The sequence below is a fragment of the Oncorhynchus nerka genome, linkage group LG2 (assembly GCF_034236695.1).
Source record: "Oncorhynchus nerka isolate Pitt River linkage group LG2, Oner_Uvic_2.0, whole genome shotgun sequence".
Lineage (NCBI taxonomy): Eukaryota > Metazoa > Chordata > Actinopteri > Salmoniformes > Salmonidae > Oncorhynchus > Oncorhynchus nerka.
Window position 1 is genome coordinate 70,516,826 of NC_088397.1, and position 56,006 is coordinate 70,572,831.

A 56,006-nucleotide genomic window follows, 5' to 3' on the forward strand; every position below is an offset into this window, starting at 1 on the left:
GGGGAGTAATAAATAACCCTCCCTTTGCCAGGAAATGCATCTGGCTGTATGAGGAAGGAAGCCACAGAGCTATAGATGTTTTGATAAATGATGCACTGTACAATGGACTATTGATGCTGTAATGCAGCTGCTGCCTATAATGACTAGGCATTAGAAGGTCCTTCCCAGTAGAAGGTATACTGTAGGAGAGGTCCTAAGAGTCATATCTAGTAGAGGCCTATACTGTAGGAGAGGTCCTAAGAGTCATACCTAGTAGAGGCCTATACTGTAGGAGAGGTCCTAAGAGTCATACCTAGTAGAGGCCTATACTGTAGGAGAGGTCCTAAGAGTCATACCTAGTAGAGGCCTATACTGTAGGAGAGGTTCTAAGAGCCATCCCCAGTACTGGCCTATACTGTAGGAGAGGTCCTGAGAGCCATCTCCTGTAGAGGCCTATACTGTAGGAGAGGTCCTAAGAGCCATCTCCTGTAGAGGCCTATACTGTAGGAGAGGTCCTAAGAACCATCTCCTGTAGAGAACTATACTGCAGGAGAGGTCCTAAGAGCCATCCCCAGTAGAGGCCTATACTGTAGGAGAGGTCCTAAGAGCCATCTCCTGTAGAGGCCTATAATGTAGGAGAGGTCCTAAGAGCCACCTCCTGTAGAGGCCTATACTGTAGGAGAGACCTAAGAGCCATCTCCAGTAGAGGCCTCTCTGTGGAGAGGTCCTGCGAGCCATCTCCAGTAGAGACCTATACTGTAGGAGAGGTCCTAAGAGTCATCTCCAGTAGAGGCCTATACTGCAGGAGAGGTCCTAAGAGCCATCTCCAGTAGAGGCCAATACTGTGGAGAGGTCCTGCGAGCCATCTCCAGTAGAGACCTATACTGTAGGAGAGGTCCTAAGAGCCATCTCCAGTAGAGGCCAATACTGTGGAGAGGTCCTGCGAGCCATCTCCAGTAGAGAACTATACTGTAGGAGAGGTCCTAAGAGCCATCTCCAGTAGAGGCCTATACAGTAGGAGAGGTCCTAAGAGCCATCTCCAGTAGAGGCCTATACTGTAGGAGAGGTCCTAAGAGCCATCTCCAGTAGAGGCCAATACTGTAGGAGAGGTCCTAAGAGCCATCCCCAGTAGAGGCCTATACTGTAGGAGAGGTCCTAAGAGCCATCTCCTGTAGAGGCCTATAATGTAGGAGAGGTCCTAAGAGCCACCTCCTGTAGAGCCCTATACTGTAGGAGAGGTCCTAAGAGCCATCTCCAGTAGAGGCCTCTCTGTAGGAGAGGTCCTGAGAGCCATCCCCAGTACTGGCCTATACTGTAGGAGAGATCCTGAGAGCCATCTCCAGTAGAGACCTATACTGTAGGAGAGGTCCTAAGAGTCATCTCCAGTAGAGGCCTATACTGTAGGAGAGGTCCTAAGAGCCATCTCCAGTAGAGGACAATACTGTGGAGAGGTCCTGCGAGCCATCTCCAGTAGAGAACTATACTGTAGGAGAGGTCCTAAGAGCCATCTCCAGTAGAGGCCTATACAGTAGGAGAGGTCCTAAGAGCCATCTCCAGTAGAGGCCTATACTGTAGGAGAGGTCCTAAGAGCCATCTCCAGTAGAGGCCAATACTGTAGGAGAGGTCCTAAGACCCATCTCCAGTAGAGGCCAATACTGTGGAGAGGTCCTTAGAGCCATCTCCAGTAGAGGCCAATACTGTGGAGAGGTCCTTAGAGCCATCTACAGTAGAGACCTATACTGTAGGAGAGGTCCTAAGAGCCCTCTCCAGTAGAGGCCTATACTGTAGGAGAGGTCCTAAGAGCCATCTCCAATAGAGGCCTATACTGTAGGAGAGGTCCTGCGAGCCATCTCCAGTAGAGACCTATACTGTAGGAGAGGTCCTGCGAGCCATCTCCAGTAGAGGCCTATACTGTAGGAGAGGTCCTAAGAGCCATCTCCAGTAGAGACCTATACTGTAGGAGAGGTCCTAAGAGCCATCTCCAGTAGAGGCCTATACTGTAGGAGAGATCCTGCGAGCCATCTCCAGTAGAGGCCAATACTGTGGAGAGGTCCTTAGAGCCATCTCCAGTAGAGGCCTATACTGTGGAGAGGTCCTGAGAGCCATCTCCAGTAGAGGCCAATACTGTGGAGAGATCCTGAGAGCCATCTCCAGTACTGGCCTATACTGTAGGAGAGATCCTGAGAGCCATCTCCAGTACTGGCCTATACTGTAGGAGAAGTCCTGAGAGCCATCTCCAGTAGAGGCCAATACTGTGGAGAGGTCCTTAGAGCCATCTCCAGTAGAGACCTATACTGTAGGAGAGGTCCTAAGAGCCCTCTCCAGTAGAGGCCTATACTGTAGGAGAGGTCCTAAGAGCCATCTCCAGTAGAGGCCTATACTGTAGGAGAGGTCCTGCGAGCCATCTCCAGTAGAGACCTATACTGTAGGAGAGGTCCTGCGAGCCATCTCCAGTAGAGGCCTATACTGTAGGAGTGACCGCTCATGCCCTGTAGTTGGGGCCTCTTGATTGTCATCCTATGGGGGCATAGCCATGGTAGCCAACATAGTGGCCTGTATAGCATTTTTAACCATGACCCTAAGCATGATGGGATGTTAATTGCCTAATTAACTCAGGAACCACACCTGTGTGGAATTCCCTACTTTCAATATACTTTGTATCACTCATTTACTCAAGTGTTTCCATTATTTTGGTAGTTAACTGTAGCTTTCCATGAAATCTGATGGTTCATGCCAGACATACATACCTACTGGGCAAAAACTGGTTGAATAAACGTTGTTTCCACAACATTTCAACAACAACAAAATATATTTTGATGACATTGAATAAATGTGGAAAACTGATTGGATTTGAAAAAAGTAGAAGGTAATTGAATCTTATTTTATTCACCCAACTTTTAACCTAAATCCAATGACATGGTGAATTTTTTTGTTGATTTCACGTTAGTTGACAACTCAACCAAATGTAAATCAAAACTAGACGTTTAACTAACGTCTGTGCCCAGTGGGGAGGCAGTCTGGAAGGTTTGTTCAAGAACTCAAAAGTGTATTTCTCGACCTAGTTGGAAACATAATGCAAATGCCAGAGAGCCCTTAACAGCCTGAGAAGTTTGACAGGCAAATTACTTGTGTTGAAGTGTTGTGTTTGTGTTTGTGTTAAGGCCATCACAAACATGTAAACTCAGCAAAAAAAGAAACGTCCTCTCACTGTCAACTGGGTTTATTTTCAGCAAACCTAACATGTGTAAATATTTGTATTAACATTCAACAACTGAGACATAAACTGAACAAGTTCCACAGACATGTGACTAACATAAATGGAATAATGTGTCCCTGAACAAAGGGGGGGGTAAAATCAAAGTAACAGTCAGTATCTGGTGTGGCCACCAGCTGCATTAAGTACTGCAGTGCATCTCCTCCTCATGGACTGCACCAGATTTGCCAGTTCTTGCTGTGAGATGTTACCCCACTCTTCCACCAAGGCACCTGCAAGTTCATGGACATTTCTGGGGGGGAATGGCCCTAGCCCTCACCCTCCGATCCAACAGGTCCCAGACGTGCTCAATGGGATTGAGATCCGGGCTCTTCGCTGGTCATGGCAGAACACTGATAATCCTGTCTTGCAGGAAATCACGCACAGAACGAGCAGTATGGCTGGTGGCATTGTCATGCTGGAAGGTCATGTCAGGATGAGCCTGCAGGAAGGGCACCACATGAGGGAGGATGATGTCTTCCCTGTAACACACAGCGTTGAGATTGCCTGCAATGACAACAAGCTCAGTCTGATGATGCTGTGACACACCGCCCCAGACCATGACGGACCCTCCACCCCCAAATCGATCCTGCTCCAGAGTACAGGCCTCGGTCTAACGCTCATTCCTTCGACAATAAACGCAAATCCAACCATCACCCCTGGTGAGACAAAATCACGACTTGTCAGTGAAGAGCACTTTTTGCCAGTCTTGTCTGGTCCAGCGACGGTGGGTTTGTGACCATAGGCGACATTGTTGCCGGTGATGTCTGGTGAGGACCTGCATTTACAACAGGCCTACAAGCCCTCAGTCCAGCCTCTCTCAGTCTATTGCAGACAGTCTGAGCACTGATGGAGGGATTGTGCATTCCTGGTGTAACTCAGGCAGTTGTTGTTGCAATTCTGTACCTGTCCCGCAGGTGTGCCTACCGTCTGTAAACTGTTAGTGTTTTAACGACCGTTCCACAGGTGCAGGTTCATTGAACAAGCATGAGAAAGTGTTTAAACCCTTTACAATGAAGATCTGTGAAGTTATTTGGATTTTTAACTAATTATCTTTGAAAGACAGGGTCGTGTAAAAGGAACGTTTCTGTTTTTGCTGAGTTTATTTTGTACAGAGCTTCATAATGTTGAATCTGGTCACAGTTGTGACTATTATACTACCTCACCCTTGATGAAAACAAATTCAGAGGAACATGGAACAACTACAAGCGATCTGTTCTCAGGGAAACCCCTGCAGAATGGAAATAATGCAAGATTAGTGAAACATAAAAGGATTAGTTAACAACCCAGAGAAGGAGCTACATTTCCTCATGCTGACCTCTGTGATTGGACAATCCTATGTGATCAGAATGACCCACTTTCATTATATAAGCCCCACATCTGCCCTAGCTATTGCCAAAGATTGTTATATTGACAAGATAGTCAAGTGACTGCTCTCTAACAATGGAAATACGTAAATCGCATTGACTTATAAAGCCCTTTATACATCAGCAGTTGTTGCAAATTGCTTAAACAGAAACCGAGCCTAAAACCCCAGAGAGCAAGCAATACATGTCCTCAAAGATGAAGGTAGGCGAGATCAGGTCTGACCATTCTAGCCAATGAGAGGACATATACGTGCTTCAACAACAGGGCATAGAGTTAGATAAGAGGACTCATCTTTGTATCTGTGCCATTATAGCGTCTGTGACAGCCTCAATGGCGCTGCCCGTGCTATCTTTTTCATTGGCTGATTGACTTCGAAATCTTTGGAATCCCCACCCAGTTGACTACTTTAAAATGGAAAAGTCCATGCTAAATGGGTTATATCATGAGTCCTCTAACTTCATGATAAAGGGCACAACTGCAGAAATGCCACGTACGTCCACTTATATCATTGCATTTGTAACAACCTAACCATTCATTACGAAACTTATATTAAATCAAATAAGCCTCATGTAACAAATTAGCAATTATATTTTTTGTTTACCAAATTTGACATTCATTGCCCTCCATACAAAAATTCCTCACTTCGTAGGCTTATTTAAGTGGACAGAGTTTGGGAGGACTAAAACCTCTCGCATCACCACTCCCTCTCTGCTATTGCCCAAAATGTGACATGGCCACTGATTCTTAATTAACACAAGTTCATCACATATTATGTCATAATGTAATGAATGTCCCTACATGCCTTGGTTGCGTCCCAAATGAAACCCTATTCACTACATAGTGCACTACTTCTGACCACTGCCACTACGGGTCATAGTGCACTATATAGGGAAAACAGTGCTATTTGGGATGCCCCCTCTGAATTTGACTTTGATTCAACTATATTGTTTGTGGAATGCAAAAATCTGTGTGATTAGGAATAATTCCTAATTATGATTAGGAAATCTGTGTGATTAGGAATTTGCTGCTCTCTGGAGATGCGGACACAAATGCACTACAGTGGACACACATGCACTAATCAATGTTTTTATTCCATCTTTGAAAAACAACTTTCAGAATTGCTAGTTTAACAAAAAAGCCCAAATATAATGCAGGAGTCTTACGTTTGTTGGATAAAATAGCTGTAAAAACAGTATTTTGAACTCCAGACGTGCACGAGAGTAATGTTTTATACTTTTTTGCATTATACTGTATGTATTACTGCATAGTTTCTATGCAAAATTTGAAGTTTGTTCATTGTACACAACCTGACCCAACCCCACAATCAAGTCCAGTTAACAAAAAACTAAAATGGAGAAATGATTTTATCCAAACAGAAATCTCATCCATTAGAAGAATAATAGACTGGTCACCATCACAATCTATCCAATAGATTGATCAATATATACATAAAAACAACGCTGCATCAATCGATTGTACCCTCGGACTCATGTCTCATTTTGTTCCGATTGTTTGGCATCTAAGAATCCATACAGAAAGTAAGCTAACTGAACACTGAAAATAGATCTCCATATTTTGTAATGGCCAAAATATTTTAAATTGGAATAATTCATTTCCAAAACAAAAGAACAGCGAAAGCTTTTTAGAGCTACATTTCTATTCATTCTTTGCTTTTAATATTTCAAAAATAGTGTGACTTTTTATACATATGGCTTTCATATAAAAAAATAATAATTACAAAGAATTCTCTTGATAAGTCACCAAAAACTTTTTTTATTTTTACAGATGGACTGTTTAGGACAATCTATTTCAAATACATTTCTCTCCAATTCTTTACATTCTTTCTTTCCAGGACTTTGAGAAAATAAAAACTGTTGTATGAGTAAGATAAAATAATAGTATGATAATTATCCTAGCATCATTCAGATGCTTAGCGATCATGAAATGATCATGAAATCTTGTATTTCTCACAAACAGTAAACTATATTTGAATCAAACACAGGACATGTCTGTCGCTTTGGTTGAGGGCCATAAGCATGCCCTTCATGGGCGTTACATATTAACCCGCAATCAGGGATGAGCGTTTACTCCTTCCGAAACAGTGATCCAAAACATTACTAATTAGGGTTCGACACGTCACCTCTGATGTGAATGTCAATATATTTCATTACATGTAGTCATTTCATGTCAGCAGACATTATGACTGAATATACCAGGTATCATGTGTGGGCCTCTAACCTAATTACAATTACTGACAATTAAGTGATGCATGTTTAAAGCAACAAGACTGGTTCTTTCGACTAGAAGAAAGGAAAGTGAAGCAGAAAACGCTTTAATTGAAATTTGTGAATATTTGGTTCCCCTCCCCTCCAACCCACCCACCCACCTCCACAAAATAAAAGTGTTGAGCTTTCGTAAAAATGAATGTCTAACCCCACTTTACCTTTAGTGTTTCAGACATAAAAAGAAGACAGTCAGGTCATGCTCTGTGCACCCTCTACCACATCCCACCACCAGAAGAGACAACTTAACATCCCATACAGAACTACTATATAGGGAATAGAGTGCCATTTGGGACACAACCAGAGATTAAAATGCTTACAAATATCTAAAGAACAGAAACTATAGATTGGGAGACATGGAGTAGGACTAAACGGACATATTCCTCTGACAGTATGGGTGTGGGGTCCACAACATCATAACACACGGCCCCTTCTTTCAATCCAAATGAAACAGCGGAGTAGGATTACTTGGTAAAGAGTTTTATGGATACTCAATTTCAGCCAAATACGAGAGACAGGGTAACAGTTATAAAAATGTAAAATAAAAAATGGGGATGAAGACCCTTCGTGCTTTATTCCAAAGCTTCTATTGCAGAAAGAAACCTTAGGCACTTCATAGTATAATAGTATGAGAAGGCGCTTTATCTTGTGAATAAAACCACAAAACAAATCTCTTTGGGATGCAGTGACTAGTCTGGCTTGGGCATGTCTATGTGTGCTAAATTACAACTTGAGCAGTAGAACATTTCTTGCTAAATCCATCCAGTTTATGGCACCACAAAACCGCTGCCACCCCACATTGTGTACAACACCTGAGATATGGCAGTGAGTACCGTAGACCTTCTAGAACAGGCCATAACGCAAAGATCATTTATCAGACATACTTTTAAGTCTCAGTAATGTAGAAACATCTCACCAAAAATATAATACATTTTTAAATAATGACTTGGCAAAGTATGGAGAAAGGGCTAAAGGTGGGGGCTAAACTAGTGTGCATTGTGTTCACTCTTAGCAGCTTATACAAGTCCCCCAAGCTAACCAAATAATATGGCACCCAGAAGGCTTGACACAAAATGTGAATCATTTTAAAACAAGGCCTTGGTTTATCCACTATGGCATCCTTTGAAGACTAAATACCAGCATAGAATCACTCCAAATTTGCAACACAAAGTCTCAATCAGTCTGTTCATTTAAATGGTTTTTTTTTGTGTGCTAAAAGTTGAGGTGAATCAGCTCAAGTATCCTGTACCTGATGCAGCTCAGGGTGAATCAGCATAGAGGCAGGGTTTGTTACACCACTGCATTTACACGATGGGTGTGACCCCTTGGATTGTAATGATCCCTATTGGCTGAGGATATCTTCAGCAAATGAGAATGGAGAATTTCATGTAACTACAACATACAGAGGCTGTTAATGTATGGCTGTTCTTCCTCAACATCCCAGACATTACAAAATTCATCATCTGTACTTCTAACCAACATATCCAACATTTAAAAGACATCTTAAAAATGTATAGAAAAGCGTAAAGATTGAAAAAGAACAACCATTTTCTACAAGGAACAAAGCTTTTTTTCCTTCTTTAAAAACAACAAAAAAGATGTAATTATTTTGTTCTTATACAGAAGGCACAAAGATGGAGATCCCTTGCTCCCCATGTAAGGTCTGGTCAAATGAGGTCATATCATCTTATGTACTGTAATGTCTAGTTATGTCATGACGGCCTTGGATCAGAAAGACCACCTGTTCAACTTTCAAAATGAATTTCCTGAAGTAATCAATCCATCCAGGAGAGAAAAGTCCTTAAAAACAGCCTTTATAGAGGCAGCTGTACTAATAAATTGAAATTAAATCACTATGTGGATTTAGCAGTTTCCTTGCAATGCTTTTAGAGTCCTTCGTCAACGTGTTTCTACTGAGATTATTGTCGAAGCAGAGAGGTGATGTGCAGAGTCCATTGTTTTGTGTCACAATTAGTGCTATAAAATCAAAGTCTTGTTTTGGAGAAACAAAGACCTGGCCAGTCAGTGTGAATGATTGGATTAATAGTATGTGTTGGAGTTCCGATTTTAAAATGAGAAAAGAGTGAGCCACTTCGCATTGTGTTTGTTGGATTGTTTCCAGAACAGTTTTGCAGCACCAGCTAACATACTGAGGAGGAAGAGGACAGTAGGAGCGGTGGACAGCCGTCCAAACACACAGTTCAGGGGCCAAACAAACACACCGCCGAGTGTGTCTAGGATACTAACACAGCACACAGAGTGCGTGTATGTAAGTAAGGTTTTGTTTTTTTCTGTCGGTTGATGGGTGTGGTCTGGCTGAGAGGGGGAGGCTCTGGCTTGTCAGAGGGGGCGTGTTGTGTCAGGGGGCTCGTAGCTGCTGCAGCTTGGCATAGACGTCGTCCGCCTCACTCAGCTCCTCAAAGACGGGTAGAGGCTCAGCAGCTCAGTGTCCTCCAGGTCGTCAAACCAGGACACCACAGGCACCTGAGGACACACAATCAGAATAAAACATTTACATTTTAGAGGCTATTAATGAATGAAAGACCCTTTCCTGCCACTCTGCAGTTGGGAAACATTGATTTCCACAGTTTAGACAAAACACACATTCAGAAAATAAAATTGGCATCATCAAATAGCTTAAAACAGGGAGATCACCTCAGTGATTCAACATTGGGACAGGCCAGTAAGTCCTTTGGAGTAAAGCTCAGTGAAAGATTGGGCTAGGCAGCAACACTCACAGCATTCTCAGGATGGAAGATGTAGGAGGCGGGGGAGTTGTCAAGGATAAGGGTCTTGTTGAGCTGGCGGCCCAGGCGGCTCAGGTCCTTGACGTAGCAGCCCTGGTGGAACACACAGGACTCCCGAAAGAGACGCGTCCCGAACACACCACACTGATCCAGCAGGTCTGTCACTGGGTCTGCATACTGCAGGGTAGACAGAGGAAGGAGAGAGAAGAGAAAGAGGACAGGACATAAAGATAGAAACATAAAGGTAGAGAGGGCCAGGTACGGATGTAAGACAGAGAGTAGTGTGTAAGGGGAGAGTGGTATGTTGGGTGGTAGACGACTGAACATAGAAAAAGTAGCAATTCCAGCTAACAGGCATATATCACCACCACCAGGGGGAGCAAATTGAATAAATACCAGTTAATTCTCTAAATCAACAGTAAAAGCAATGTTACCTTCGCAAGACTTGCAGTGAAGAGAACACACTCAAACAGCTCTCCCATCCTCTGGAGGAACTGGTCTACATGTGGCCTCTTCAGGACGTACACCTGGGACACATCACAGCACGGCTATAAGCATCTGGCTAGGAGAATCAAGTACAGCTATCTAACAGCAACCATCTATGAACACTAGTCTATGTACTAACTGACTGAAGCAACTACACACACACACACACAACTCCAGTCCCTAAGGACCACAGTATCTATTGATCTTCAAATCTGATCAACCTTATTTACTGGCTAGTGATAAGTCTACTCACCTGGCTTAACAAGGTTAATGTTTTGGATAATTGAAAAGGCAACAGTGGGGGGGGACAGAGGCTGGTGAGCACAAGTGAATCCATCTTTCATCCACTCAACAACTTGGTTCAACATTTCAGAAAATAATAGAATGTGAATATAAAAAACATAACTGAACATGAATGTTAAAATAAGGGTCAGAAATGAGGCCTGCCTCCCGGTTTGGTCTGCCTGTTCTTTCCTTCTCATTCAGTCTGTGGGTTAGGGAAAGCGCTCCAGTATGTGTGGTTGTCCCAGAGGGCCATGTTGGAAGAGGTCAGCCACCTCCTGAAACAAGTAATCGAGAATAGGCCGTGCTGGTGAGAACCAGCCTATCCTGGATTACTTGAACCAGGCAGAGACCAGGGAGCTGTGGCCAGTGTCCCAGGATGAGGAGGCCGGAGTGGGGAGAGGGAGGCCTCGCTGACCCTTGGCTTAACTGTACTATACAGCTTCAAAATCTACTATATTCATCTTGACCATGGAAGAGAACACATTTATACAACAAATGTTCCATTTACACATGACTTTTGAATTCATGCATTTTTTTTTTTTAAGTGCTACATTTAAGAAGCGGTAGCGCTACTCCAATGGGCTGCAAAGTATGAAAATAACAACAGTGAGTCCCTTAGCAATGTCCTTGTTTTTGAAAGAAAAGCAATTTTTTTGTCCATTAAAATAACATTAAATTGATTGGAAATACTGTGTAGACATTGTTAATGTTGTAAATGACTATTTTTAAACGGGATTTTTAAAAATGTAACATCTACATAAGCGTACAGAGGCCAATTATCAGCAACAATCACTCCTGTGTTCCAATGGCATGTTGTGTTCGCTAATCCAAGTTTATCATTTTAAAAGGCTAATTGATCATTAGAAAACCCTTTTGAAATTATGAAAACTGTTGTGCTGATTAAAGAAAAAATAAAACTGGCCTTCTTTAGACTAGTTGAGAATCTGGAGCATCAGCATTTGTTGGTTCGACTACAGGGTCAAAATTCTCTTCTGAAAATCGTCAGTCTATTCTTGTTCTGAGAAATGAAGGCAATTCCATGCGAGAAACTGCCAAGAAACTGAAGATCCCGTACAACGCTGGGTACTACTCCCTTCACAGAACAGCGCAAACTGGATCTAACCAGAATAGAAAGAGGAGTGGGAGGCCCCGGTGCACAACAGAGCAAGCGGACAAGTACATTAGAGTGTCTAGTTTGAGAAACAGACACCTCACAAGCCCTCAACTGGCAGCTTCATTAAATAGTAACACCAGTCTCAACGTAAACAGTGAAGAGATGACTCCGGGATGCTGGCCTTCTAGGCAGAGTTCCTCAGTCCAGTGTCTGTGTTATTTTGCCCATCTTAATCTTTTCTTTTTATTGGCCAGTCTGAGATATGGCTTTTTCTTTGCAACTCTGCCTAGAAGGCCAGCATCCCGGAGTCGACTCTTCATTGTCCTCCATTGGAACACAGGAGTGATGGTTGCTGATAATGGGCCTCTGTACGACTATGCAGATATTCCATAAAAATAAAAAAAAATCTGCCGTTTCCTGCTACAATAGTCATTTACAACATTAACAATGTCTACACTGTATTTCTGATCAATTTGAAGTTATTTTAATGGACAAATGTGCTTTTCTTTCAAAAACAAGGACATTTCTACGTGACCCCAAAGTTTTGAACAGTAGTGTGTACACACACACACAATGTTTGGACACCTAATCATTTAAGGGTTTTTCTTTATTTTCACTATTTTTACTTTGTAGAATAATAGTGAAGACATCAAAACTATAAAATAACATGTAATCATGTAGTAAGCAAAAAAGTGTTAAACAAATTCTTCAAAGTAGCCACCGTTTGCCTTGATGACAGCTTTGCACTCTCTTGGCATTCTCTGAACCAGCTTCACGAGGTAGTCACCTGGAATGCATTTCAATTAACAGGAGTGCCTTATTAATTTGTGGAATTTCTATCCTTCTTAATGCGTTTGAGCCAGTTGTGTTGTTACAAGGTAGGGGTGGTATACAGAAGATAAGGCTATTTGGTAAAAGACCAAAGGTCAGTCAACACGGAAAATTTCAAGAACTTTGAAAATGCAGTCGCAAAAACCATCAAGCGCTATGATGAAACTGGCTCTCATAAGGACCGTCACACGAAAGGAAGACCCAGAGTTACCTCCGCTGCAGAGGATAAGTTCATGAGAGTTACAGTGGGGCAAAAAAGTATTTAGTCAGCCACCAATTGTGCAAGTTCTCCCACTTAAAAAGATGAGGCCTGTAATTTTCATCATAGGTACACTTCAAATTTGACAGACAAAATTAGATTTTTTTTCTCTCCAGAAAATCACAATGTAGGATTTTTAATGAATTTATTTGCAAATTATGGTGGAAAATAAGTATTTGGTCACCTACAAACAAGCAAGATTTCTGGCTCTCACAGACCTGTAACAACTTCTTTAAGAGGCTCCTCTGTCCTCCACTCATTGCCTGTATTAATGGCACCTGTTTGAACTTGTTATCAGTATAAAAGACACCTGTCCACAACCTCAAACAGTCACACTCCACTATGGCCAAGACCAAAGAGCTGTCAAAGGACACCAGAAACAAAATTGTAGACCTGCACCAGGCTGGGAAAACTGAATCTGCAATAGGTAAGCAGCTTGGTTTGAAGAAATCAACTGTGGGAGCAAATATTAGGAAATGGAAGACACAAGACCACTGATAATCTCCCTCGATCTGGGGCTCCACGCAAGATCTCACCCCATCAGTAACACACTACACTGCCAGGGACTCCTGCAGTACCAGACGTGTCCCCCTGCTTAAGCCAGTACATGTCCAGGCCCGTCTGAAGTTTGCTAGAGAGCATTTGGATGATCCAGAAGAAGATTGGGAGAATGTCATATGGTCAGAAGAAACTAAAATATAACTTCTTGGTAAAAACACAACTCGTCGTGTTTGGAGGACAAAGAATGCTGAGTTGCATCCAAAGAACACCATACCTACTGTGAAGCATGGGGGTGGAAACATCATGCTTTGTGGCTGTTTTTCTGCAAAGGGACCAGGACGACTGATCTGTGTAAAGGAAATGAATGAATGGGGCCATGTATCGTGAGATTTTGAGTGAAAACCTCCTTCCATCAGCAAGGGAAGTGGATGGCTGCAAACTTTCTACTATTAAACTCGGACAAAACAGAGATGCTTGTTCTAGGTCCCAAGAAACAAAGAGATCTTCTGTTGAATCTGACAATTAATCTTAATGGTTGTACAGTCGTCTCAAATAAAACTGTGAAGGACCTCGGCGTTACTCTGGACCCTGATCTCTCTTTTGAAGAACATATCAAGACCATTTCGAGGACAGCTTTTTTCCATCTACGTAACATTGCAAAAATCAGAAACTTTCTGTCCAAAAATGATGCAGAAAAATTAATCCATGCTTTTGTCACTTCTAGGTTAGACTACTGCAATGCTCTATTTTCCGGCTACCCGGATAAAGCACTAAATAACCTTCAGTTAGTGCTAAATACGGCTGCTAGAATCCTGACTAGAACCAAAAAATTGGATCATATTACTCCAGTGCTAGCCTCTCTACACTGGCTTCCTGTCAAAGCAAGGGCTGATTTCAAGGTTTTACTGCTAACCTACAAAGCATTACATGGGCTTGCTCCTACCTATCTCTCTGATTTGGTCCTGCCGTACATACCTACACGTACGCTACGGTCACAAGACGCAGGCCTCCTAATTGTCCCTAGAATTTCTAAGCAAACAGCTGGAGGCAGGGCTTTCTCCTATAGAGCTCCATTTTTATGGAACGGTCTGCCTACCCATGTCAGAGACGCAAACTCGGTCTCAACCTTTAAGTCTTTACTGAAGACTCATCTCTTCAGTGGGTCATATGATTGAGTGTAGTCTGGCCCAGGAGTGGGAAGGTGAACGGAAAGGCTCTGGAGCAACGAACCGCCCTTGCTGTCTCTGCCTGGCCGGTTCCCCTCTTTCCACTGGGATTCTCTGCCTCTACCCTGTTACGGGGGCTGAGTCACTGGCTTACTGGGGCTCCCTCATGCCGTCCCTGGGGGGGTGCGTCACCTGGGTGGGTTGATTCACTGTTGTGGTCAGCCTGTCTGGGTTGGCGCCCCCCCCTTGGGTTGTGCCGTGGCGGAGATCTTTGTGGGCTATACTCGGCCTTGTCTCAGGATGGTAAGTTGGTGGTTGAAGATATCCCTCTAGTGGTGTGGGGGCTGTGCTTTGGCAAAATGGGTGGGGTTATATCCTTCCTGTTTGGCCCTGTCCGGGGGTGTCCTCAGATGGGGCCACAGTGTCTCCTGACCCCTCCTGTCTCAGCCTCCAGTATTTATGCTGCAGTAGTTTATGTGTCGGGGGGCTAGGGTCAGTTTGTTATATCTGGAGTACTTCTCCTGTCCTATTCGGTGTCCTGTGTGAATCTAAGTGTGCGTTCTCTAATTCTCTCCTTCTCTCTTTCTTTCTCTCTCTCGGAGGACCTGAGCCCTAGGACCATGCCCCAGGACTACCTAACATGATGACTCCTTGCTGTCCCCAGTCCACCTGGCCATGCTGCTGCTCCAGTTTCAACTGTTCTGCCTTACTATTATTCAACCATGCTGGTCATTTATGAACATTTGAACATCTTGGCCACGTTCTGTTATAATCTCCACCCGGCACAGCCAGAAGAGGACTGGCCACCCCACATATGCTCTCTCTAATTCTCTCTTTCTTTCTCTCTCTCGGAGGACCTGAGCCCTAGGACCATGCCCCAGGACTACCTGACATGATGACTCCTTGCTGTCCCCAGTCCACCTGACTGTGCTGCTGCTCCAGTTTCAACTGTTCTGCCTTATTATTATTCGACCATGCTGGTCATTTATGAACATTTGAACATCTTGGTCATGTTCTGTTATAATCTCTACCCGGCACAGCCAGAAGAGGACTGGCCACCCCACATAGCCTGGTTCCTCTCTAGGTTTCTTCCTAGGTTTTGGCCTTTCTAGGGAGTTTTTCCTAGCCACCGTGCTTTTACACCTGCATTGTTTGCTGTTTGGGGTTTTAGGCTGGGTTTCTGTACAGCACTTTGAGATATCAGATGATGTACGAAGGGCTATATAAATAAATTTGATTTGATTTGATGGGCTTTGAAGATGAAACGTGGCTGGGTCTTTCAGCATGACAATGAACCCAAACACACCGCCCGGGCAAGGAGTGGCGAAGGAGTGGCTTCGTAAGAAGCATTTCAAGGTCCTGGAGTGGCCTAGCCAGTCTCCAGATCTCAACCCCATAGAAAATCTTTGGAGGGAGTTGAAAGTCCGTGTTGCCCAGCAACAGCCCCAAAACATCACTGCTCTAGAGGAGATCTACATGGAGGAATGGGCCAAAATACCAGCAACAGTGTGTGAAAACCTTGTGAAGACTTACAGAAAACATTTCACATCTGTCATTGCCAACAAAGGGTATATAACAAAGTAGTGAGATAAACTTTTGTTATTGACCAAATACTTATTTTCCACCATAATTTGCAAATTCATAAAAAATCCTACAATGTGATTTTCTGGATTTTTCCCCTCATTTTGTCTGTCATTGTTGAAGTGCACCTATGATGAAAATGACAGGCCTCTCTCATCTTTTTAAGTGGGAGAACTTGCACAATTGGTGGCTGACTAAATACTTTTTTGCCCCACTGTACATACATACATACAATCATATATACATCTATACACATGTGTGTTGATCTAAATGCCATTGTCAGTTACCTGGTGTGTTGTTCCTTCAATCTCCACAGGTACAATGAAGTCAGCATTACTGATGGGCTACAGCATTAGAGAAGACAACCGTTTATCATCAGTTTTCAGATAAAATATAATCAGTTGCAGTGACACACGCAAAAGACAAATGTATAGATTAACAAAAAAAGTTAGATATTCTGATTAAGAGATGCATCTAAAAGCATAGCAAAGTTTTAAATTAGGAAAAAACTAACCCTCCCACCCTCTCAACTAACCCTCCCACCCTCTCAACTAACCCTCCCACAATCCAAATCATGCCTTGTTATGAGAAACATGGACAGCACTGATTTGTCTGCCAGTGACCATTGATTTGTTGATTGAATGTGTTAACAGCATCAGCAGCTCCCATTTCACAGCCAGTGTAAAGAGCTACCTGATCCAGCTAACAGCTGTCCATTAACACTTACAGTCTAATAGTGGGATATAGAAGTCAGACGAGACACAAACAAAGAGGACTAGCCGATCAAACGATTACAGCTTGCTGTTGCAAATGAGTAAAGTAAGAGCTATGGATCATGCTATTATATATAATCAACTGCCCTGGCCTGCATAGGATCAAAACAAGATGTCTTCGAATTCCTGATATGTGGTGAGATAATAGGTCAAACTATGTTTTCCAATAGCCCTGTTTCTTATTAACAGTGTATATATATTACCTTGAAGGAGCTGTGCACCAATGTCTCATCCAGGTCAATGACCACACAAATCTTGCCCTCATCCTGAGGGGTTACCTCGGGCAGTAGACTTGTCCCTGGAACCTGAGAGGAGCGGAACAGGGGAAGGGTAGGAAGAGAGTAGAGGATAAAGGAGTAGTAAGAGGGGGGGGAGTAGAGTAGTAGAGGAGGACAGTTAGAAGAGGAGATGAGGGTAGAAGAATAGAAGAGGTGTAGAGGATGAGTAGAGGAGGATAGAAGATTAGGGGAGTAGACGAGGGTAGAAGATTAGAGGGTAGAAGAGTATAGGAGGAGTAGAGGATGAGTAGAGGAGGATATAAGAATAGGAGTAGACGAGGGTAGAAGATTAGAGGGTAGAAGAGTATAGGAGGAGTAGAGGATGAGTAGAGGAGGATAGAAGAGTATAGGAGTAGAGGGTAGAAGAGTAGAGGAGTAGAGGGTAGAAGAGTAGAGGAGGAGTAGAGGAAGGTAGAAGAGTAGAGGAGTAAAGGAGTGAGGATGATTAGGTAGAGGTAGGATAGAGGTGGGTAGAGGTAGGATAGGGGTGGGTAGAGGCAGGATAGGGGTGGGTAGAGGCAGGATAGAGGCGGATAGAGGTAGGATATAGGTGGTAGAGGCAGGATATAGGGTAGAGGCAGGATAGAGGTGGTAGAGGTTGTAGAGGCAAGATAAAGGTGGGTAGAGGCAGGATAGAGGTGGGTAGAGTGACTTTTCCCCTACAATTTAAATGAAAGCTGACACACCCCACACTTAAATCTGCAATACAGAACTTTTTGGGAGACCTGACCAAATTCACATAGAAAGGTCTGTCATTCTCATTGAAAGCATGTCTAAGAAGTGGTAGATCTGTAGTATGTGCGCTATTTCTATGCTTCCCTTAAGTTTTGTTTTTGCATAATTTACTTTCGGTTTTGTACACCAGCTTCAAACAGCTGAAAATACAATATTATTGGTTATGGAAAATATACTTCACAGCAGTTTATATGATACAATGATTCTCTACACAATGACTGCTTGTTTTGTCACAAACTGAAATTAAGCAAACTATTCTAATTTTATCAACCAGGAAATGGCAGCGTGATTTCTGCATATTGCATCTTCAATGAAATATTCCAGAGGGAATCGATCATCTATTGACCTAGAACCTCTGGTGCGATTCTATACAGGAATCACATTTTTCCAGTTAGGAAAACCTTTTAGTTTGAGAATGACGGGTTCAATGTGAGTTCCAGAATAATAACCAATGACCTATCTACAGTAACAAATGGGTCATCTAAATATGTTTGTGTATTTGGTCCTAGTGTATATAATTAGCCCATACACATTACAATTTCAGACACGTATCCTATTGCACAATGCACACTGTCCTGTAAAAGTGAATTAACTTCCTTTCCCACCCCAAATAAAATAGCTTAACTGTAACATGTCTGAAGAAAATTGATCAAAACACAGAAATATCAGTTACAATACATTGCATCATACAAAATGTGACAGTTTAATCTAAGCCCATTGTCTCTACTCCCACAAAAAAAACAGTGATATTGTCCTTTACGTACTTGATGAAACTGGTAGCGAAGGTTTTGAAGTAGATCAAGCTAAACAGAGAGATGAAAAAGACAGTTAAAGGGAAATTTCACAATTTCTCTACTTCATATTCATCATCTCCAGTACCACCCCAACATGTGAAAATGGCATGTTTCTATATTTTGTAGTAAGAAAGTGCGGAAGATAAGTGTTTCCAATGACAACAACCAATTAGTAAGCAATGCCTACTCGTAATTGGTTAAAATCACAGATGATGTCATTGAAACAATTATCTTCCTCTCTTTCTTACTACAAAACAAAGAAACACACAGTTGTCATATGATGATGGGGTGGTGCTGGAGATGAATATGCATGAACTATACTGAACAAAAATATTAAAATGCAACATGCAACAATTAAAAATAGTTTACTGAGTTACAGTTCATAAGGAATTCAGTCAATGGAAATAAATTAATAAGGCCCTAATCTATGGATTTCACATGACTGGGAATACAGATATGCATCTGTTGGTCACAGATACCTTAAAAAAAAGTAAGGGTGTGAATCAGAAAACCAGTCAGTATCTTGTGACCACCATTTGCCTCATGCAGCGAGACCCATCTCCTTCGCATAGAATTGATCAGGCTGTTGATTGTGGCCTGTGGAATGTTTTCCCACTCCTCCTTAATGGCTGTGCGAAGTTACTGGATATTGGTAGGGAACTGGAACACACGTTGTGCACGTTGATTCTGAGCATCCCAAACATGCTCAATGGGTGACATTTCTGGTGAGTATGCAGGCCACGGAAGAACTGGGACATTTTCAGCTTCCAGGAATTGTGTACAGCATGATCATGCTGAAACATGAGGTGATGGTGGCGGATGAATGGCACAACAATGGGCCTCAGGATCTCGTCATGGTGCATTCAAATTGCCATTGAATAAATGCAATTGTGTTCATTGTCCGTAGCTTTTGCCTGCTCATACCATAACGCTACCATGGGGCACTGTGTTCACAACGTTGACATCAACAAACCATTCGCCAACACGACGCCATACACTTGGTCTGCGGTTGTGAGATCGGTTGGAAGTACTGCCAAATTCTCTAAAATGACGCTGGAGGCAGCTTATGGTAGAGAAATGAACATTCAATTCTCTGGCAACAGCGTATGTATGTGTATATATTTTTTTCATTCTCCAGCGCTGGTCCAATAAAGTTGTTTATTTTCGAACACTTTTGCATGGAATTATTACTTTCTCTTAACCTTTTTATCTTCAACCTAGACAGCTGCTAACACTGGACAGACTTCCTAAAAGTAAGTTAGGCTGGCTGAGTACACTGAGTAATTTATATAAAGACCTAGCATTAGTGTAGTAGACCAACTTCTGTCCAAGAGGTTGTGGATAGTAATGTCATTTTATATCAGAATTGGTCTTAAGTGGCATGTCCCATTAAAAGTTTTGATTTGAGGTAAGTAATTTGAGATCAATCGGAGTAAATAGAGAATAAAGGCTGGATGGAGATTTATATAACTTCTCCCTGACTGATAAATTTGACTTTATCTTTTACATTCTTGTCGCCTCAGATTGTATGCTGCTGTCTTCTTAAATCTGCACTCACGTTGTTCAGTAGTCTAGACGTACCATGTAATTACAAGACAGATGGCTAATGGGGCCTAATATGACTCTGATTCATGATGGATCTATTAATGTAATTAACCGGCTAGAGTAGAGCTGACCTGATTTATACGGTACAACACTAGTATTTGGTTAAGCATGGCTGTGTCCCCAATTGCACCATATTCTTGATATAGTACACTAGTTTAGACCAGGGCCCATATGGCTCTAGTCAAAAGTAGTGCACTATATTGGGAATAGGATGCCTTTTGGGACATGTCCCATGTCGTCATTACCCTGCAGATTAATATCTGTGATTCTCTGAATTACAGTTCCACTTGGCTTAATTACTCATGTCCCCACACCATGTTAAGATGTCTGACTGCTCATGAACATCACAATAATTTACTCAATCCCCAGTTCAAAGTATTATGGATTTAATTGGGCCAAGATAGACGTTGGCGATAAAGACAATTTAATTATTCAAATGCAAGCGTTTTCTCGTAGTTGAAAGGCAGGTTTACCACCACACTTCACAGATCCACAGTATATTGACACTGTTTTAGTTAGCATGTTGGTGAATGGGCACTTAAATGTGAGCAATTTAGACTTAGGCTAACAGATGAAACTCTGCCATGTGTTAAGGGATCGGACCCCTTTTTTCCATTTTTGCTTAAAATGACATACCCAAATGTAACTGCCTGTAGCTCAGGATCTGACGCATGGATATGCATATGCTTGATACCATTTGAAAGTTAACACTTCGAAGTTTGTGGAAATGTGCAATTAGTGTAGGAGAATATAACACATTAGATCTGGTAAAAGATAATACAAACAAAAAAACATGCAGTTTGGGGTCACTCTTTTCAATGGGTTTTCAGTTCCTATCGCTTCCACTAGATGTCAACAGTCTTTAGAAATTGGTTGATGTTTTTCCTTTGTGTAATGAAGAAGTAGGGCAGTTCAGAACGAGGGTCGAGTGGAGTGTACTGTTTTTGTTAGAGGCGTGTGACCTGAAAGCTCGCTCCACTTTGTTTTTATCTGCTGTTGAACGCAGTTTATCCCTTCTTAAATTTGATTGATTATTTACGTTAAAAAAATACCTAAAGTTGTATTAGGAAAGTTGTTTTAAATGTTTGGACAAAGATTACAGGTAACTTATTAGATATTTTGTAGTCATGTTGTGCGAGGTGGAACCAGTGTTTTTCTGGATCAAACGCGCCAAATAAATGGACATTTTGGATATATAACGACGGAATTAATCGAACAAAAGGACCATTTGTGATGTTTATGGGACATATTGGAGTGCCAACAGAAGAAGCTCGTCAAAGGTAAAGCATGAATTATATTGTTATTTCTGAGTTTCGTGTCGCGCCTGGCAGGTTGAATTATGATTGTCTGTGTTTGGTTGATGGGGTGCTGTCCTCAGATAATAGCATGGTTTGCTTTCACCGTAAAGCCTTTTTGAAATCTGACATGTTGGCTGGATTAACAACAGGTGTAGCTTTAATTTGATGTATTGCATGTGTGATTTCATGAAAGTTAAATATTTATAGTAATTTAATTAGAATTTTACGCTCATGTCACCAGATGTTGTCAAACCGATCCCGTTAATGGGATTATATCCATAAGAATTAAGATCTTAATGAAAAATGTCCGGTCCATGTATGTATGCATAGTATCAGCGAGGAAGAGGCAAAACGAGATATTTCACTTTTGCCAAAATCTGTCCTAAATAAGCCTAATACGTTTCTATGGGCTTATTTTGTGCCTAAACTTGTCGCCTGCCTTCCCACCTTGGGCCGACTCCCGTTGTTAGGGTGGAAACATAAGCATCTTGTCATTATATACAGATCTCTAATAGTGTTTTCTGTCGGTCGGGTCATTTAACTGTTTTATTAAATGTAACTGTTTGTTCAATTTGTAAGTCGCTCTGGATAAGAGCGTCTGCTAAATGACTTAAATGTAAATGTAAATGTTGACCGCTTAATGAGGGTCTGTTAGTCATTTGCATCCCTAATTTATATTTTTGTTCAGTGAATATTACTATATAAAAATATTATTTTCCACTTTGATGGAGAACTAACACAATCATAGTGAATTTCAGCTAACTACTCAGCAAACACATTGCGTAACTGTTTTACTGTCATTCTATTCATAATTTTAAAGGAATAATCTACAGCCACTTTGCTACTTGATTTCCCCATTGCAGGTCACGGTTTCAATGCTAATGTAGAATCAGCAAAAGTGCTGGTCTAACCCTGCCACATGGAATTATTACGTTGTCTTAACCTGCATTCTTTCAACCTATGCAGCTCTGAACCACTGGAGTGGTTGGCTGACTGGCGGTTGTGTTACCTTGTCGATCGTCCCATTGTCCTCAGGAGGGAGTAGAGTATCCTGGGCAGGGGGTGGAGGCTGAGGGGCATCCTGTGCTCGGAGGCAACAGAAAAGCGCTTTGAAGATATTCCGGCTCCGAGGCTTCTTTGGGGAAGATTGGTTCACCTGGCCTAGGGAGAGAATGAACAAATTAATATTAACACTTGGAGAAATGTGTAAATAAACTCATGGAAGGAGAAACCCCATATGGGCCATCCCAAACCTAGACTAATAAGAGATAGTGTTGTTATATGGGATTAAAGGACAAATATGTAATCCCCTACAACCTCCCCCTTGCCCCTAAACAGACATCTCTAGGACTACATTAATTTGCACTCGTGAGTCTTCCAGTCAATCTCAAATCAGTAACAAACACCCACCCACAACATGTAGGCCTACAATAACTGACACCTCTAATTGGTACCAACCCTTTTGTCACCCTTTCTAATAACCAGTATAACCTTAGGGCTGGTTTCCCAGACACAGATTGAGCCTAGTCCTGGACTAAAATCTTATTTCAATTAAGATTCTCCAATTAGCATGTTTTTTAAGTCCAGGAATACGACAAATCTGTGTCCAGGAAACCACCCTGGCCATAATGTGCCTTCCGTATCCCTCTCTAGAGGAGAATCCTGTTTCCACTAGAATAGATCCATCAGGCCTGGCCTTTACCAGGGCTAATAGATCAGAGCAGAAAGGAAACTGATCCTGCTCTCTGTATGGGTCTATTTCGGCATAGCCACAGTTCACCGGGCCTGATAGAAGAGGAGGGAGTCGGCTCCATTTACACACTCAGGCATCGGAGGCATGAGAAGATATAAAAAGCCACAGACTGACTCCCAAAAAGCATCCTATAGCCTATGTAGTGCACTATGGGCCCTGGTCAACGGTAGAGCACTAAATAGGGAATAGGGGCCATTTGGGACACAAACAGACTCAAGAGGAGGCTAGTCAACAAGCGCTGATAAACATATAAAAGGTGTAATATGTAGAAATCGCTCTGCCATTTCCTGGTTTCTAAAACTCTAAGTTCGCCTTATTTCAGTTGGTGACAAAAAAAGCAATGCATAGTGAAGAGGATAATTGTACCATCTAAACCGCTGTGAAATGTATTGTCAATAAATACAAATATTGTATTTTCAGCTGTTTGAAGTTTGTGTACAAAACTAAAAGTGGCAAAACTAAACCGGAAGCATAGAAATAGTGCACATAGAACAGATCTACTGCTTCTGAGGCTTGCTTTCAATGAGAATGACATCTATAACTCACATTTCTATGTGAATTTGGTCAGGTCACCCAAAAAGTTATATATTGCAGCTTTAATGACAGTTAATGTATTTTATTAGACAAATGCCAACATTGCTATTAATAGTAACTACCAGGCTCCAGATTTTTATATCGTCATACCATCCTTCTCTCATGTCGGGATTTACGGTATTAATGGCTTAGTACACAAGGGTTACCAAAAAAAAGACCATTGGGCATCTTTTACCAGAATGCTAACAAAATTAGCACAAATAATATCAAATTTCTATGTAGGCTGCTAGCTAAATAAGCTAACAGGTGCAAACTAAAATAAACAAATTTCAAAGACAGGCAATCCAGCTAACAAAGGAATACATGTATAGGTAGGAGCTACAGAATGTCATTTTAGTTGAGTTTGGACATTTACAAGCAAATGTGAACGAGAGATTGTGGAAATTTTCAAAGTTTTAAAGCATGCTTTTCTGAAGGAAGAACAGTAGTGTGTACACACTGTGTGGAGTCTGGGAGTTCTTAGGGCAAAGGCCCTGCCAGCTCAGCTCCCAGCTCCGAGAAGATGGGGGAGGAGCAGAGCAGAGAAAAATCCCAAGGAAATCAAGCTGCAGTGGCAGCTGTACAGATCAAAGCCCTTTGGATGCGTTAAGTCTCAAACACGGCAGAAAGCTAACAATATGATGCCCTTACTAATTCAGCCATTTAATTAAATAACTAGCAAGTTAAACTTAGGGGTCACAAATGCAGAATTCTTTGTTTTTTTACACAGGAAATAAAATATTAAAACGCTACAGAAATATCTTGATGCATTTTGTAAACGCAGATCTAAAATGCTTCTTATTGTAATTTCTGGTTGGCATCAAACTCATTTTGTGCTTCAGTTGCATTTCCCCACTCACATGAGAATTCACAAACAAGCATTCCATCAGCAGACAGCACCCTACAAAAAAACACTTAATATACACTGCTCAAAAAAATAAAGGGAACACTTAAATAACACAATGTAACTCAAAGTCAATCACACTTCTGTGAAATCAAACTGTCCACTTAGGAAGCAACACTGATTGACAATAAATGTCACATGCTGTTGTGCAAATGGAATAGACAACAGGTGGAAATTATAAGCAATTAGCAAGACACCCCCAAAAAAAGGAGTGGTTCTGCAGGTGGTGACCACAGACCACTTCTCAGTTCCTATGCTTCCTGGCTGATGTTTTGGTCACTTTTGAATGCTGGCGGTGCTTTCACTCTAGTGGTAGCATGAGACGGAGTCTACAACCCACACAAGTGGCTCAGGTAGTGCAGCTCATTCAGGATGGCACATCAAGACGAGCTGTGGCAAGAAGGTTTGCTGTGTCTGTCAGCGTAGTGTCCAGAGCATGGAGGCGCTACCAGGAGACAGGCCAGCACATCAGGAGACGTGGAGGAGGCCGTAGGAGGGCAATAACCCAGCAGCAGGACCGCTACCTCTGCCTTTGTGCAAGGCCACAAATGTGCATGTGTCTGGTCAAACGGTCAGAAACAGACTCCATGAGGGTGGTATGAGGGCCCGACGTCCACAGGTGGGGGTCGTGCTTACAGCCCAACACCGTGCAGGACGTTTGGCATTTGCCAGAGAACACCAAGATTGGCAAATTCGCCACTGGCGCCCTGTGCTCTTCACAGATGAAAGCAGGTTCGTGACAGAGTCTGGAGACGCCGTGGAGAACGTTCTGCTGCCTGCAACATCCTCCAGCATGACCTTTTTGGCGGTGGGTCAGTCATGGTGTGGGGTGGCATTTCTTTGGGGGGCCGCACAGCCCTCCATGTGCTCGCCAGAGGTAGCCTGACTGCCATTAGGTACCGAGATGAGATCCTCAGACCCCTTGTGAGACCATATGCTGGTGCGGTTGGCCCTGGGTTCCTCCTAATGCAAGACAATGCCAGACCTCATGTGGCTGGAGTGTGTCAGCAGTTCCTGCAAGAGGAAGGCATTGATGCTATGGACTGGCCCGCCCGTTCCCCAGACCTGAATCCAATTGAGCACATCTGGGACATCATGTCTCGCTCCATCCACCAACGCCACGTTGCACCACAGACTGTCCAGGAGTTGGCGGATGCTTTAGTCCAGGTCTGGGAGGAGATCCCTCAGGAGCATGCCCAGGCGTTGTAGGGAGGTCATACAGGCACGTGGAGGCCACACACTACTGAGCCTCATTTTGACTTGTTTTAAGGACATTACATCAAAGTTGGATCAGCCTGTAGTGTGGTTTTCCACTTTAATTATATGTGACTCCAAATCCAGACCTCCATGGGTTGATACATTTGATTTCCATTGATAATTGTGTGATTTTGTTGTCAGCACATTCGACTATGTAAAAAAAAAGTATTTAATAAGAATATTTCATTCATTCAGATATAGGATGTGTTATTTTAGTGTCCCCTTTATTTTTTTGAGCAGTGTATAAAACACAACAACCCTTGTCACTACATAGCTGGACTCAACTGATCCCGCTTTCTCTGGTTGTGCCATTTACAAACAGGTCTGAGGAACTACAGTAAGCTTCATAATGTAAAATAATGTGACAGGTGAAATGAAGAACGTGGTCTGCTTTGTCTCCTAACGTATTGCACAAGTTGACTGCAGGTATTTACTTAAAGTAGCTACAAATATTAAAACGTATTGAAAAACCTTCGCATGGCTATTTCCATACCCGGTATACCACCCAAGCCTACCAGAAGGTGTAAGAGGAAATCCCCCCAAAATTGTCAGATTCCAGCCACCCAAGCCAGACTGTTCTCTCTGATACAGCATGGCAGGTGGTACCAGTGCACCAAGTCTGGAACCAACAGGACCCTGAACAGCTTCTACCCCCAAACCATAAGACTTTAAAACAAGACTGCTAAATAGCTAATCAAATAGCTACCTGATCTTTTGCACAAAGTATTACACTGACACCTCAACACACACACTACATATGCACGCACACATACACTGACACCACACACCCCCACCACATACATTGCTGCTACTGTCTATCTATCCTGTTGCCTAGTCACTTTACCCCTACCTACAGTACATAGCTACCTCAATTACTTCTGCACATTGACTCAGAACTGGTACTCCCTGTATATAGCCATGATATTTTTACTAATGATTTTTATTTGTTATTAATTGTGTATTTATTCCTTGTCACCATTTGTATTTTATCTTAAACTCTGCATTGTTGGAAAAGGACCCTTAAGTAAGCATTTCACCTTTAGTCTACAAAGCATGACAAATAACATTCGATTTTGATTTGTTTTACTCTGCACCAAAAACAGGCTGGAATTGAAGAAGTTGTTGAGTATGCCAGCTCTCTGAGCGCAGCTACTCCAGTTAGGAGAAGAGAAAGAGATGAGTAATTTGTCATTCAAATATATTTAACATGCTCCCTCCTGGATGAGGTGAACACGTGTACACACACTTTGATGTGAATGCCAAGCAGTTTGAGAATGGTCCTCTCACTTAGAGTTAAATGATTACTGAAGTTGCAATAGGCCACATGGTTGGTATGAATGTAAACAGTGCAGGTGTAGTGTGAGGGAGGCAGTGGGGAGTCACAGCGAGGCGCTACTAGCCACTATCTTAATTGAAGACTACAATCTTGTTGCTTGCCCTCATTACGCACGTCATGTTTCTCTAAGTGGAACATTTCAACACTTATAGAGACAGTAAGCAGATTAAGCATGGAAATGTAGACTAAACATATTAGATAGGCTATTAAAAGAAATAGGATAGAGCCACCTGAAACAGGAGCTAGTTGATTTTAAACTCATGTCTGTGTAGAATTCTTTAGCCTACATATCACTCCCACTTTGTGATACAAATTCAGTTAATACTTTCCCCGTCCTTTATTGTAACCATTTTCTGTTCTCTGCCCAGTTCAGGTTAAAGATGCTACACCTAGAATTTCTCAGAATCCCGCTCCCCACGCAAACCTAGGTTAATTGCAATACTAGCCTGCATTCAAAACAACCCCCCCCTCCTGCATCCCATTTACACTTAACATTGCAGACTCACGCTTGAGCCTTTTACTTTCAGTTGTCCACCAGCTTCAGCTGTAAAAACTATATTTTTTATAATTGAAAATATATTTCACAGCGATTTAGATGCAAGAATTCCCTACACTATTCAGTGCTTGTTTTCTCAGATTAAGCTAACTGAAATTGAGCGAACAGTGTAGAATTGGAGCAACCAGGAAATTACATAGCAATTTCTACATTGGTGCTTGACCCAATTTCCACTAGATAACACAGACAAGGTCAAAACAAGAGGTCGACCGATTATGATTTTTGGATACCGATTATTGGGGGACCAAAAAAGGCCGATACCGATTAATCGGACGATTTTTATTTATAATAATGACAATTACAACAATACTGAATGAACACTTATTTTAACTTAATATAATACATCAATAAAAACCCATTTAGCCTCAAAGAAATAATGAAACATGTTCAATTTGGTTTAAATAATTCAAAAACAAAGTGTTGGAAAAGTAAAAGTGCAATATGTGCCATGTAAAAAAGCAAACGTTTGAGTTCCTTGCTCAGAACATGAGAACATATGAAAGTTGGTGGTTCCTTTTAACATGAGACTTCAATATTCCAAGGTAAGAGGTTTTAGGTTGTAGTTAATATAGTATTTATAGGACTATTTCTCTCTATACCATTTGTATTTCATATACCTTTGACTATTGGATGTTCTTATAGGCACTATAGTATTGCCAGTGTAACAGTCTAGCACCATCCCTCTCCTCGCCCCTACCTGGGCTCGAACCAGGAACACATCGACAACAGCCACACTTGAAGAAGCGTTACCCATCGCTCCACAAAACCCGCGGCCCATGCAGAGCAAGGGGAATAACTACTCCAAGTCTCAGAGCGAGTGACGTTTGAAATGCTATTAGCGTGCACCCCGCTAACTAGCTAGCCATTTCACATCGGTTACACCAGCCATTAGGCTGATAGGCTTGAAGTCATAAACAGCGCTGTGCTTGTGAAGAGCTGCTGGCAAAATGCACGAAAGTGCTGTTTGAATGAATGCTTACGAGCCTGCTGCTGCCTACCATCGCTCAGTCAGACTTAATTATAACATAACACACAGAAATACGAGCCTTTGGTCATTAATATGGTCGAATCCGGAAACTATAATTTAAAAAACAAAACGTTTATTATTTCAGTGAAATACGGAACCGTTCGGTATTTTATCTAACGGGTGGCATCCCTAAGTCTAAATATTCTTGTTACATTGCACAACCTTCAATGTTGTCATAATTACGTAAAATTCTGGCAAATTAGTTCGCAATGAGCCAGGCTGCCCAAACTGTTGCATATACACTGACTCTGCGTGCAATGAATGCAAAAGAAGTGACAATTTCACCTGGTTAGTATTGCCTGCTAACCTGGATTTCTTTTAGCTAAATATGCAGGTTTAAAAATATATACTTCTGTGTATTGATTTTAAGAAATGCATTGGTGTTTATGGTTAGGTACTGTCGTCCAACTATTGTGCTTTTTTCGCAAATGCTCTTTTGTTAAATCATCCCCCGGTGTTGCATCGATTATATGCAGCGCAGGACACGCTAGATAAACTAGTAATATCATCAACCATGTGTAGTTCTAACTAGTTATTATGATTGATTGTTTTTTTTACAAGATAAGTTAGCAACCTACCTTGGCTTCTACTGCAGTCGCGTAACAGGCAGTCTCCTTGTGGAGTGCAATGAGAGGCAGGTGGTTATTGCGTTGGACTAGTTAACTGTAAGGTTGCAAGATTGGATCCCCTGAGCTGACAAGGTGAAAATCTGTCATTCTGCCCCTGAACAAGGCAGTTAACCCACCGTTCCTAGGCCGTCATTGAAAATAAGACTGTGTTCTTAACTGACTTGCCTCGTTAAATAAAGGTATTTATAAAAAAAATAGGCCAAATCGGCACCCAAAAATAACAATTTCCGATTGTTATGAAAACTTGAAATCGGCCCTAATTAAATCGGCCATTCCGATTAATCGGCCGACCTCTAGTCAAAACAGCTTTCCCATTTTGCCCAAATTAGTTGGCAAATATCACAGCCAATCCCAACACTGGCGGGTAAGTAACACTGAAACACAATCATTCCACTACTACTGCAGATATATTATGGACATTTTCTGAAATTACAATGTTAAAATTATTTTTTAAATCCATCTTTTAAGGCCTGTTTCACACTCAGTGTCTGAGATCCCCCTCGTAACTTATATCATACTTTTGGACAGCAGGCCTAGCCTATCAGTAGATTTGGATTTCCCAACTAAACTCATCAACCCAGTTTTATCCAACATATTCTCAACTACAGGCATGAAGCTGCTGCAAAGTACACTTCCTGTTCTACACTAGAACTGGGTTCAACTTCACAACTGAAACTCATCCTACTGTCCACGTCCTGTCTGTTCCCTACAGTGCACATGACTACTGACAATGCTGTCATAAGCATGTTGTCTCCAATCTTACCTTTTCATAACAGCCTTTTCATAGTGTTTGAGAATGTTGAATGGATACTTTTACAGCCATGAGTGACAAAAAGCTTTCAAGTAGGGCTAGGCGATATATCTAATTAATTCAAATGTATGTTTTTGCATGGTATTCCAAATGCCTGTATAGCAAGAATCCCCAAAATATGTTTACATTTTTTTATATTAGTGTTTGTCTGCATATTCTCATGTTGTCTTTTTGGTCTGGTCTCCTTTGCTCCATTCTGTGCATTCTCTCTGACAAGCGGTTTTAACTCGGTTTGGTCCAACAGAAAATCAGTCATATGGACACTGAAAGACATTATTTTACTATAATAGAGGAGTAGTTAACCATTCTAACGATACCCTTTGTCAACTCCTCAAATTGCGTACAGAGCAGACTACTAAAACAGGAGTATCAATGAAAATTGATTCTGGAAAATTCATGCTCAGTTTGTCTCTAGCTGTCTAGTCTGTTTTATAAATGTGCAACAAGCATAAAACAATTATATGGAATTGGCAACTCGTTCGCATTCTGAGAAATAAGGTAGGCCACTTGATTTCAGCATCTGAACAAAGTGAAAAGGCGACGGAGACGGACAGAAGGATGTGCTCATAACAACTCAACTGTTCTACCTTGTTAGCTAGCAAATAGATCCAAGTTGGCTAAACTTGAAATATAAAGATTAGCTGGCACATGGGCTTGTGCTTATGAGATTGTTTAGGAGACCTGGGTTCATTTTCTATGTCTGCTACAAAAAAAAGTAATGTGCATTATGAATGGTTCTGGTTAAATGTTCAACAAAAATTGCATTTTCATAGACAGATTTTAAAGCCACATCAGTGAATATTGCAAAAAGCAGGTTAAACAGTCTTTATAATTAAAGTATTATTAGAAGGCTTATATGTAAAGCCTAGGTATAATTTCACAAGCCCATTAGACGATTGCTGACGGTTTGAAAGGCAGTGTATTTTACCCTTAATTGTACAACAAAGCTTAGAGCTTTTTATCCCGATAGATAGCTAGCTCGAAACCAGTAAAAGCATTCCAACAAAAACAGTGATCATGATGACCGCAGACCAAACATGGGAAGTTAGACAATCACAGTACCGTGCTCTCATCGCAAACTGAAAACAAGTCTGTCACCCAGAATGCTTCACACAGAGGAATCATATCATTCCACACAGCCTTGTCTTGAAGTGCAACTAACCCCCTAAGCCATACCCCAATAACAGAAGTCAAGGAATTTACTCCGACTCTGACATTTCTTATCCCCCCCTGCTCAACAGGCCATCCTCCAATGTAGCATCGTGGTATGCCTACATTGCTAAGAAACAAACTTCCCCCTCTTTGCCTGTGAGATGTAGGCCTATCTGTGCAGGACAACAAAGGAAGGACAGTTGACGATAACGCGCAATAACATCCACCCACCCACAAGAGCTCAAGACAATCTGAAAAACAAACATGGAGTTTCCCATCTGGACCAGACAGGGCCTTTAATCCAGTTCAGAGACAGAGCATAAAAAACACACAATGCCTTCATATCAGCTGCACCATCTCATTCCAGGCTTTTGAATGTTTATCCTTGTCTTATGGGGTCCTAAAGACAGTGTAGTTACATGGTGGTATGTCTGTGTTATACTTTCAACATATGGGTAGGGGTGAAGTTATCTGAAATGAACAAACATGCTTATCATATACAGCCATCATGACCATCTTTCCTGTCTGTGGCATTAACCAGATCTTATGTTGACTGTCTGTATTGCTTAGCAAAATTAACAACAAAAGTTTTTGTTTAAAAAAAAAGTAGGGTGTTAGGTGACGCGACAAACAATGGACGCTATGCAGAATTCTACAAAAAACAGTGAACAAATCTGTTTTCACTAAATGTCAATGTGTTCGCCACAAAATACATAAATCATCTGAAAAAATGTGGCACTTGTTACTCATGTCTAAAAATCGTAATACTGTATGTTATGATATTTATAGGATATGAGCCCAAACGTAAATCAACTGCCATGCTAAGAACATTCAAATCTGAGGGACAGCCCCTTTTGTGAAATCCGCAAAATCTGTGTGTTCATTTGCTCTATGCGATGGGTATTCTTCAACCTAAAGTAAGATTGGTGTAACATTGTATTGCCAAAAAGTATGGGAAAGTCATGATAGCATATTTCACGGTAGAGGTCTGCGTGGGACTGATTTGTTCATTCTGCTATCGCTGGACCTGCAGCTTTTCATACCGCACCTGCTGGCTTTCTGTCCGACTCCCACCCTCTACCGCAAGAACTGGTCCTTAACCCAACCGCAGTCCCGCAATTTTATTTTAAGTTTATGTGAGGCAGCTTACTTGCCAGGCATGGTCCCATCAATTTTGCACCCGATATGCAATATCAAAATGCGCAAAATTAACCTAGGAAATAAGTTTTAAATTACCAGATTCCGACGCGGCCCATTATTAGGCTATCAAATCAATATTTATTACGCATACAAAGCAGAAAGACGACCATTTCACAAACATATTCTTATCCCAAAGTTGTCTCAAGACTCCCTGCTCCCACCCCGCAGCATGACAAATGCCGACTGCGCAGCAAAGATCTCCGTCGGGTCCTGCGGAAATGCAGCCCGTTAATTTCACGAACATCTTTTGACTGAAATAAGGTAAAACTTTTTCCTTTGCTTCTGCCATTCAAATATTTTGAGACACGAAAATTAAACGTAGCAGATTCCAAATTAGAGTTTTGTAACTACGTTGAGGCATGGGTTGTCAGGGATTGGTCCAAATTAACGTCTTAACCCCCGTTTCTATGACGAGTTCTAGCTTGCTAGCTGTGTGGGAGTGCCTGACGCCGTTCGCTTAGGCAACGAGTCGGGCGAGAAGCAGCGTGGCTGTAATTGTGCCAGCTGCGAATTTTGTGATTGACGATTTTATTCTTTCAATTAAAAACTAGCAGAATTCCGTGGCCACAGCCCTACAATTGATAAGAACATAGCAATACTAACCAAAAATAGAACCAACAGGTTGGGATTATATGTTTCTTTAGCTGAAATAAAATATACATTTTCCATATGCGCAAAAAGCTTATCTCCCTCATATTTTTGTGCTAATTTGTTTACATCCCTTTTAGAGAGCATTTCTCCTTTACCAAGATAATCCATCCACCTAACAGGTGCGGCATATCAAGAAGCAGATTAAACAGCATAATCATTACACAGGTGCACCATGTGCTGGGGACAATAAAAGGCCACTAAATTGTGCAGTTGTCTCAGACAACCCAATGCCACAGATGTCTCAAGTTTTCAGGGAGCGTGCAGTTGGCATGCTGACTGCAGGAATGTCCACCAGAGCTGTTAACAGAAAATCGAATGTTAATTTCTCTATGTCAGTATGTTCAACCGGCCTCACAACCACAGAAAATGTGTAAGCAACGCCAACCCAGGACCTCCACATCAGGCTTATTCACCCTCCAGCATAGTCTATCACCAGCCACCCGGACAGCTGATGACTGTGGGTTTGCACAACCGAATAATTTCTGCACAAACTGTCAGAAACGTCTCAGGGAAGCGCATTTGGATGCTCACCAGGGTCTTGACCTGACTGCAGTTCAGAGTCATAACCAACTTCAGTGGGCAAATGCTCACCTTCGATGGCCAATGGCACGGTTTCAACTGCACCAGGCAGATGTGGGGACAATAGGTTTGCTGATGTCAACGTTGTGAACAGAGGGCCCCGTGGTGGTGAGGTAATAATATGGGCAGGCATAAGCTACAGACAAGGAATAAAATGGCATTTTATCGATGGCAATTTGAATGCAGATACCGCCACGAGCTTCCGAGGCCCACTGTCACGCCATTCATCCACGGCAATCACCTCATGTTTCAGTATGATAATGCACACCATCATGTCGCAAGGATCTGTACACAATTCCTGAAAGCTGAAAATGTCCTAGTTCTTCCATGGCCTGCATACTCACCAGACATGTCTCATGATTGAGCAAGTTTGGGATGCTCTGGATTGAAGTGTACGACAGCGTGTTCCAGTTCCCGCCAATATCCAGCAACTTCGCCCAGCCATTCAAGAGGAATGGGAGAGCATTCCACAGGCCATAATCAACAGCCTGATCAACTCTATGCGAAGGAGACGTGTGGTGCTGCATAAGGCAAATGAAACACCAGATACTGACTGGTTTTCTGATTCCTTTAAAAAAAAAAGTAGGGATGTGTATGTGACCAACAGATGCATTTAGGTATTCCCAATCACGTGAATTCCATAGATTAGCACCTAATGGATTTATTTCAATTGATTGATTTGCTTAAATGAACTAACTCAGTAAAATCTTTTTGAAATGGTTGCGTTTATTTTTCTTCAGTGTAAATACCAGTGAATTGAAATTGTGTCCCATCTATCCTTCTCTGCAACTGGCTAGCAGGCAACTCACTGTCTCTTCTGAGCCTAGGCTAATTATTTGCTCAAAATGGTGCAGTTCATCTTATCACAGAGTAACTCATCAAAACCAAAAATAACATTACAATGTAACTCAACTCAGTTTTAGGCTTACCTTAGAAGTAAGCTGTAACTAGACTAGTAGCCTTCTATGTTACAGTTTATACTTAGTGAGAAGTGTGTGTCTGTGTTAGACTTTTCAGCATTACCACACACACAGCCTGTGTTGGGGGCTGTGTGTATGCAGGTGGCACAGGGTTGGGTGTATTATTTGGCACTTTAGGTCTAATCAGTTAAGCTACTGAATACAGCCTAACAGTTACTAATTGGTCATCATTATTATTATTACTTAATCCCAATTGTATGTACTCTGTTACCACCCCCTGCAAAAAACATCAATATATGTTAGTATGACCAGCTTACTTTAAATGAGTGGGCTTAACGTGCTGTATTTTTCAAATTCCTTACAAACTAATTACCATATTAAGTAACTAATTTGCATAAAATAGTATACAAATATTTGTATTCCTACTTCATAAATTGCTACAAACTCAGTCTTGCATAAAGATATGTTAATAATGACCACTCTATCTTAAATTAGTCATAAATTACTGTAATACCACATTTTAATTGAATAAATTAATTTAATTTGGATCATCTGTGTTCTACATCAGCCCTGAAAATGTTATAATAATATAACCACCCTATCTTGAGACACTGAACAGAATGTGTTGAATTTAAGAATCCAGACAGGTGATTAGGTGCCATTAATGACAAGGGATTAATGTTGACATTTTCCAATAACTTGAAAATAAGATCTCAGCCATGGTAAATCCTATCATCAAGAAATAGTGTTCTAAGAAGCTTCTCTATAAAAACATGGAATAGAAAGTAGAATACCAGAGGCAAAGTTTTATTTTGTCCCCTAACACCCTAATAAAAGGAGTCTACTTTGACAGATATTTGCATGACAGTCCATGAATGAAGACTGTAGTTACATCCATGCCAAAATATAAATTATTTATACAAACTGATATGACAAATTGCAAACAAAAGTATGCAATCTGACGGTCTGAACAAATAAAAACGATCAGGCACATTCCAGACATTACAGTACTTCTAGGCGGTCAACACTTGTGTTTCACAGCTTTTCAATTATACAAATATTTAAAATCTATGGAGTATCTGGCTGACAATATAGGCTAGAATCGATGGTTTGCATAATATTAGCCAACAAGACAGTAGTTTGTAAGTTTGCGGTTAAAACAAACAAACAAAAACTATCCAGATGTTCGCTATCCCTGACTGATATTATCGTCTGCGCATGAATAGCACTAACTCGCTATGTTCTATTATTTGACTCGCGCGCTGAATGTAAAATGGACACCCACACAGTGGGCAAATCTGATTCAGTACATCCAGCAGTTGGGATATATCCAGGCCATAACCCAAATGTCCGAAACACATTCAACAAGAACCTAAATAAAATGTTGTTCACATGACAAAACCAACTCAAACCTGTCCTTACATTAATTAAATAGACTGGCGTGTAGCTATTAGTATGCTACGAGCCTAGTAGCAGCCTCTTGCTTGCTAGCTACCAGTTGGCTAGCTAGTGTCCGAGTCAGCTTCAACAAGATTATATTTAAAAGTGATCACACCGCGCCAATAAACCCGAGGATTTACCTGTCTTGGACGGCAGTTGACTATCTTCTTTCTGCACTTGAGTGATAATAGAACTTTCCATCTAACAAATGCACAGCCCCTCAAAGTCCAATCCGTTCCCCCAATTCGCAGGTAGCTACTTTCAACATTCAGCTAGCTGGTTAGCAATTGCGCTTACCAACCCGTTGGTATCCTAAAATATTTAGATAAAAACGTTTTTTCTCGTGGCAATTGCAGCTTGCTGCCGCTATCTTTCCACGTTCAAGCTACCCAATTTGTCTCATGCATTTAACACGATGTATATTATTGTAACGCCAAGGTCCCCACTGACAGCTAGCTAATACTAAGCAAGTCCTCGCTATTGCTCCAACATGGAGAATCCAGGATAAAAAAGCAAAACAACCGAGGGGAAATGGCAGGGGCCGGTTTCAAGTTCCCCTTACTACTGATAAACAACCCTGACGACCATAATCTCCAATAAGAAAGCGGAAAATATATTGGTAAAATAATTGATTACATTGGTCCAAAGTAAGAATAGGTGTGTCTGATTAGTAATGGATTGTTTTCGTTTATCGAATGCTTTGTTTTTTCTCTTCTGGGGATTTCAGGGGCGCCTTGAAACTGCTCGTCGTCGCGGATTGGATCTCGTAGAAGTGGGAGTACCACAGGCATTCTTCTCAACCCGCTTCGTCCTGAGCGCATTCCTGTGTGGTTAGTGCTATCTAGAACCCATTGGAACGTCCCTACTCTAAACCAACCCTTACCCCTAATCTTAACCATTTTAAATTCAACATTGGACGTCCCAAGGATTCCGAAATAGCAACGATTTCCTGTGTTCGCTCATAGCCTCATCAAATATACTGTATTATCGATATAGCATGCAAAACTGGTTTGATATCCTAAACTTATTTATTTAATTGCATATTTACATGCTAAATATTATTTCAAATGCTCTTTATTTATTTTACAGTAAATGTATGTATATGACGTATACATATGTGGTTGAAACCTATTGACAAAATGATCACCAACTATCTGCAGCTACAGAGAACAAAGGAATAAATTACTACCATGTAAAACATGTGAACTAAAGACTATAAAGGCAGCATACTTTTTCGTTTTGACCATGTGCATCACCAATCTTTTCGTTACAAACCACATTTTAGATTTATCATATAGGCTAAAATTAGCTACCTCTTTACATTTCAGTAATTTAGAAGAAGGGCGATTTACAGGAGTAATTTGGGTTAAGTGCCTTGCTCAAGGGCACATCAACAGATGTTTCAACTAGTCGGCTCGGCATTCGAAACAGCGACCTTTCGGTTAGCCGTTAAGAATCCTAAAGCATAATTGAATCACTCAGACCGGGAGAGGCACGGATCACCGATGACCAGTAATTAAAAATTATCATCAGTCATAACAGTAAAATAAAACAAAGCCTTTGCTGAGGCATTCAGTATTTTATACATTTCTTATCAACTAGTTATCTTGCCTTTGATTGATGGCCTATATTATATTTTCAACCTAGAGTATGATTGTGGTAATGGGAGTATATAACATATTATAACACTTTATTTGAAAATATCTGCAAATAAACTGATTATAAACATTATGTACATTATTATGCAATCTTAGGTACATTATTATAAATGAGTGTTTGAATTTGACATGAATAACGTTTAAAAAAGAAGTAAATACAGTGCACTCAGAAAGTATTCCCCTGGACTTTTTCCATTTCTTTGTTTTGTTACAGCCTTATTCTAAAATGGATTAAATAAATAAAAATCCTCAATCTACACACAATACCCCATAATGACAAAGGGAAAACAGGTCGTTAGAAATTTTAGCAAATGTATTAAAATAAAAAAACAGACACCTTATTTACAAAGGTATTTAGACACTTTGCTATGAGACTAGAAGTTGAGCTCAGGTACATCCTGTTTCCATTGATCATCCTTGAGATGTTTCTACAACTTGATTGGTGTCCACCTGTGGACATGATTTGGAAATGCACACACCTGTCTATATAAGGTTTCATGGTTGACAGTGCATGTCAGAGCAAAAACCAAGCCATGAGGTCAAAGGAATTGTCAATAGAGCTCCAGGACAGGACTGTATCAAGGCACAGATCTGGGGAAGGGTCCAAAAACATTTCTGCAGCATTGAACGTCCATTCTTAAATGGAAGAAGTTTGGAACCACCAAGACTCCTTCTAGAGCTCTCCGCCCAGCCAAACTGAGTAATCAGGGGAGAAGGGCCTTGGTCAGGGAGCTCTAGAGTTCCTCTGTGGAGATGAGAGAATCTTCCAGAAGAACAACCGTCTCTGAAGCACTCCACCAATCAGGCTTTTGTGGTCGAGTGGTCAGGCGGAAGCCAGTCTTCAGTAAAAGGCAAATGACAGTCCGCTTGGAGTTTGCCAAAAGGTACCTAAAGACTCTCAGACCATGAGAAACAAGATTCTCTGGTCTGATGAAACCAAGATTCAACTCTTTGGCCTGAATGCCAAGTGTCACATCTGGAGGAAACCTGGCACCATCCCTATGGTGAAGCACAGTGGTGGCACCATCATGCTGTGGGGATGTTTTTCAACGACAGGGACTTGGGAGACTAGTCAGGATCGAGGGAAAGATGAACAGAGCAAAGTACAGAGAATCTTGATGAAACCTGCTCCAGAGCGCTCAGGACCTCAGACTGGGGCGAAGGTTCACCTTTCAACAGGAAAACGACCTTAAGCACACAGCCAAGACAACGCAGGAGCAGCTTCCTTCAGATCCTCTTGTGGTATTATGTATGCATGTAATGAGACCTCAAAGTCCAATATAATAACATGTCCTAGCTACTCGGTAGCTCATCATATAAGACACTTCTAGCCCCTTCTTAATGGTATCTGTTGCTTTTATTACATGTCTTACTACTCGAAAGTCACCTTTATTCTCGCTCAAAAAACTCCTGTGGCTTATTTTTCAAATGGTCATGTTTCGTTTCTAAATGTCTGCTTATGAGTGAAGGTTTCCCGCGAGAGAGTAATGGTTAATGTGATTGGATGTTAATTATTTGACTAGGCTACCTGTATTTGACATTGTGTTGTTATTTCGCTGAACACTAGATAATAGTATTTTATTTTGGCAGTGAAACGAGGCTACTCAGGTGAGAGAAAAAAACTCACTTGTTGAAAAATATAAACATACTGTTGGAAAATGTGAAGAAAAAATACATTTTTTAAAAGTGAATCACATTTTTATTTGGCGTACCCTCGACAGCATTGCGCGTACCACAGTTTGGAAATACCTGGTCTGGAGGATTAAGAAATGTAGAATATCTGTTATATTGGCAATCACAGAATCTTTGCAACACCACCTGCAAAACAATGCAACACCAGGCAGAAATGTAATTAATCTATAATGATGGTATGTTTGCATATGGGTCTGTTGGATTTTAAAAATTTTACTAATTGTACTAAGCGATTAAGATATTGAAAGTGTTCACCAGCTGATAAAACACAGCTGGAAAATAAATGTATCAAATTAAAACAGAAAACAACATGCATAACAGAAATGTCAGGAAAAAGATTAAACAAACAGCAAGTAAAGAACACAGGAAGTGTGGTTTTTTAAAAGATAAAAAGCTCATGAAAAAACAGCAGTGTGAATAGGCTGCAGATAAGAGCTATACATTAATTATATGAATTTGATTGTGATATACAAAAAAAATACATTGTAGCAAATAATAAATAGGCCAACATGTCTATAGTTGACACCAGGATGAAATATGTTTTCTATATGTTGTTTCATCAGGGCCTCTGAGGACTAATGTAATGGACTAAACTTTCACATGTAATGTCTCACTCTCTGACAACATACTCTTCCAACAACCTGTGCCTGATCAGCAATACAGTGTGCTGTGCATTGTGCGAGGTACTGCTTGGCCTTGAACTATAGATTAGCCTATACATTGACCTATAGGGAGAGAGACTGAAGAAAGCACACGTGCAGGCAGGAATGAGGTAACAGGGAAACCGAAGGTTGTGATACTGGATGCCCATTGGTTGAATGTGAGGAATTTATGGAAAACCTATACAGAGGTCACGTGATCCTCAGGGTCTGGCAGGAATGAGGGGGCTGGAGAGAGGGAGACAGGATAAGCAGAGAACACCAGAACTCACAAGGGTGGGGCAGGCTGACACACATAACGAAGCTAACTAAAACAGTGGTGTAGAAATACTACACAAAATACTACACAAAGCTGTGGCAGGATGGACACGTGTAGTTGGCATATCAGGGTAATCGCCCACTGTACTCCATGCTTCCATTTATCTCTCAACCACATCGTAGGCCACAAGCTGAACTCATTTAAGACAAGAAGTGAAGGCACCTCCTGTACCATGTGATTTGCAGGAAGATGCCTGTTCCCCCTACTCCTTCCCATCTTGCCCCATCTTGCCCCGAGGTGGCCTCAACCATAGGGCCGTTTCCAGGAAAAGGGTCCTAGAAGGCAAACTGTGACGCCTGGGCTGAGCGAAACAGGGGGATATGAGAGAGGGAACGATATAGAGAATGTGAGAGTGAGGAGAGAGAGACAGCCCACAAGAGAGGTGTAGTGAAAAGAGGTGATGAAACAAGAGAAGCAAACAAAATTGCCCAAATGGAGAGAAGGAAATAAAAGGCGCGAATACCCTCCCATCTTACATACCTCCCAAAACAATCTCACTGCCCAGCAGTGCAGACTGCTCACTTTGGGATAATTGGCATTTCATTGAAACAAACCATCTGTAAAGTACACAAGTCGCTGTACCTGTAAAATGGTATAGAGCAGGTAGTACGTGCAATGCCGTCGGCGGTACACCAAATAAAAACGTGATTCTCATTTGAAAAATATATAAACTCAGCAACAAAAAAAAACATTCCTTTTATGGACCCTGTCTTTCAAAGATAATTCGTAAAAATCCAAATAACTTCAGATCTTCATTGTAAAGGGTTTAATCACTGTTTCCCATGCTTGTTCAATGAACCATAAACAATTAATGAACATGCACCTGTGGAACGGTCATTAAGACAATAACAGCTTACAGACGGTAGGCAATTAACTTCTTGGTGACAGGGGAGCATTATTGAGTAGCTTGGATGAATAAGGTGCCCAGAGTAAACTGCCTGCTACTCTGTCCCAGATGCTAATAAGTGTACCTATCGTGAAAATTACTGGTCTCTCTCATCTTTTTAAGTGGGAGAACTTGCACAATTGGTGGCTGACTAAATACTTTTTTGCCCCACTGTATATGCATATTATTAGTAATATTGGATAGGAAACATTCTGAAGTTTCTAAAACTGTTTGAATGATGTCTGTGAGTATAACAGAACTCATATGGCAGGTGAAAACCTGAGACAAATCCAACCAGGCAGTGGGAAATATTTGTAGTTTCATTTAAGTGATTGCCTATCCAATATGCTGTGTCTATGGGAACAGATTGCACTTCCCAAGGCTTCCAGCAGATGTCAACAGTCTTTAGAAAATTGTTCGAGGCTTCTTTTGTGGAAGGGTGTCGAATAAGAGCTGTTTCAACAAGTGGACTAGGCTGAGGCCAATCAGTTGTTTACTGCGCGGTCACACGGGCGCGCCGTTCCTTCTTTTTCCTCTGTAATGATACGCTATTGTCCGGTTGGAATATTATTGAAGATGTGTTATAAAAAAGACCCTAAAGATTGATTGTAAACATCGTTTGACATGTTTATACAAACTGTAATGGAACTCTTTTGACTTTTTGTCTGGATTTTGCACTCGCGCATTGTGCCTTTGGAATAGTGAACTAAACGCGCAAACAAAACGGAGGTATTTGGACATAAATATGGACGTAATCGAACAAAACAAACATTTCTTGTGGGAGTCCTGGGAGTGCATTCCGACGAAGATCAGCAAAGGTAAGTGAAGATTTATAATGCTATTTATGACTTTTGTTGACTCCACAATTTGGCGGCTATGGTTTGCTTTTGTGGCTGAACGCTGTTCTCAGAATATTGAATATTGTGCTTTTGCCGTAAAGCTTTTTTTAAATATGACACAGCGGTTGCATAAAGAACAGGTTTATCATTAATTCTATGTAAAACATGTATCTTTCATAAAAGTTTATGATGAGTATTTCTGTTATTTGATGTGGCCCTCTGCAATTTCTCTGGATGTTTTGGAGGCATTTCTGAACATGGCGCCAATGTAAACTGAGGTTTTTGGATATAAATATGAACTTGATCGAACGAAACATACATGTATTGTGTAACATTGAGTCCTAGGAGTGTCATCTGATGGAGATCGTCAAAGGTTAGTGATTAATTTTATCTATATTTCTGCTTTTTGTGACACCTCTCTTTGGTTGGAAAATGGCTGAATGCTTTCTGTGACTAGTTGCTGACCTAACATAATGATATGTTCTGCTTTCATAGGAAAGCCTTTTTGAAATCTGACACTGTGGCTGGATTAACGAGAAGTGTATCTTTAAAATGGTGTAAAATACTTGTATGGTTGAGGAATTTTAATTATGAGATTTCTGTTGTTTTGAATTCGGCGCCCTGCAATTTCACTGGCTGTTGGCGAAGTGGGACGCTAGTAGTTACAGGGAAGACATCCTCCTCCCTCATGTGGTACCCTTCCTGCAGGCTCATCCTGACATGACCCTCCAGCATGACAATGCCACCAACTGCTCGTTCTGTGCGTGATTTCCTGCAACATTTACATTTACATTTAAGTCATTTAGCAGACGCTCTTATCCAGAGCGACTTACAGTGTTTCTGTTAGTCAAGTCTGTGGAACTTGTTCAGTTTGTCTGTTGTTGAATGTTATGTTCATACAAATATTTACAGGTTAAGTTTGCTGAAAATAAACGCAGTTGAGGCTTTGAGTAAGAAGTTGGAGCTCTTCTCTGTCTGCATTAACAAGGACAACACACAGATCTTTCCATCATTGTATGATTTTGTGTGTGAAAATTAACTCAAGCTTACAGACAACGTCAAATGTGATATAGCGAAGCACCTGAGTGAGTTGGGTGTGTAATTACGCAGGTACTTTCCCGAAACAGATGACACAAACAACTGGATTCGTTATCCCTTTCATGCCCTGCCTCCAGTCCACTTACCAATATCTGAACAAGAGAGCCTCATCGAAATTGCAACAAGCGGTTCTGTTAAAATTGAATTTAATCAGAAGCCATTGCCAGATTTCTGGATGGGGCTACGCTCAGAGTATCCTACCTTGGCAAATTGTGATGTCAAGACACTGATGATGCCTTTTGCAACCACATACCTATGTGAGAGTGGATTCTCAGCCCTCACTAGCATGAAAACGAAATACAGGGACAGATTGTGTGTAGAGAAAGACAGACTCTCTCCAATACAACCCAACATTGCAGAGTTATGTGCATCCTTTCAAGCACACCCTTCTCATTAAACCGTGGTGAGTTATTCACAATTCTGATGTACAAGTAAGGTTATGTAATATGGCTAAATAAAGTACAAAAATATTGATTATTATTTGTGCCCTGGTCCTATAAGAACTCTTTGTCGCTTCCCACGAGCCGGGTTGTGACAAACACACTCATTCTTATGTTTAATAAATGTATCTTAGTGTGTGTGTGTGTGGCAGGTTTACAATGGTGGCAAAAAAATAACATTTGGGAGTGCGCTGACCCTGGTGATAGAGGGGGGTACGCAGCTGGAGGTTGAATGTTTGAAGGAGTACGGGACTGTTAAAAGTTTCGGAACCACTGGTATAGAGCATTATGTTTGAGGAAGAATGTAAAAAGTATGTATAAATGAGGTGGCTTATTTGATCGAATACAGGTTTCGTAATGATTTGGTTCTTACACGTGTACTGATTGATATAAGTAGGAGTCGTGATAGCCCTGTGTCGATGCCAGATCTAATTGCCTACCGAATCTGAATGACCGTTGCACCACAAATAAACGTTTTGGTGCGTCTCTCCCACAACTCCACTCAATAGTTGACGTGGAACCCCGTATTACCGGCATATTCAACAGCGTTTCAAGAAATATATTACCTTCAACGGTGTTATCTTGTGATCAAGCCATCAATGTTTTGTGATTATTGGTGTCGTAAAATGTTAGTTAACAGGTTAGCAAGTAGAATGTTTGACATTTCTGTGGCAATACTATCAGCTTTTTGATAAGCGGTTTAGCAAAATATTTTCGGCATACGGTCCCCGCCCAGTTATTGCCCACCTTACTATTTTGTTAAATTACAAAATATATCCGTTTCATTTTGTTAAAAAAATAGACACCAACCTCGTATCCGAAGTGTTTACTAGATAATTGACTAGTTGGTTAGTCTTCCGGTATAAAAAATTAATAAAATGAGTTGCTCGTCAACTTTTCGTTGCGTAGCCTGGTGCGCCCTCCCGTGGACTCTTAAAAATGGTTCTTCACCAACATCTTCAGTGTTTTATGCAAATAATCTCTCAATTTGTTTTACAGATTAATTTGATATTGTGAGAAAGTAGATACCAGTTTAATAGTAAAATATAAATGAGTATGAATAATTTACATCAAATAAAACCTACATTTTATTCATGTGCATTGGCAAACAATGAAAACACTGTTGTAGTTTGTGTTGCAGACATGCACTTGGAAAGTAAAGGAAGAAATACACAAAATGGGTTGAATAAACACACATATACACATACATACATATATATTTTTTATATATATATTTCATACACACACATATTTTGTATGTATATATATATATATATATATGTTATTTTTTTTATACAAATAAATCATTTAATCTGAAAACAAACAAAGCAAACAATTAAATCTCAACCTCCATGCTTATATTGTCACAAAAATAATGATAAAAATCCTGCTCCACCGCTACCTCTGGATCCTACTGCACACACTTGCAGTGGAACCAATGCTGGCAGAAGTCACAGCACACCCACGGCACCACGGACCTGCACTCCGGAGGGGAGCTTGCAGGCGGATCACGCTCTCCGCAGGGAGCACAGCAGGTGGTGTCTACTTTTATTTGAAAAAACAAATCCAATTGATGAACATGATTTGCAATTTTTTAAATTTTATTTAACCTTTATTTAACTAGGCAAATAGAGAAGTACTACAACAACAATAGTAATTGATACAACTGAGAGAAAAACAAACAGATTAAGTACCTGAGGGTGGTGCCATAGGTGGTATAACGGGGAAGGCTTTCCATTACATGTTGTAACATTGCTGTGGGGACTTGCTTCGAAGAGCGCAAGAGCATTAGTCAGATCAGGCACTGATTTTGGACAATTAAGCCTGGCTCCCAGTCGGCATTCCAATTCATCCCAAAGGTGTTTGATGGGGTTGAGGTCAGGGCTCTGTGCAGGCAAGACAAGTTCTTCCACACCAATCTCAACAAACCATTTCTGTATGAACCTCGCTTTGTGAACAGGCATTTTCATGCTGAAACTGGAAAGGGCCTTCCCCAAACTGTTGCCACAAAGAATCGTCTGGAATGTCATTGTATGCAGTAGTTTTAAGACTTCCCTTCACTGGAACTAAGGGGCCTAGCCCGAACCATGGAAAACAGCCCCAGACCATTATTCCTCCTCCTCTAAACTGTATAGTTGGCAACATGCATATGGGTAGGTAGCATTCTCCCGGCATCTGCAAAAACTGTCGGACTGCCAGATGATGAAGTGCGGTTCATCACTCCAGAGAATGAATTTCCACTGCTCCAGAGTCCAATGGTGGCGAGCTTTACACCACTCCAGCCAATCTGGGGCTTTGGTAACAAAATGGATGGCACTGTGATAGACTGCATCCGAATTTCTGAGCCGTTGTTGCTCCTAGACATTTCCACTTCACAATAACAGCATTTACAGTTGACCGGGGCAGCTCTAGCAGGGCAGAAGTTTGAGGAACTGCCTTGTTGGAAAGGTGGAATCCTATGACGGTGCCACGTTGAAAGTCAATGAGCTCTTTAGTAAGGCCATTTTACAGCCAATGTTTCTCTATGGAGATTTTATACACCTGTCAGCAACAGGTGTGGCTGAAATAGCAGAATCCACTCATTTGAAGGGGTGTCCACATATTAGCTAATGTTAGCTTGGTAGATTATATCCACGCTAATGTTAGACAGCAATAAAAACCTAGTATACATACATCAAAGACACAGCTCAAATTGAATGAGCCTTCCTGAACCCACCCTATCCATAATCTTACATACATGTAATGTTAAAGACGTTGGCCTCGTTGGGTCCTTCCCTGGCTGCCGGATTGGTACCACTACTGCCTGGTAGTTTCCCCTCCTCCCATACTGTGTTGTAGAACCCCAATACCTTATCCAGGGCCTCATCACTAAGATGGGCCAACATAACATAGCACACCTAATCTTTCCCAGGAGAAGTTAACCCAGCCTTACCTATTGCCCTTCATCATCTCTGCCATGGTAAATGGTGCATTCATCAGTTACATCCTCCCTCCTATCCAGCACACCAGAATGCTCCTCTCTCGTCCTTTCCGCTTCTGCCCCTCTGACAAATTTGCAGAGCTATGCACTTTGACAAAAGCTTTGGCCATCATCTCTGCCTTCTCATCTGTTACTGCCACATCCTTCCCACTCGTCAACACTGGATAATTCCACTCCCTTCTGACCCTACTCATCCCCCACACTACTCATCTCCCACACTTCTCATCCCCCACACTTCTCCCACAGGTGTCGCCGTTCCAGTGGTGTCACAGAACCAATGCCAAAATGACCATTTTGCCTGACGGATAGTTCTCCTTTTTTAAATTTCACCTTTATTTAACCAGGTAGGCCAGTTGAGAACAAGTTCTCATTTCTAACTGCGACCTGGCCAAGATAAAGCAAAGCAGTGTGACAAAATCAAACAACACTGGGGTGTTACTGGGGTGCAAGAGGGTAAGTAATAATATGGTGTGAGGTAGTTGGGTGTGCTATTTACAGATTGACTATGTACAAGTACAGTGATCGGTAAGCTGCTCTGACAGCTGATGCTTAAAGTTACAGGGAGATATGACTCCAGCTTCAGTGATTTTTGCAATTCATTCCAATCATTGGCAGCAGAGAACTGGAAGGAAAGGCGACCAAAGGAAGTGTTGGCTTTGGGGATGACCAGTGAAATATACCTGTTGGAGTGCGTGCTACGGGTGGGTGTTGCTATGGTGACCAGTGAGCTGAGATAAGGCGGGGCATTACCTAGCATAGACTTATAGATGACCTGGAGCCAGTGGGTTTGGCGACAAATATGTACTGAGGGCCAGCCAACGAGAGTGTACAGGTCGCAGTGGTGGGTAGTATATGGGGCTTTGGTAACAAATTGGATGGCACTGTGATAGACTGCATCCAATTTTCTGAGTAGAGTGTTGGAGGCTATTTTGTAAATGACATCGCCAAAATCAAGGATCGATAGGATAGTCAGTTTTATGTGGGTATGTTTGGCAGCATGAGTGAAGGATGCTTTGTTGCGAAATAGGAAGCCGATTCTAGATTTCATTTTGGATTGGAGATGCTTAATGTGAGTTTGGAAGGAGAGTTTACAGTCTAACCAGACACCTAGGTATGTATAGTTGTCCACATATTCTAAGTCAGAACCGCCCAGAGTAGTGATGTTGGACAGGCGGGCAGGTGCTGGCAGCAATCGGTTGAAGAGCATGCACTTAGTTTTACTTGCATTTAAAAGCAGTTGTAGGCCTCAGAAGGAGTGTTGTATGGCATTGACGCTCGTTTGGAGGTTTGTTAGCACAGTGTCCAAGGAAGTGCCAGATGTACACAGAATGGTGTCCTCTGCGTAGAGGTGGATCAGAGAATCACCAGCAGCAATAGCGACATCATTGATATATACAGAGAAAAGAGTCGGCCCTCCTCACCAGGGCCTGGGCCTGCTTATACTGAGTCAGACGTACTGGAAGTTAGGCATCCTTTTCAGTACTCTAAATGCCCTGTTCCTACTTCTCACCATTTCCCCACACTCCTCCGTCCACCATGGGACTGCTTCCTCCTCCTCCCTGAACTCTTAGGTATCTCACCCAGTTATTCATACTATCCACATCCCCTCTCATAGCCACCCGAGCCATCACCTGCTCACTCAGCTCTCGAAACTGATCCCACATTGCCCTTCCAAACACCCACCTGCCTACTCCATCCACTGACACCTCCTCCTCCTTCCGTCCTACTGTGCATACTATGGGGTAATGATCACTCCCTACTGTCGTCGACTCCAATATTTCCCACTCACAGATTCCTGCCATCGCACTAGATACCAGAGAGAGGTCCAAGGCAGACTCTTTCACTGTGGTTACATCAATCCTGGTCCCTCTGCCATCATTCAGGCACACCAGATCTTTCATTCCTATCAGATTTTCCATCACTTGGCCATTTCCATTAAAATCCCCACACCACATTACCTTACATCTATCCTGACCCTTCCCCCTCTCCAGCACTTCTAAATCCAATATCTGACACGGATTATAGTAGTTCACTACCACCCCCCTCAACCACACCTCCATACATTCCTGTTCAATACCTTTTCCATAACATCCTGTAAGGAAGTGCATGCTTTATGAAGGTGGCACATCCTCCCCAAATATCTCCGTCCCTACAAACCACTACATATCCCTGTATGATGCACGCCACATTCGGTTTGAGCCATGTTTCCTGCACACAAATCACATCAGGCTTAGCTGGCATATCTACAATGAACTGCTGACCATTAGTCAACAGGCTTCAAGCATTCCATTGTGGCACTACCACCATAACTAAGATCCAGTAATACATGACTCCACTAATTGAGATCATCCCGAACCTCATCCCATGTCAACCCTGTCATACTCAGATGTGTCCCAGCAGCTTTCACTATTAGCTGAATCCTCTCTCTTTTAGACTCTACTTTGCTATTGATAGCTCCTGCTATGAACGTCACCAGCATTCTCTTATCTATGTATACCATATCGCCTCCCACCTGCCCCGTAATCCCTGGTCTAGATGCTTCCTTACCCATCTCTCCCTTGAACCTGTATGTCCCTGGACCTGGACCACCCTCACTGCCTCAGCATATGACACCCTTCTTGCCACTCTCACTTGTTACACCTCCACTGCCTGCTTCATAGCCTCACACCAACTATATGCCACACTATGAGCACCCCCACAGCTGCAGCACTTTGGTTGTACAGCATGCCACACTTCCCATACTCCCCTCCACACCTCTTTTTCCCTTTACAGGCTGTTGCCACATGCCCAAACCTCTAGCATTTATAACATCTTAAAGGCTTCGGTACATAAGCTCTCACATAACACATATAACACTCACAGAAACTCCTGTTATCACCCCTTTAATCCACTACTTCCCTGCTTGATCAGTCCAGCTGCTCAACACCGCCCTCCTTTATTTGTACCACCATGCTCCATACTTGCTTTACTTTCTTCTCCATCCCTATCTCCAACTATATCTTACACAGTCACAGCACAGCCGAACCACCGCCACACCGAGTAAAATTTGATTGTTTATCATCGATTGTTCGCTAGCCACAGCTTCCCAAACAGTGGTCACTGGTCCACGAAAACAACATTTCCATCAGCCCACTCGAAAATGTGATTACAAATCTGACGATTCAGCTCCTACCACTTCCGGTCATCCTTCGACATAGCTTCTTCGATAAGGTTTAACGATGGTTGGCATCCAATACATGTTTCATTACCGCCACCTACTAGGCTGGAGTACAACTCCCTTGTACTTTGCTTGAAAAAAAAAATAAAAACCCTACCATCTACACAACACAAAAAATAGCACCACCCTACTCCACTATTTAAATCTATTTAGTCCTACCTCAGGCCATTGACCTGAAAGGATGGGACACCACCACTTAACACACCCTGTAATTCTTCTGATGTCAAGTCTCGCACCCAAATACCTCTGCAGCTGCCACCAAAACCAACATTTTCTTCAACTTACGTTCTATCCCCTGCAGTACAGTTGCTATAAATGCTATAATAGTGACGACATCAAAACTATTAAATAACACATGGAATAATGTAGTAACCAAAAAAGTGTTCATCAAATCAAATATATGTTATATAGATTCTTCAAGTAGCCACCATTTGCCTTGATTACAGCTTTGCACAGTTTTGGCATTCTCTCAACCAGCTTAATCTGGAATGATTTTCCAACAGTCTTGAATGAGTTCCCACATATGCTGAGCACTTGTGGGTTGCTTTTCCTTCACTCTGCGGTCCAACTCATCCCAAACCATCTCCATTGGGTTGAGGTCTGGTGATTGTGGAGGCCAGGTCATCTGATTCAGCACTCCATCACTATCCTTCTTGGTCAAATAGCCCTTACACATCCTGGAGGTGTTTTGGGTCATTGTCCTGTTGAAAAACAAATGAAAGTCCCACTAAGCGCAAACCAGATTGGATGGCGTAACGCTGCAGAATGCTGTGGTAGCCATGTTGGTTAAGTGTGCCTTGAATTCTAAATAGATCACTGACAGTGTCACAAGCAAAGCATCCCCACACCATCACACCTCCTCCTCCATGCTTCACGGCGGGAACTACACATGTGGAGATCATCCATTCACCTACTCTGCGTTTCACAAAGACACGGCCGTTGTAACTGAAAATCTCAATTTGGACTCATCAGACCAAAGGACAGATTTCCACAGGTCTAATGGTCATTGCTCGTGTTTCTTGGCCCAAGTAAGTCTCTTCTTCTTATTGGTGTCCTTTAGTAATGGTTTCTCTGCAGCAATTTGACCATGAAGGCCTGATTCACACAGTCTCCTCTGAACAGTTGATGTTGAGATGTGTCTGTTACTTGAACTCTGTGAAGCATTTATTTGGGCAGAAATTTCTGAGGCTGGTAATTCTAATGAACTTATCCTCTGCAGCAGAGATAACTCTTGGTCTTCCTTTCCTGTGGTGGTCCTCATGAGAGCCAGTTTCATCATGGTTTTTGCGACTGCACTTGAAGAAACTTTTAAAGTTCTTGACATTTTCCAGATTGACTGACCTTCATGTCTTAAAGTAATGATGGACTGTTGTTTCTCTTTGCTTTTTTGAGTTGTTCTTGCCATAATATGGACTTGATATTTGATCAAATAGGGCTATCTTCTGTATACCATCCCTACCTTGTTACAATGCAACTGATTGGCTCAAGAAGAAAATAAATTCCACAAATCAACTTTTAACAAGGCACACCTGTTAATTGAAATGCATTCCAGATGACTAAAGATCAAGAAAAACCCTTGAATGAGTACATGTGTAAAAACTTTTGACTGGTACTGTATACAGTATCACTTGTTGGCCTATCCCTCTGTACTGGTAAAGATCTACTACTCACACCACTCCTCTCAAGTTCCCTCCCCCTTGACCCATCTTCTACCAAAACCATGACAAAGACTCACTGAAGGTTTGACAAGCAGCCACGCAAAACGGCCTTGAGTGACAACAAATCATCCCAATTAGCTTGTTCACTTGAAATACGGCGTCTTCGATTTACCCGCCCACTTTGGTTGACACGCCCACTTCCAGAGACACTCCAGGTACCCATGACTCTGGCATACGGCTTCTACCATTCCTTGATGACTCAGGCATACTTGCTGACTGAGATCAATCAGCACCTTTTATTCATTTGAAATAAACAAATAAAATCTTCAAAAAAATCACAGGTACCTAACGTTGCCTACATTAAAAAATAGAAGAAAATAAAATATTGGATAATTTTGTCCTTTTATTGATAGTATATTACACCACACTAACATTACCGCAGCTGTTCTAACACGAAAGGAATGTTGCCATGCGAGAGAGGCAGGTTGAGGTTTCCAGGGTTAGAGTAGTGCAGAAGATATCATAAGCTGAGGCAGTGAAGAAAATAGAGGAAGATGGGTCAAGGGGGAGGGATCCTGAGAGCAGTGGTGTGAGTAGTAGATCTGTACCAGTACAGAGGGATAAACCAACAAGTTATTTTTATTTTTTATTTAACCTTTATTAAGCTAGGCAAGTCAGTTAAGAACAAATTCTCATTTACAATGAGGTACAAACATTATTGGGCAAAGACATCAGCACAACGGGCTTGAAGGTAGAGGCAACAATACATCAGGCAAAGCAGCCACATCTGTCAGTAAGAGTGTCCATGATTGAGTCTTTGAATGAAGAGATGGAGATAAAACTGTCCAGTTTGAGTGCTTTTTGCAACTCGCTTCAGTCGCTAGCTGCCGCGAACTGAAAAGAGGAGCGACCCAGGGATGTATGTGCTTTGAGGAATGTGACTGGCAGAACGGGTGTTGTATGTGGAGGATGAGGGCTGCAGTAGGTATCTCAGATAGGGGGTGGAATGAGGCCTAAGATAGTGGGGGTTTCAGTAAGATATAAGATATTTGTATAAGGTATGGGTGATTATGCAACTTCGGGCACTTTGGCCGTGCAAACTTTCAGAAATTAAAACTTATTCAAACACCATTTTACCAGTATTGTACTTGTCTTTGATTTGTCTAGAAATTATATCTGATAATGGCTGCGATCGTACTTCAGGAATTTATATATTTTTGTCAATTTTCCCAGACAGCCATACACATGTATGGAAATGTAATTTCCATCATGTCATTAAACATCAATTTTAGTTGAAAATGAAATATCATACAATTGATTTATAACAGATTTCTTATACATTTGTACATGAACTTGCATTGAATATTATTTAAAGTGATTTTTAAGGTTTTCCTAATATTAATAATTCAACACAACACCTGAATGTATAAACTTGTCTTTGTGAAAGCTGAAAACATTTATTTATCATGAAAAATAATATATTTCCATCCAACCTTTTTATGCGATTATGATAACAACCATATAATTTCCATATCTAAAACAAATAAATGTATGTAAATTATACATAATATACTCATTTACCTCAAAATATGGGTTGTGATGGAAATGACAAGTGGTGTGGTGGAAATTACATCTATGTAAAAAAAAATCGTATGAAAACAATATTTTATTGCAAACATTTTGAACAACAACCATTGTTAAACATTTCAGACCTATACTGGGTTGTAGGCCCATCACTCACAAAGTGTACAGCAGTAGCTGATGGGCAGAGCTCAAGGAAGTAGGCCAGTGTTTTTGAGAGATGGGCCCAGATAACAAAGGGGTCATGCCGCATAGAATAGCTCAGTGAGCAAAGTGAAACTGTATCATTTGTGGTATATCCAACACAGGTGTGGAGGGTCACCTGCTTGTGAGAATCACCAAAGTGAACTGCCTGGATTTCACTGGTGTATTTACACAGTTAGTTCTCTGCAAATCAACATGCACAATGATCTCCTCTTTCTCCAGATTCTCTTAATTCTCTCAGTTGAGTATTGGTGTTGAATGTTGTACACGTGTTTCCCCAGCTTCTCTTTCAATCCTTTGGAGAAGCCCTCCAGTAGAATATGCAGTGCGCCACATACCTTCTCTATTACTGTCAAATGTACAGCGAACTTCTCTCTCTCTTCAGCTTTGTTTTTCCACTCAAACCACCATGCCTGCTCACCAGCATCAACGTCAGATGTTTTAAGCTCTTTGACTTAACAAAGGGAGCACTCTGTACACATGCACTCTTTCCTCAGGTTCTCACAGCACAAAGACTCATTAAGGTTCTCAATGTTGCTGCAGCTGATCACTTTGTGATACTGTAGTTTGTCCGCCATGAACTGGAGGTTGGCGTGGGTTTTGCAGAGACATGTGTCCCTATCCTGGACTGTTGGCTTGACAACCCAAAAAGGACGTATTTTGCAGAATTCACAATAGGAAATTTGAATTTCTGAATATTCCCTCTTAAACTTCTGATAAAAGTTCTGAATTGTGCCATTCAAGAAGTGCTTCTGCTTTTTCTTCTCGTTCCTCGTTAGTGTGTCCCTTTTCCCTGTTGTTGCTCTGTTGTTGTCATCACGTTCATAGAATCTAGTGATTTTCTCTTCTGTGGCAGTGCTAATTCTGTTACACTGATTTTTCCTGGAGTATTGAAGACTTGTTGGCCTGTTTTTATTTGCCCTCAATGCTTTTGCTGAAAATCTAAATTCTCTGTTTGTAGCTTTGACCAGGCCATACTTTCTCAGGATGTTTCCTCTGAGAATTTTTTAAGCCACTTGTTTGTCTTTGGCACTGCACATTTTTTAATACTTTTGTTTTAACTCTGCAATGATGGCATTTTGAAACAATAAAATACTTCTCAAGTTCTTCGTAGTTCTCTTCATTTGCTGTTCTGTCTTTGTCTTTGGGGAATCTTGTCTCTTCATTTTGTTCATCAGTCGATCATACCTTTTTTTGTATTTTTAACTTTCCGTAAAGCATTATCAAGCTTGACATTTGTCATACTAAGATCTCTGTATGCTTTTGAGCAACCTCTTCCAACATTTTTCCTTCCAGAAAGTATTTGACTTCTCATTCATGTTGCAGACGATGAGGAAGGGGTATCAGGGTGTGCTTCAGGGGCAGGTAAGTTAGGGGCAGGTATGTTAGCTGCATGTTCTGGCTGCAAGTCATCTGGTGACTGAGGTGGTGTGTTAGCTGATAGGTAGGTCTCATGTTCTGGCTGCAGGTCATCTGGTGACTGAGGTGGTGTGTTAGCTGATAGGTAGGTCTCATGATCTGGCTGCAGGTCATCTGGTGACTGAGGTGGTGTGTTAGCTGATAGGTAGGTCTCATGTTCTGGCTGCAGGTCATCTGGTGACTGAGGTGATGTGTTGCCTGATAGGTAGGTCTCCAGTGCAACTGTTCTCTTTAAAGACTGTCTTCTACACCGTTGTTTACATTTCCATTGCCATCTCTTGTTTCTTTGTTCTCGCTTTGTAAGCTCAGAGATAGATTTCACTTCTCCCTTCTCTTTTTTCTTCCAGTATCTCTCCCTGTCTTTTTGCAGATGTTCCTGGTATCATATAGAACACATTTTTATTTTGTTTCTATATGTCTGTGACCTCTGTGTTGTTTTATGTGGCATCTTCTAAAAATAAAGAAAAATACTACTTCGTTTTTAACTTGTGCACACCTTGGAGCATTTTCTAGATTCAAATAATTTAAAACATGATTAAATAAGGCTAAAGTAAAAACGAATAAGATAATGGATTTGTGTCATTTCCACCCCTTTGTCATTTCCACCACACTTAAGTTTGTGATGGAAATAACATTTCTACAGTTTCTGGAGAAAATTGACAGACAGTTTAGCATGCTTTGATTAGTATTACAGTTAGCATATAATTGACCTTAAATACATAAAATATGTATTTTTTTAAATCAAAAGTTCTACCACAAATTAAATAAATTATAGCCTGTTTGTAAATTACTGACAATTAAAATATTCTCTACACAAGTAATATTTACCTAGACTTTTCTTAAACTTCAGGACATCACATCTGGAACAACTGTCCACTGCAGCCATGTGTTTCAGTGTCACAATATGTTTCCATGGTAACTAAATTAACATTCTCTTGAAAAAACTTTATTAATTAGTCATTTGTCCTCAGTGGTGGAAATGACACCACTCCCAAAGGACAGGTATATTTTGTGTAAAAAAACAATATAAAGGGCATACTTACAATAAATATTGATATAGATTTTATTTAATTGCCTCTTTCTGTAGTACATAACATTATATAATGCGTAATTATTCATCTTTTCTCATAGAAAAACATAGTAGAAGCTTAAAAGTCTGGGTCAGGGACAATGGCAAAATAGGGAAATTGAGGTATAAAATGCATCTAAAAAGTAGCTAAAATACTTGATAGA

The 56,006-nt window shown here is 41.4% G+C and overlaps 1 protein-coding gene across 1 annotated transcript; it reads right to left on the reverse strand.

The window, feature by feature from the left end:
- Window positions 1-5,672: 5,672 nt before the first annotated feature.
- On the reverse strand, window positions 5,673-36,794 carry LOC115141171 (carboxy-terminal domain RNA polymerase II polypeptide A small phosphatase 2-like). Its single transcript, XM_029679881.2, is given in 9 exon segments — window positions 5,673-9,312; window positions 9,315-9,366; window positions 9,621-9,806; window positions 10,064-10,156; window positions 16,140-16,196; window positions 16,829-16,930; window positions 18,403-18,441; window positions 22,345-22,496; window positions 36,264-36,794. Coding segments are annotated over 9 exon segments (813 nt in total). The 5' UTR covers window positions 36,325-36,794; the 3' UTR covers window positions 5,673-9,241.
- Window positions 36,795-56,006: the final 19,212 nt, after the last annotated feature.